The sequence below is a fragment of the Fringilla coelebs genome (assembly GCF_963513975.1).
Source record: "Fringilla coelebs genome assembly, chromosome: 6".
NCBI lineage: Eukaryota > Metazoa > Chordata > Aves > Passeriformes > Fringillidae > Fringilla > Fringilla coelebs.
In genome coordinates, this window is record NC_140034.1 from 11,131,320 (window position 1) to 11,203,408 (window position 72,089).

At 40.0% G+C, this 72,089-nt stretch overlaps 2 protein-coding genes across 9 annotated transcripts in view; one reads left to right on the forward strand and one right to left on the reverse strand.

Annotated features, from left to right (window-relative positions):
* Window positions 1-1,595: 1,595 nt before the first annotated feature.
* On the reverse strand, window positions 1,596-47,500 carry WDR20 (WD repeat domain 20). 7 transcript variants are annotated; one of them, XR_014616270.1, is made up of 5 exons: window positions 47,232-47,500; window positions 19,660-19,842; window positions 13,625-14,902; window positions 11,818-11,884; window positions 1,596-2,529 (listed from the first exon to the last, which is right to left on the reverse strand). XR_014616270.1 is itself a non-coding variant. In XM_084208437.1 (5 exons), exons 1-4 carry the CDS (start codon window positions 47,478-47,480, stop codon window positions 8,601-8,603), a joined length of 1,800 nt encoding a protein of 599 aa, XP_084064563.1. In that variant the 5' UTR covers window positions 47,481-47,500; the 3' UTR covers window positions 2,429-2,529; window positions 8,560-8,600. The 7 variants fall into 7 exon arrangements, 5 of the variants coding, with proteins under 5 accessions (XP_084064565.1, XP_084064564.1, XP_084064566.1 ...); XM_084208437.1 differs by lacking the exon at window positions 11,818-11,884 and adding an exon at window positions 8,560-8,690 and having other exon boundaries at window positions 2,429-2,529; XR_014616271.1 differs by having other exon boundaries at window positions 11,818-14,902.
* A 19,889-nt stretch (window positions 47,501-67,389) lies between these two features.
* Window positions 67,390-72,089, forward strand: part of HSP90AA1 (heat shock protein 90 alpha family class A member 1) — a gene marked incomplete at its 5' end in the record, with an annotated part of 7,307 nt that continues 2,607 nt past the window's right edge. Inside the window, 6 exons of one of the 2 annotated variants that reach the window (XM_084207546.1) lie at window positions 67,390-67,537; window positions 69,287-69,445; window positions 69,539-69,905; window positions 70,373-70,506; window positions 70,953-71,261; window positions 71,802-71,967. In XM_084207546.1, coding sequence (XP_084063672.1) covers window positions 69,287-69,445; window positions 69,539-69,905; window positions 70,373-70,506; window positions 70,953-71,261; window positions 71,802-71,967 — 1,135 coding nt within the window. Of the gene's footprint in view, window positions 67,538-69,253; window positions 69,446-69,538; window positions 69,906-70,372; window positions 70,507-70,952; window positions 71,262-71,801; window positions 71,968-72,089 lie in introns of those variants that run through there. The other variant, XM_084207545.1, reaches the window with a different exon arrangement.

Sequence of the window (72,089 nt, forward strand, 5' to 3'; positions counted from 1 at the left end):
TAAAATTCCATACTGAGATTATCTGTGTTCTGCTTTTATTTTTTTAATGTAGTAGGAACAATATTTTTATTAAAAGCTGTATCTGCAGTAGAGGTCTTAAGTTCCTTCGAGGTAAGTTATTAGAAACCTGTTTCTTAATAAAATAATTTTCTTCCATATGGAATAGAGTGTGGTATGGGCAATTCAAGCTTCTAGACGATTGCCCTAATAGTAAAGAAGAGGCTGAAAAAAGAAAACCCACACACATTCCTTGTGTGCTGCTGGACTACGATTTGTGGCAGGGACATACCCTGCCAACATGGATGTGAGTAGCTGCTGCTGTTCCCCTGATGTTGGATATTGCAATTCTTTCCCTACTGGTTTTGTGTTTTTCCAGCTGAAGGAAAAAAGTCTTTTAAAGTTACTGCATATTTTTTCAACTATTTCATTTTGACTCAGACCATATGAAGCACTTACCTAGAAGAAGTCTACGGGGAGATAACTACACTAGTTTTCAGTGATGAGGTTTATCTGTATTTTAACAGTTAAACCCACTATGTTAATAAAACAAAACTTCTGAAAAATAATCCTGCTCAGTTTCAGTATTTTCCCCATTCCTTGTATTTTAGAAGAAGACAGATAAGAATTGTAAAGCACAGCTAAGCTACATCATGAATAAAGTAGGGAACTAATTCCCAGCTTATAAATGGATCTGGCAGTTCTCTACACGCTGGCTGCATTGCAAGGATGAGACTTACTTACAAGCTACTGCAGTTGCTTCTCCCCAGATGTTCATTCATTTCCTGAAAACAAATCACTTTTCATGCCAGAAAACGTCTTAAGTTTACTTGTAATTATAAAAATTCTACCCAGCTTTATTGTTGGAGAGCAGGAAGGGCATTAACCTGTGTCCACAGATACAGTATGTGCACCCTCAGGCAAGTTCATGGTTCTGGGCAAGCAGCCTCTGTTCTACTCTGCCTGCAGGATTCTGCAAATCCCAGTTGTGAATGTTGCTGTATAAGAAAAAGGGAAGTATATGATGGATACTTCTCTTCTCTGTCAGTCTGGGGCTGGACATAGAGGGTTAGTCGTTGCAAGAACTACTGAAAACAAGTTAAGTGGTGTGTTGACTGATTAAAAATGACAAGTGTTTAGACAAGCAACATTAACTTCTGCAAATCCATGGATATGTCTATCCCCACCACACTTATCAGTTTAAGACCACTGAATTATAAATGAGATGCCTAATGTAAGACAAATGAGTCTCAGAAATGCTACTCCAATGCTAGCCCAGTTTGACAAGTCAGAAAGTGTGTACAGCTACTGCTGTGGGATCTTCCACTTCCCAACTCCAAATGCACGATAACAAAATCCTTACCCCATGAAGTTGCCTGTCTGTGAAGTTGCTGCTGTATGATGTGTTTGGAGATAGGCCATTAAGAACAAGGACAGAGCAATTGTATTTCACTTTCCTAATTGTAATTCAGTTCTATTAAATATGAAGCAATGTTCTAGGTAGGATATTTTTGAAAGGAATTTGTTCTACAAAGTTTAGGTAGTATTTCTGTACCAAACATTTAATTCAGCAAAGAATTGGTTACATCAAAAGTGATTGGATTTGAACAGAAAGTAAACAAAAATGCATATTCAAGATAGTTTAATATGTATTTTCTGAATTAGAAATATCACTTTCTTAAATGAATGAGAATTTCTAGTGTAATGATCCATTACTCCCATCCCCCATCACTGAATTACATTATTTATACATATAATACAGAGCCAATTGCAGTTGGAAACAACAATATTAAAATAAATGTTTAATAGATACAAAGGATCTTCTCTCCACAACATAGTTTTCTGGTGTCTGGACACCAATTTTAAAGTAATTCTCTATAAGCATTAAACTATTTAAGTGCAAAACAATTTTGTTTTAAAAAAATCTATGATTGCAGCATCCATCTTCCTGAAAAACATTTTGAAGCCAGAAAGTAATGACTTTCATTTTCCATGAGTGCATTCCAGGCTGTCTTCTAGCCATCTCTGGTTAAAAAAATCAGTGCAAAATAAACAATGGTGAAGTACTAGTTTAACCATTGAACTTACTTGAATTTAAGAAACATATCTTATTTTACACTATATATATATATATATTTATTTATTTTATTTATATATTTATAGAGAGATTAAATTACACTGGACTTGAAAAGTATAAAGAAAACAAAAATGTTACTACTTTTTCCTGCAATACTAAAGGAAGCTTTTTGCTTTTTCTCCAATGCAAACTCTTCCTTGGGTGAGCAGCCTAGCAGGATCAGCTGTAGTGAGAACTCCTTACATTTGTCCTTTGCAAGTCACTATGTGATTCACATAATTCCAAGTTTACACTCTGCCACATTATAATTTGTGATGCTCTTTGCCTGAAGAACAGCTCGTGGTTCCACTGTCATTACTTCTTGTCCTGCGTTCAGAGATTTGCTAGCAGTAGTGTGATGGCTATACTACAGTTCCACTTGGAGAATTGGCCTGGTTTTGGGATGACAATAAACCCTGCAAACAAAGCAGTTTACATTAATCCAGCAAGAGAACCTGACATGAATTTTATAAAGTTCTTAACCTGAACCTACAATGAGTACAGTTGATTTTTACCAACACTTGCTTATTACTTCAGACATCAGCCCCTTCTCTCCTACAAAGGCTCTAAGCCACCACGATCTCAGCCAAGCAGCGCGCGTAGAGCTCTCAGACAGGAAGAAATGTGTGCGTTTATGACACGGAATGGATCTGATCCCAGCATTTGGTTTAATCTACCTTGCACTTGGAGTCATAGCAAACTGCGAAACTTTAAAAATCACGCACCAGAAAAGTGATCAGCCTTTTACTGGGGTGGTGTCACCTGACCTGATACAGGGAAACACTCCTTCTCTTATATGTGATTGAGTATTACAAGGTTTGAATAGAAAAATAGATTCTCTAACCAAATATTTGTTTTGGTAATTTTAAAACAGAATGAAACACTGACAAGAGTTCAGTAGAGACTTCCTATTACAATTTAAGTTCACACTCAGGAAACCTTGGTGCCAGCTCTTCTAACTACCCTGCCATTCAAATCAAGAGACTTATTTCACATGCAGCCCCACGACTGCACTGTGCCCCTCACCACACAGAGGCTGCTGCTCTGGATTAAAGCAACTACACTTTACAGATTAAACCTCTGGGTACCAATGGACAGAATCCGTTTCAGATTTATGCACAGTAGCCACTTTTTAATAATTCACATAAAATAATTTTATCAGGCTTATTTAGGAAAAGCTTATCGTCAAAATACAATTTAGCCTTATAAGGTCATTAGTTAGTTCTACCGAGTGCCAGAAGGCCAAGGAGCATGCTGGCAGCTGGAAGCACACCAGCAAGTATCCCCATGCAACTCCTCACCTTGTAGGAATGATAAATGCACTTTCAGCAACTCCTCTAAGCAGCTCCCAGCTTATGTTCTTACCTCAAAATTAAGATCCCGGGACTCAGATCCATCAAACTAGACAAGATCAGGCAGCAATTAGCATACAGATAGAAGACAGAATTATGTCATTTCTTCAGAATCTACAGGAGCTCTTTCAAACTTGGATCCAAGAACTGAGAGGTCATGATGATGGAAGTAAACCTTGACCTCAGAAGAGGTGGAAAGAGGGGAAAGAGGGCCAGACTGACTGGATTCAAGTAATCAAAATTCTGTTTAGACCAAAGCCCTTCTTTTTCTAAAAAAAATCTGATCATTTCAGACATGTCATGGACCCGAGTAGTTTGCAGGATTTCTGGCAGACTGTATTTTCATATGGTCCATATGACATTTATATATAATAAAGCACATGGAACTTAACTTGGTGCCTTCCATAGATCTCACCTGAAAGAACCTGAACACCTTTATTTGTATTTGTTTATGTAGGGAATATCTGATTCAAACAGTGTTGAGGTAGACTGAAGTGGATTGTTCTTTACACTTGACATTCAGGATGCGCAAAGATTCTGCATATTCCATGAGAACAAAAAGTTTCCTAGTTATTACTTATGAACTAGATGGTGAAAGAAGGCAGAACTTTAGAGCAAACAAGCCACTGAAACACTTCTGAAATTTTTACCAGGGAAGTTTTGTTGGAAAGTGACAAGGTTGAATCAGAATTCACTAGTTCATTACTGAAGCATTCTTCACAAGTCTATTAAATCCAGCAGCAACTGGAAGGTCTTTCTTGTCAGAAGATTACATCCACTAAGCAACTTTGAAGTACCCTGGAAAAAGACGTCCAAAGGTATTATTTTCAGTCTTAATTAAATCAGCAATCCAAACTGTTCATATGCAAATATGTGCTTTATAAGCACCCAGAAAGCTCTAGGGATGGCATAATGTCAAGTCTTTTTCAGCAGGCTCATAACCACCCTATACAGGAGAAATAAGTCCTATTCTAGCACTGGATTTCCATTGTAATGCGACCAATTCTTGGGAAACAAAATGAAGTTATTTTCCTAGGATTCCTCTAGAAACTGGCAGCACATACTGAAATTCAGTGTGGTGCCTTATTCCCTGTGAACTACCAGCCACTCTAGAATGCAAGTGCCAAGACTAGGAACAAGGAGTCAGTCCTGGTTACACCTCATAGGTGGAGAATGCTCCCTGCTTTGGTGAGCAGCAGCTCAGTGCAGATGGCTTTCAGTGAGTACTAGGAATTCCTTGTATTTCAGTCCTTGCTCTGAAGTAATTCTGCAGCTCTGAGCAGGCAAGCCAGAGGAACACCAAAGTGGAAATAACCTCAAGACCAATATCCTTGTGCTTCTGCAGATGGAACAAATGTATGCAGGTACTGCCTTAAAACTTGGACTAGGCTATGATGCCGTTCAGAAATTCACTCCCAGGGAAGAGACCAGAAAGTTTGTGAGTTCTTTCAAGTATTTGATTTCAGAAGACATCTTACATGTTCATACAAGAAAAGCAAAGAGTATGAATTTGCTCTTTAGGCACGTAAGTTTCACCGAAGGTGATGAGTTCTCAGTGGGTCCTGATTAAAACAAAAATTCTACAGCATTTTGCCATTGTATCAGAGCCTTCCGAGCAAGGCTATTCACCTGGTTGTGTTCAGTGTAACACAGGAGATAGAGGAAAACAACTTAAGAAAAGCAAGTGAGGGCTCAAATAAAGTTACTGGTTTGATACAAAAGTTCACAATAAATCTCATATGTGATACAAAGGGTGTGGGATTCTCTGGAAGAATACGATGGGTAAGGTAATGAAAAAATATAAAAAGCTCCTGCCTGTAAAGGAAGAAGAAAGCCATTAGAGTGTAGTGGCTTTCTGTGATGGAACCACCCAGTCTATCAGGTGGGAAAAGATGAAACAAAAGCTGCAGCAACTTATGAGAGCAACAGCCAAGTCAGCCTGTTTAACAGCTGTGACAGGAAACATGGAAGAGCAGAGCCACAACAGCTGCAGCTCTGCTGCGTAGTGCAGCAGCTTCAGGCTTAAGGACAAACGGATCCCACTGAGCAAGCAGCAGGAACAAATTAAGACACTGCTCAAAGTTTTGTAAATAAATGTAGTGTTTTATTAGCAGTAGTATTTTGTCAGCATATGAGTCTAGCAGGCTTGGGAAATGGAAGACTTATGAGATCCAAGACAGGAATTTAGTAAAACAATATTCATCCCAACCTCAGAGAGGTAGCTGCTGTCGTCTTAATGGGACACTCCACAGCTGAGCAATGCAGCTCTCAGAGGATGGGGTCATTTTTCCTAAGTCAGTTAGCACTGTGAGTATTGAACACAGGCTGCTTCAGCTCTAGCTGCTAGGGCTATCCTGTTTATCCATGCATTCTCTGACTTCCTGAAACACACAGGACTTTGCACATCTGGTAAAAATACGCTGGCATGGGTAGGGATGAAAAGCCATAACAAATACAATCAGGAAGGCCATCTGCACCCGAGGCTCGTGGCACTCATTTGCTGCAGCAGCATGAACACAAACCCTCCTCCCCATTTATGGGATTGTGAGGAGAGGGGTGGGTATATTTTTAAAAATTCCACATACAATCCAGACAAAAGTCTAGGGCTTTTTTTCCAAAGACATGAACAATGTTTCACAAGAGAAACTAATTCTATGAAAGATCAGCATGTAACTGCTGTATTAAATAAAAAAAAAAACCCAAAAAAAAACCCAGGAAGATATTGCAATATTAAGTAGGAAAATAGTCAACAGTAGCCACTGCGTTAATATTTTCTTAATTTAAATCAGAAGATGTTTAATTGGAGCCAAAGGTGCAATCATCGACAGTTCCACTAATCTAGATAATAAACAGCAAGTTTGGACATGCAAGCAGGATCCAGAAAGTGCATGTCTCCTTCAGGGAAACAGCTCTGCTGGCACTCAGAACATGCTGGATGTCAAACTGCTCATCTTTCTACTTACTGGTTTGAAATTGAAAGGTAGAATAAATAAAGGAAAGGGTCCAACATAACAAGCAATCCAATGTAAAAAAAGAAGTCTCATAGTACACTTCACTAATGCAATTAAACCAATTAAAATATGGCTGAATTAACAAATGCCCATACAAGAATGGTACTGGTGGTACTGGTTTGTTAAACCATTTCTACTATTGACAGTATGTAAAATAATGGGAAATTATTATTTGAAAAATACTCCAGTGGTTTATTCTTGTCCAGAACTGTGACATTCCTGGAGTAATTAGGGTTACTATGTAACTAGAGTAACAAAGTAATCTGGACTGAAGCTTTGCTTTAGAAAAGAGCCCATGGTCCATTACAGTGTTTGAGCAATAATACACCAAAACCAAAGTGAGATTTCTCACATTTGTTTAAAATAGTTAAATTAGCTGAACTGGTTTTAAGACTCGCATGAACAAAATCTTCAAGTTCTTTTTCCAAAGATTAAGTGTTTAACAGCAAAATTTTCTGAACTGCATATACTTACTAAATCACATATTGATCTCTAATGGAGTAATAAAATTAATTTAATAGAAATGCTCAGGAAAGCACATGCTGTTCATTTACATTACATGCTACAGAGAAGTATTTTGTATGGGATTTAGGGGGATACAGCAAAGCTGATGCTTGTCTTTACACAGCTTGTGTGTTCACTAAATGGGATTTTAAATTTGTATTCCATTTGCCTTTTTTCCCTCTCTTCTGATAACATTACACAAAAGTATAAATACATAAACCATTTGACACCAGACCTTATATAAGACAGTGGCACCTTTAGGGTTTCACTTGCAACTTCTCTTCTGTGTATATAAAGGAGTTTTTCTTTTAACAGAGGTCACTGTCAACAAAAAAAAACCAAATTCAAGGCTTGTAAAAAAACATCAGTAACTAAAAATCTGTCCAGTGGTACTAGGTGAATGGGAGATCCCGGTCCAAGAGGGGAAAAAAAAACCCCAAAAAACTAAGATGCAACTACTTGGGTGCTTGAAAATGCAAAAAGGCTTTTGCCAGCAGAAATCTGACCTGGGCTCAAAAAATATATGACCTTAAGCTTCAATTAAGCAGTAAGGGCTCACAGGTTTATAAACTGTTGTTTTCTCTACTTTCCTAAACTACAAAAGTCAGGTGTAAAATGTTCAGTTTAGAAAATAATGAAATTGAGATAAACCAGGGAAAACCTCAGGGAAAAGCATATGACTTAAGGCAACCCCACATGAGCTGGCTGTAAAGTGACTCTGGTCTTTGCAGAAGAAAGGAGCCAAATGAGTTTGATAAGGTTGAGCAGCACCTACCTAAAATCCAGCTTCAAAACCCAGAAAATAACATTATCTTAAAAGTTATTTCCTTGAGACGTTTGTGCAACATTATTAAAGGCAAGCAAAATGACACCTTCATGTTTCAAGACATATTTTGCCAAATACCTTCTCTGACCACAAAACCTGTGGAAGCTAGGTTTTGTTTCAGGTTCACACTGACTATTGAGAAACTGGTTTGACCAACCAGTTCTTGCATCATTTGATATAACTGGATGTTCCAGAAGCATTCAAGCAGATTTCATTTTTTCTTTCACTAGCCCCTGCTCTTAAATATGCATCAATGTTCTATGTATAGATCATTGCAATGGTCAGTCAATACCTTGGAAGTACCACAAAGTTCTCAAGTTTACATAAGATGATTGCCTCAGCTTTAGTCTACAGAGTATTTCTGCATAAGAGACAAATGAGTCCTCCCTGTCAGACTGGACCCAAAGTAACTCACTTTTACACTGAAGTTCCTCAAAAATGCCTCTGAAACACTTCAATAAATAGCATTTGTTTGGCTTTTTGTTACCAAAGAATCACCGCTGCAAAGGTGAGACAGTGCCTAACCCCTCAAAAGGAAGGGCAACATCTGAAGTCTTCACCTAAATTTGCTCCAAGAAATTTTGCAGTCAAAGCTTTAGACTAGTTTATTTTAGTTCAGATGAGTTTCATTCTAGACTATTTTTTTCTAGACAGAAAATGCTTCAATCATCTGTATGAGCCATATCCTCGGGGCTGTAAATTCAGCAATCATTAGGTAAACACCAAGATCTAAAGCTGGAATAAAGAACGTACCCTGCACCAGAGTCCACAGAGGAAAGAGCTCCTGTAGAGTCCTAGAAGGAATGACGACACTCTGCCCCAGCTCCTACCGGACAGGTGTGCAGAGAGAATCTAGAGACAGCCATGTCTGTGTTCTGCTGAATCTGAGTTTAAACAAGTTTGAAAAGTGGTTTGGTAAGTATTCTGTTTAATGTTACTCTAGTCCTAAAAAAAATAGCTACCTTGAGTAATGACCTTATCAGCAAGCTTTAAACATCAAAACATCTGCATGGTCTTGAGATGAAACATTTTCTCAGAGCAGGTTACATACAGATGTGATCAACTTCTTACTTTAAAGCATGGCAAGTTAACAGTTTCATTGTGGCCATTTGTTCAGCACAGTGTGAGAGCATAAGACCACCTAAGCACTGCAAGATAAATTAAAACTCAAATGTGGAAAGGACTATTGAAAGTTATCTACATTTACAGTTCAATCACACATTTTTATTTAACATCAGTATACAGAGGACAACCCCAGCAAGTTATTTTGTAATGTCAAGTATTTAGTAAAGTTCTTCAGCTGTAACAGTGACAATAGAACAGCTAAAAATAAGCAGTATGAAACAAACATGATCTTCTTAAAATTATAAATATACCAACAATACTTCTTAAAGCTTAATTATTGCAACAGTTAAATTAACAATAGTTCATGTTAGAAAGGCTCTATGAAATTTATTCAAGTTGTCAAGAAATTAGATGGAAGTGTAAAAAGGAAATACATATGAATTTTACTTTTGATTTTCACTAAAGGTAGTCAATACAATTTTGTACAGTATCACCTAACATGTCAATCTTTAACAAACTCCAGTATACAGAATCATAAAATGCAGAAAAAATAGTTTAATCTTTACATGTAAATTGACAGTAAATTAACTGACACAAATTTTATTATTGTAACATAAGCAGGCCAGCATTTTAAATATTAATTTAGTAGTTTTATGTTGTTAAAGGGGCAGACATATACAGTCATTCCAAGTACATACTCAAATTTTAAAAGGTGATAATTCAGAACATGGGTTTTCTAGAAAGTGTTTAGTAAAAGTCATGTTATTTCCTAATCCAAACATCCTCATCATAAAGCCTTTACAGGGTTATGATCTCTCCTGGCTTTACTGGAGCCACTTGTCACACCTCCTCACACACGCACACACACATACCTTGCTATAAATATCACACCAGTGTACTCTAGGTTTAATTCACCCTGATAATGTGGGTATGCCATGTGCAACCTTGCTATTGTGCACATTACAGAAAGCTTCAAATTTTAGCATGGTAACCTGAAGTTGTATAGCTGTGTTTCAGTTTAACTATAATCATCCCTGAAGTTTATACAGATACCGTATCACGTTGAAAGAAATCTATTTGATAGTACTTAAATTCCAGCAATTGAACTTCAATTGTAATGATGAAATGCTCCTTTCCACTGAGGAAGAATTAGTATGTATAGCTGCTCATCTCACTCAAATATAGTACATGAATGTTTAAGTACTTTCACTAAAACAGAAGTCATACTAAAACATGATACTGTACTACAATTGTAGTTAACTAGAAAATTCAAGGATGTTATAATTTAAGTCTAAGTTTTCCTGTACAATAAGTCAAATAAATAAATCCCATGTGCATTTGTTTTACAAAGTGGTAGGATGTTTCTCTTGCTAGGTTATACACTGCCATTTCACCTGGGGGTGCTTCTGGCCAATCTTACCTTGAGCTTTCTGACACAGGGAACTCACCAGCAACTTTCACTCCCATAAAATGGAGTCACTGTACAAACAGTGAACAGTCAGTTCTGAAGCCCAACAGAGAAATCATGGACGTAGTTACTCTGACCACTGAGTTCAGAAAAAACTTACTTTGCATATCCAAGTACCACTTTGGGGTTTTGTGGGTTGCTTTTGTTGGGTTTTTTTAATTGCTTCTGCAGATCCTGTAATTCAGTTTGACGTAGCTATAAATACAGCACAATAAAGTTTCCTTTTGTTCCTTCCAAATTCTGTTTCTATATTTCTAGATTAACCCAACAGTTCTGTAATCCCATTTAGGTTTCCCATCAGGGCCTGGCAAACAGGGGTGAGAGATGACAGCTAATTGTCACCATGTTGAGAAGAAAAGCTCGTACTCTTGTTACAGCAACCTATTTTTGTGACTGCCCTGAACCTTCTTTCACAGAAACCAGCTCACAAAAAAAAAAAAAAAAAAAAAAAAAAAAAAAAAAAAAAAAAAAAAAAAAAAAAAAAAAAATATTGAAACTAATGAACCCTGAGCCTCATGCAACTTGTTTCTAATTGAGTTTTGCCACTTCACTGACTGGGAGTTGGCAGAGCAGTTCTGGAAGTCAATGCAAGAACAGTACATCCTGTGAGGAAGCTCAAGGTATGATTTTGTACACACCGACACACATATTTGGAAAGTTTATAAACAAACTGTCAGGACAATGTCAGCACTGTACAGACTATCAACTATCACAGGGATCATGGCTGAACAGACACTTCTGGATTTATTTTCCACTCAGGGCAGCACAAGCCCAACCAGAAAAATAAACAGAATTTGTCATACACTGTCAAATTATCCAGCACATGTTTTGATGGCTGTTGGAAATGAGAGGGAGAGGTAGCACTGGCTCAATGGAAATTACATTAGACACTGCAAGCCTCCTTTGCTTTTCCATCCAATTCTTTCTTCAGGCTGGCAGTGGCATCAATTTAATGAAGGCCTTCTGAGGCCATGATGGAAGCAGCAGCAAGATTCAGAGACTTTTACTCTATAGAGTTGGCAGACAAAAAAGTGACAGAGCTTTAAGATCACTTGGGGAGCCATATGTCAAAGGAAGACTAGAAATAGCAACTTTAAACCCCAATTTAATGGGACATCCTAGGATAAAACAGCTGGTGAAACAGAAATGATGGTATATAACCCAGTAAGAAAGACATCACCATGAGTGTTTTATGCTTTGACAATTCTCATTAAATAAAATTAAGTGCTTTCCTATAAACAAAAAGGATGCTCATAACGTCCTTCTGGCACAAGTATTTTCCTAACAAAGCCCTGTAAACATGCCACCAAAATTTAGTTTTTACCAGCAGAGTGAGCTCACTAGAAATGCAAGTGAAATCAGAAAAACAAATTAATTCATAAATTTCTAAGTAAATACATCCTAAAGAATATGGCATTTACATCAGTGTGCAATATATTAATTTTGAAAGTGATAACTTCAGCATGAAAATTACTTACCTGTAGTTAAAGTTTCCCATATTGGCCAATACATAAATCCTGATTTTTGGTACTGCATACTTTATCTCTGAAATATTTGAAATGTCATATTCCAAATCAAAGTCAATACACAAAAATATTTAAGTTATACTCAGTCTAACAAAACCCACCTCAGCCACTGAAAAATAAATGTGACAGTGTAGTGTTTAATAGTATTCAAAGCAGTTTTAGAACAAAAAGAAAATGTAGCTCACAATAGCAATCTGAGGCACTGCTGTAATTAATAAGATGTGAAGTGCACTGAGTCACAAAAGTATAATTGCTTTAATACTTTCATTTTGAGCAAACATTTTAAATAGCTTAGTGTTTTAAGGGAGTGTTGTTTTTTTCTTTTTTAAATTAATGCTGGATTTGTAGTTCTTAGGCAAAAAAATACTTTTAGGTAACACTCTCCTCTCTTCTCCCATAAAGGGGTTTTCAATTTTAAGTTTTAGATTTAATCTTTAAATATGCATTAAGATGCAGAACAGATACAAATTTTTACGCATACCTAAGTTGTGACAAATTTGATAAGATCTCAAAAAAGCCTACATTATACAAACAATTTTAAGAAAAATAATTGAGTTTTACTTGCAAGTTTATAGTAATGAAGATGTGGTATCTAAATATATACAGTACCTCTACTTTAAAAGTCAGATTTGTGAACCAAATGGTTAAAATCTAACAAACAACAGATTTTCATTTAAGTTGCTCAACATGGCATTATTCAGGTATTACCAGAACATTTCTCTTACTTCAGGTGATAGTCTACATCCCTTTTCAGAAATTTTCACAAAAATAATGGTCCTTTTTCTCAGATCAACTCTGGAAATGTTATCACAGCTGTATTCCTTTAAACAGTTGCTGGCAAGCAGAGCTATTGTAGCACAAAGTACTTTTTAATGTAAGAATCACCACATTTAGCTTCAGTCAAAATTTAGCTATCTATACATTGGACAGAAGAAAAATAAAATATTATAGGTGTTCAAGAGCATCAACAACAAGAGTGAAAACTAGTAATAGACTAATGTAGGTTCAGCTGATGGAACAGGTGCCATCAAAAACACGAGCTTGTAGTGGTTGAACTGCCTTAACAAACCAGACAGGAACAGAACACTGAAACTACTGAGAGAAAGCTTGCAGGATGTTCCCTAACTTAAATACATAAATCAAAACCTGGCTATAACTAGAGTTCCTTGTTAATACTGATTCACAATTTAAGAGCATAAACTACAGTCAGTACAGGGCTCACAAATCTGCATAAAATGGCTGATGTTTTAATAAGAAGTGGTTTCACATTAATGGCAGGCCACCACAGAAAAGAATGGAGGAATAAAACACTTTGGTTTTCACTTTTTCAGAGGCTCACGTTTCTCATTAGACTTAGAAGCAGCAGCTTTTCATAAGCTACTCTCATTGGGAGTGCTTATTTTTTAGAAAACATTAGAAGGATTATGATTATTTTAGTGTTTGACAGGTTTTACTTCAATTTTTACATAAATAGCTTTCACCATATTGTGGTTATGCTTAAGTATAAGAACACTGATCAATAGTTTAGATGCACAGTATTTATTTCTTCTGCTGGAAGGCAACTATATTTAATAATTGTATCCAAGACACTTCAAATCATTCAGAAATATGGCATGCAGTATCCAAAAGTATGGCTCTGAGGATATTTTTTTTTACATTAAGCATAAAGAAATTTTATATTCAACATTCATTATATTTCAAGAAAACTATCTATTCAGAGTTCTAGCTCTTTGATGCAGCATTAAGGATTAAAACTTACCACTTTACCAGGCCTTGCCCATGTGCAAATAAATCCCTCCTGACAAGCAGTGACTATACAGTCTTCAAGAAAAATTAACACAGTCAGTCTTTCATGTGCTATCTTTTTACAGATAAGAGGCTCTAACAAGGGAACATCTTCCATTCGGGGACAGAGAGGTGTTCCCAAAGTTTTAGCTGGGTCCGTTTTGGTTTTAGTAACTAGGTTCAGTTTGTCACTGCTCTTGCTAGATATATGTCCCATGCTATGGTTTCTCTTGTGATCTTTTTCATGGTGTCTTTCCTTCCGATCGTGTAGCGATAAGGTTGCAAATTTACTAACGCCAGAAGCAATGGCACCATCCATGACACTGCTTTTACTGCCAGCGTTTGAGACTGCAGAATGTGGAAGGCTGTTTGACCGTGGAAGAGGAGGGGGTACAGAGTTTCCAGGTGTTGTGATACTGTTTCCATTACTTCCTGGGTTAGTTCCACCACTTCCTGCAGGTGGACTTGTGGCATTCATGACATTTGTATGTGTCCTTGCTCTTGAGAGAGGTTGGTGGGGGAAGAGGATATCTTCTGTAAGATCCCACAAACAGAGCTGTGTGTCCTGGCCTACTGAACCAAATCTATACGTAACGCTTACTGGACGACTGTCTGTAGAGTTCCTTTTGGATAGTCTAGATTGCGTGCTATTTGCTCGATCTCTGCCAAAATGAAGGTCTTGGAAATCCTCATCACTTCCGCTAAATTCCATCGGGTCACTCTCTTCTACACTAGTGGTATATGGATCAAACGCAACGACACTGACCCACGATTTGTGTCCGTGGCCTCGCGCTATGACTCGACAGTCCACGAAAGACCAAACTGTCACCAAGTCATCCTCTCCACCTGTCACTATGTATTTCCCATCGGGGCTCCAACACACACACAGCAGTCCTCCAAAGTAGCTTTTCATTGTACCATGCAATTCCACCGAATCAAAGTTAAACACGCGAAGAAAACCATCCTGGCTCACACACGCCAAGAACTTCCCATCAGGGGAAAAGGCAAATTCATTCAGGGCACCCTCACCTACTGTCCATTTAAGCAGAGGGTTTCTTGTGGATTTACTCTTGCAAGTGTGCACTGCAAAACTCTCTCCTTGTTTAAGTAGCTGGTAGTGCGGGGCTGTGGTACCACAAGTGTGCTCCACGTTATACAAGTACATATTGCCACTGGAATGAGCTACTAGGAAAAGGCTTTCCGAACCTGGCACCCATTTTACACAGGTTACTCGGGACTTGTCTATTAGTCTCTGTGAAAAACAAAGAAGATACACATCAGAAACTCTGCAAATTAAATTTTCCATGATTAACTGTATATCTGAGCTTTCTGGGGGATGAGGAGCAATACTTAAATAGAGTGAATTTAACTTTCTAGACAGGAACTATGTTAATTACTGTATTTGCTAAAACTTATCAGGCAGTAAAGAGCAAATTATTTTCAGACAAAGTACTTTCAAAGGTTATTATTATGGTCCAGTCACATTCCACAAAGACCATACTTCAGTCGAGCCAATCTGTTATGAATCTAAAGGCAGTGCTCTTTGGTTTACTTTTCCCTGTAGGTTGAAGAGCATGAGAAGGAAACAAGAAAACATTGAATAAACTAAAGGGGAAAAAAAGCAGTTACTCATCTGAATTATACAGCAAACGGGTTTCAAATCAACAACAGTAAATTTAGGCTCTGATTTTATAACAAAACCCAACTTCTGAAAAAAAAACCTACCAGCTTTTACTGATTCAGGGAGCAAAGGCTGCATACACAGTGACCCTGTTATCATGTGGCTGCAAAGTCAGTAGGTAAATGCCCGGGCTGGGCGAATTCACAAGGCACCACCAACTTTTCACCTTGGAATCCCCAACTTCCAATTATTTTTCTTTCAATAGCCAAGGACCTGTTAATATCCTGTTACCATTTGATTAAACACTTTCCTTTAAAACAAAATGTTTTAATAGAGTTCATCATTGCAAAAGAATGCACACACACTAAACAAACATTCCTGGTCATAATGTCTTCAGTGCTTTAAGAACTGAGAGGTGAAGTCTGACTCCTTTGACTACTGTAGTTCTTTCTGGTGGACTTCCACAACTTACCATGTTGTCCATGGCACCACACAGCTGTAACTTGCAGACAAGTAATTCTCTACAAGCACATTCAAGATTTGTATTTGGCATATTGATTGAAAGCAGAAAGAAGAGCTGAGCTACACAAAAGGCAAGAGTGCAAATATAAAGAGCCCAAGGAATACCAGAACAAGTTGCAAAAGCCCTAAAAACAAAGAAGAAAGAAGAATCTCCCCCAAACCTTGCTATGCTGTTTATCACACAAACATCAAAAACACAAAATCACAAAAACATCAAACTAATGGATAATACATCAACTGTTATCTGTTGTGGAACTGTCACTGGAAAGCAGCACCTGGCCATTTTAGATTACACTGCTGCTGCTGTCAACCTCAGTATAGAACCAGAAAGTCTCTCCCCTGGAAATTCTCATTGGTTAAAACAGCCATGGCATATTTGAGAGCTGAGAGATGTAACTAAATATAACAGAGCTCCTTCAAATGGAGTAGCTTTAAAATAATAGAGTCTATGATTCTGTTGTGATATTTTAACTAGTTTGTCATATATTCAGTGCTATATATCATGCATATATCAACAATGTGGCATCAGAAACATTAGGGAGTAAGTTACCTGGGACACACTAGGAGAACATGGGCAGGGAACAACAGCCCAGCTGGTTTCCTGTAGGCACCAATCTAATCATTGCCAGTATGGCAACAAAAGCAAAATTTCTTGTTTTCTACTAAAGCCACTCAATCTGACATACAACCTTTACTTGTAAGAGCACCTGCTCAACTTTTATACCAGAAATGGCACTTTATGTCTATAACCACGGTGGCCTACATGATCCTAAATACTGCAGAGAAACTCTGCAAACCTGATCTTTACTTCAAGGAGGTTGTGAAAAACACATTACAATTTGCAATGAGAACAGATCAGCTCAGGAAGACAAGATACAGAGAGACTTTAATCTGACATGTACAAGTGACCACAATGCATCCCCTTCTCTTAAGATACAAACTCTGAATCTATGACTTTCAGGAGTTTTAAAAGCTTTCAGCTGTGTTCACAAAGTTCTGCAGCACAAGAAAGCCAGACCTGCAGTCAGTAGGAGCAGCAGATACATTACAAGAATGGTCTGAATGCACTATCAGCACATTAGTGAGAGATGTGAGATAAAGAGCTTATGTTCAGTTTGATGGAAGAATAGGAAGTGAAGAAGCTTCACTCACCAGGCAGAAACACTTGCCAAGATTATCTTGGTCGTGTTCTGAAGAACTTGAAGGGACAAAATTACAGACACAGGCCAGTAATGACTGAAAAATCTGAGGCAGTCAAAGAATATGCATTAAGGTCTTACACAGCTTTGGCAACATAGATACAGGACAAGTTTATTACGAAAAAAAATGCAGCTCAAGGCTTCAGTTTAAATTAAAAAAGGATTAAAAAGTAAGATGAGAAAGCACTGGCTAATTTGATAACAACCAATTACTGCCTGGAAACAACTGAATCTGTGAAGTATATTTGACAGGTTTGGACAGTAAGAAAATATCACTGGTTTAATTTTGACACAGCTGGAAGGAATGCCACTGTGGCTACAGATGGATTTATGTAGGCAGCCACAAGCTGCACAGTATCTATCACTCACCTCAGCCTTTCAAGTCCCTATCATCCATCCTCTACATCAATAACATTTTAAAAAAATTAGTAACAAGTTAAAGACAATGCTATGACTATTGCATTTTATGTTCAACATATCCTATCATAACTGGTTGATTTATTTCATGTATCATATACATTCTGATTGCTCTACCACAGCCAATAGGCAAAGCAGAGCTTTGGGCTACCTGAAGCACCAAATTTCTCACAGGACAGGTGGTGAATTCTGTTACCTCCAGCATGAGTGCTGGATCTGTAGAACAACGTTCACACTCATTGAGACCACCTTATGCCTACAGTTATTCCTAAAGACTATCTAAACTCAAAATATATTCAAAATCCAATAGGCACCTTCATCTTGAAGCAAATGAACGGGTTCAAACATCAGTGCTCACTAATTTTTCTCTGAAAGGAGCTTTAAATACAAGCCAGAACTTACAAACACATCTTGGGCAAACTTCAATACTGTAATTGACAGAATAAAAATATATTTCAGTTTCAGAGCTGGTTGTAACTGCAGATAAGGTCAGTGTGGGAAACAAGAATTTGTCATTTAACTGTAGCCTACTGTATGCAGTTTTGGTAGCACTGAGCAAATCCTTAAATTAGCTTGGTAGAAGAGAGATCACCTCATTTAGATTTCCACCCAACTGTCAAAGGCCACATTTCCATCACCCTGAAGTAATCTGACCATAGCACAGACAAAAAGCAATATTGGCTGATGGAAGTGACTTCAGTGCTTCCAGCATTTGGGGAATACCACAGGAGCTATTCAGCCTGCAACACAGCTCTGCACTGTAGTCACCAGACAGTAAACATCATCAAGGCCTGGAAACATGTACTGGGCCTTGATATAACTATTCCACCAGAAGGTTTTCTCAAAGGAACTATAGCTCAGCTACAGGAGTAGGAACTACTCTGTGATATGAAACCAGCTGCTTAGAGTATGTCTGCTACCCTTCTCAATACTTACAATATTATTGTACAAGAATAAATAAGACACTTTTGGAGGGGTGGGTGGGGGTGGTAGGACAATGCTAAAATTAACAATTCAACTACTTATACAGAGGTTTTTACCAACAGACAAAAGATTCATTAAAAGATTCTCCAGCACTATTTCCCACTCAACACAAGCAGAGGCAGAGCAGTTGGGACAAGGCCAGGTAGGAAGAAAAACGCCCCTCTTCTGATCTACATGTTGCTACTTTTAGAAAGCTGAGGAGGAATTAGATCTAATTATAAAACATCCCCAGTGAGAACAATACTTCAATCTTCTTTGCACAAGGAAGGAGGAAGGCAACACATCTCTCTGAGGCGGGAAAGGTATACTTTGAAAGCTGAGCAAGGCTGAACTTCATCTGTAAAGTTTAAATCCAGATGTGAAATTTCAAAAAAGAAAAGAAGAACAAAGAAACAAAACCAACCAAGAGACCTGCAAACCTCTCTACAGAACTGAATTTAAAAAAAAAGGAGCAGAAGAACAATCCCCAAAAGAAAGTCACCCCAAACCACCCAAATTCCCAGAGCTTATCCTCTGCAGAAAATGCTGTCACAAGTCAACCCAGTTACCAGATTTCTTTCCTTATTAGCATCTGGACACTTCCTCCTCTAAGAATGCCAATGCTACCAGATACTCAGAGGCAGTGATTCTGTAACTTGGCATTAGTGCTCCCCATAGTATTCCTTCTATCTTTCCTTACTGCTGCAACAGAAAAAGCAGATGGAGAGTTTCCTTCTGAACATCACACGGCCAAGACATCATAAACCCTCAGCATTTCTGTGCATCAGCTTTATAGCCTACTCTTATCCAAGCAAGCCTTTAGGAATATAGGCAGTTTTTGCTGTAATGCCCCAACCATAAAAATGTGTATTTTTAACTTATTTAATATTTTGACTATAAAATATGAGTTAAATAGTGGCTTAAAATTTTCTTCTTCACTGGCAATCAGCAGCCTCAGAAACAACTGAATTCAGAGCACATGAAACAACATTTCGATTTGTAGACCTCATTTCCATCTGTAAACTGTCCTCAACTCTAGTTACAGTATTACCCAAACTAGAAAATGCTAATTTTTAATCTTAAACCCCACAAGATGCCTTTATCCTTTCACAATGAATAACATTTTTATGTAAGTACTCCAAGCCAATGGAACAGCTGAAAAACAAAGGCAGTGACTGAACAATAAGCTACACAGGCAAATGGAGCCACATCTAATGAACTTTGAAAATCTAGGAACTTCAATATCACAGATACATGGCATGCAACAATATTAAGATTTCTACTTACTTCCTCATTAAATAATTTGCTAGTTTCTTTTTTAATAGGGTCTATAAGTTGGACCTGGCCTGCAGAGAAGCCCACTAGAAGAGACACACTTTCTGCTGTGGCTGTTAAATGATTGAAGTCGTGGCATGTAGGCTGTGTTCCTTTGTATATCCTTTTGTCTATTGGTTTACTCAAGTCCGCAGCCTGCAAAGAGAGCAAACAGAATTCAGACAGTTTATCACAGTATGTGCACATAACCACATCTGTTTGAAAACAATGTTCATACCATACTACAATTTATGCAGTCACAAAACCCTACTTTAAAAAGCAGCTCTGCATTTATGAGACATCCAAGATCTTATCAAAATGTTTCTCTCTTTATATATATTAAGCAAGTGTACAAACTACTCCTGCCCTTGCCTTTGCACCTACAGCACATGACAAACCAATGACAACCACACGGTAGCACGAAGGCTCCTGTGAGTCCTTAAGATACCAGAAGGCTTCTCCTGCCACAAGATCCATCAGAGACAAGGTATTTACTACTTTTCTAGTAGCACTTTCCCAGTATTGAGTACAACCAATTTTGCATTAAAAAAACAATATTCTCAAACACACAACTCTTGAACTGTAAGTCTATCCTTTAACAACAGGCAAACAAATGATATTGTCCAACACAATAACAAAAAATGCTCAACCAGCTCCAAAGAGAGCATTTCTAAGAACAGTGATTCAGGATACTGATCCTGTGATTATAAAATACGTTTTACACCACTGAGCTACAAAGTAATTTGCTTTCGAAAACAACACTCAAATATAGCTCAGACAAAATAAGTGCTAACAAAACTGAGGAATTTCAATATAAACAAATTAAGATCTAGCACTAAGTGTCAGAAGAATCAAAAGGAACAGAAAAGCAATTTAAAATGCTCCCTCACTTGTGTCACCCGTGTTTATCCTCATATCACTTCTGAACAGACAACTAAATCTTTCATCATCCAGAGATTAAACCCCACACATTTAATATGCAAGATCATACACCAGGTTCAACCTTGTTTTTTAACCTCCCTATTTACTAGGTTCAGAGTCTGTAATTAGGAAGCTGCAGATACTCAATATTACAGGCCTCAGACGTAGCTGTGATTTAGGGCTCAGATTCTAATTTTGATATAAACTTTTTCAGTTATTTCGTCAGAAGAAATCAGGCCAGCAATAAAAGAGAAACTAAAGAAGCTTCACATAAAATAGAATTGCTCCAGAGCATTGAACCTTGGAGGACAAGGACTGAAGAGCAGCACGTCTTTAGTATTCATAGAGCTACACAGACAGAAACTAGACCTGTCAGTAGGGAAAAATCCTAACCAGCTACACAGGTGAGCCATTTCCAAGGCAAATTTAACTACAGGATATGCATGACAAGCACTTACACACAACAATATTAAACCTGCACTTATGTTTTGCAGCATATATTATGAACCAGTTTAATCAAGCGTACGGTCCCCTAGTTAAAAACTCCAAAATGAGATTATGTATTACAATTTTTAAAGTCAGCAGACTAAAAGGTTATTCCCCAGAGTACAGAGATCCATTTTAAGCTAAAAGAGAATATTACCAATACCTCTTCAAGGAGAAATTAAATAGAATACTAGTTCTACTGGGACATGGCAGGATAATGGGCATGCCTGCCACAGAGCATTCACCAGCTCACAGGCTGATGTGAATTTTTGATTTGAAGTTGAAAGATCAAATCCTAAAGGCCTTGCAGTTATGTCTTAGACTGTGTAATATTCCCTTGTCCTGTATCACTATAAGCAAGTGATGTCAAGAGAGAACTCTCAGAATTGGGGTAGCATTTCTATCTGAAAGAGCAAGCTACACAAACACATAGCCATACCTCAAATAAAGCAGGATTAAAGCAAACCTATGAGACTCAAAGTTCTCTCTTCTAGACAGAAGTTGCATCAGGACTCAATGCTAAGAACAAATATCCATTCTAAAGTAAATATTACTTGGCCTGAATCATAGTGAATGAGCAGAGAACCACAGACTGTCCCAGCCAGTAGAGGATACAAGCATTACCACCTTCTTCTGAATCCTCATTGTCCCTTTAAGCAGCAAAGAATCAATAAATAGGTGGCTATGTTCAGAGCCAGCTACGCCTTGCTCTTTTGTCTGGGTGAGGTTTTACATCACTAGCTTTTGTTTTTGTTATCCAACAACTTTGGTGTGACAAGTTCCCCATCGCATGAAATTGTGTGGTAACAGACCTAGCAGCACATGAAATTCTGATAAATTAAATCTAAGCACAGACTTCACTGTGCTTATTCTAGCTGTTCTCTGGGAACCAGATGGCAGTGAGAATCTGTCTGAACTTAAATGAAGTATAAATAAACTAATTCAACCCAGAATTAACCAGGCTTCTACTGACAGGAATGCCTTGCCTTTTATTTACATGCAGCTACTGCTTTCAGTTACAGCACAGTTGTCTCACGGAGATAAGTCAAATCTACAAGCACTAAAGTACTGCTTTGGTCTACATCTGTCTCAACTGAAAGAGAGTAGAATCAATGGGCACAGCAACTAGGAGACATTTTCTTTATTTCTGCATGAAGGTTGCTATTGGATTTTGCTAAGAATAAGAAAAGTGCTTACTCATAAAATTCAATCATGCATGGAAGGCAGTTTTTCATTAGCTCACCACTAAATCCATTTGTTATTTTGTGAAAGATGTGATTCTCAGAGAAGAGCTTTTACATGAGATCTTGTCCATAAAAAGCTGTCAAATCCTAGGATGTGACACTCTTTACTGATCAAGGTGATATGAACTGCCCCCCACTTAGAAGTAGTGATGTACTTCTAAAAAACCCAGAAAAAACTTGGGATTAAGTGTTGCCAGGCATGGAGATTAAAAGCATAGGAGCAGACACCCTCCCCATGGCAGCTGGCACCAAGCTATCTGCACACTTCCTGTCCCAATGCTTTTAAAATTTTCTTCTGAAAAACATTCAGCACTATTCCAGCCTGTCCACTCTGAGAAACTCCCTCAATTGTGGATGATTCATGATGAGAGCAACACTTTCAGTAATCACAACTGAAAGCAGAATGGGGCAGCTGATGCAAGGCAAGGAATATCAAGACCATCCTTATCTGTGCAAGCCTTGCAGTACATCTCAGCTAATCAAGGCTCTGGGACTGGCACCTTGGCCAGCTGATACCTGTGCTAGAAGTCTGTTCCTTCCAACATACAGAGGTACTGTACCCCCTGGGCAAAGAGACAAGGAGTAACAGTTTTTGGGCAACAAAAGGAACCTCACACACCTGTATAAAGCCAGTGACACAGCTGAACAAAATTGCTGTACCTTGGGCATCAACAGCTCCCAAGTCCTGCCTCTGAGGAGATTAAAACTCTTACCTTAAGAGAACCTCACAGCTGCTCACAGAAGAAAAATTGAACATTTAGATTTGCATGATGAATTCATACTCTAGAAATAAAACATGAACCATGTAACTGTTAGGGGGACTTCCTATTCTTATTTATTAAACTCTCACTGTTTTAACCAAACTATTCCCACTCTGCTGGGGAGGGAGGGAAGAAAAAAAAAATCTAACAGTCTAACAGTAGCCCATTCACCCTGGACTCATGACTTCCAGTAGAAGGGCAGTCAAATGGAACATATTAATCACAGCTTTAGCTACATAAACATTAAGGAAAAAATGGCAGAAAAAAACCCAACAAAAAACAGTTGCCTTGGTCTGAAGCAAATTTTAAGTATTCAGATTCTGATGGCTGAAATGCCTGATTAGGACGGACATCAATAACCTTGGTTCTGTAGCTGTGTGTAATTCTAAGGTCAAAGCCAAAGATTAATATCTATCCAAGATTTATTTTATTGATCCAAGACTTAGAGCTTTCATAATAAGATTTCTTAAACAGTGAATCACATTATTTTAAGTCACTGTTTAATCACACCCCTTGACAGATGTTATTTCTTCCTGTATCTTTTATTTTCTTAACTTACATTTGCAGCTTTCTGCAAATTTTACTTGAATGAAATGTGTCATACATGTTACAATTCTTTCCAAGCTGAAAACATTGCCAAGATATTAAATTAATTATTTTATCAATTTATTCCAGGTAATTTCAATTGTATTCATGAAAAGGCTTCCACTAAATACTTAATAGTATTTAATATCACATTTGCCAGAAGACTGGCTTTCAATGGGTCATAGCTGTAAGTGAGATTGAGACAGAATAGTGAAGCATTTAATAAAAATTTTACTGCCAAAAAATCCTCTTAAGAAAATCTCTCTTGTCCAGAAAATTAATTGATCTTGAACAGCAGATTACAGATTGGCTATGTATGTACAGCTCTAGTGCACAATAAAAGAGAAGACACACAAGAACCAAGACGATGTACTTTTGAAAACAATTTCCTCAGTATTCCTGGAGCTTGGAATTTGTAACTGACTACCAGTAACTTGCTATCTCTGCCACACCTTGCTATCCAGGGATTTAATGGTCCCTGGTCTAGAAACAGTACGATTTGAGAAAGCTGTGCTTAGTATGCTTATTGTGTTATAATGCTGCGCAGGTAACAGAAGAAATCAAGTCTTAGAATTATTACTAAGCGAGTTTCTTTGAACTTCACAGATGCACCTTAAAACTTGGCTGAAAAAAGAGGCAAGGCAACCCTTGCTGGAGCCCTCTGCTTTACACAATCTCCTGTGAATAGAACAGAACCCTCCATGACTTCCTCACTGCATTAGCAAGGACAGGGAAAACTAAACTTGCTTATTCTTCCTCCATGTCTGTGCTGGTCTCCTCCTTCCTGCAGAGCTAGCCAAAGGACAGGGACCACTGGGGAACACAAGAAAGCAGAGCTACCCCAGGCACTTCCGTAGAATTTTCTGGCCAACTGCATTCCTTGTTTCTGTACACAAGTTTCTGACAGAAATACCAGTGTCAATACTTCACACTCCACTTTATTAACACAGGAGTGGACTTCCACAATTTTTGGTTTTATAGCCCAAATAGAATTCACTTAATATTAGCAACAGAATAATTTGTAGTTACATCACTGTTGTTCCAAGCTGATCGGATCTCACAGCTGACCCTGCCTGGGGTAGGTTAGACTGGAGACTCTCAGAGGTTTCTTCCCACCTGAATAGCCTTGGAATCCTAAGCTTAGGATCAACCAAAGCAGCAGCAACAGGGCCACTCCCAGCTTACTTAACAGGTCTGGTTTGCATCATAAAGGAAATTCAGGAAGCAAAAAAACTTCTGGAACAAGTTGGTAGTCTTTCCCTATAAAGCCCACTGATGTAGGGCAAAAGTTCTGCTTAGTTTATATAAAATACACAACAGAAAGTCCAGGCAACACTTCCTGCAAGTACAAAGCCCTAACAAAACACTCTTCAGTGCAGCTGAGAGTGCCACAGCCTGTCAGTAGCAAACTGGCTGCTACAAATATAACTGCACATAAACTGACAGACTGCTGATTTGGCTCTCTCGGCAGAAAGTTTAAAGTCTGGCAAGAACTCACATCATCCCTTCAGATCCAGCATCCCTTCAGGTACACAAACCCTTCAGGCAGTGTACAGGTCAATACATGTTCACTTCAGAAGACCTCCCAAAAACTTAAAATAGTTTAAAAGCTTCTCAGCTTACGCTTAGAAGCCAAAGAGAAAGAAAGAAAAAAAAAGGGGTAAAAATTCTCATTAGGATTCAAAAAAAAGCCAGTAGATAATCACCACTTGTAAAGTTGCCCTATTTATAGCCACACTAGGTTTCTTAAATAAATGAGAGCTGCTTTTTCCATACCTGAGTGATGTGCTTAGTTTCAAGGATTGCATAATAGGTGTTGTGTGTGTACACACAGTAATTTTAAATGTCTCCTGAGCCTTGCAAAGCCATTAATGCTAAGGAAATTTTAGGTCTCTATATTGCATTCAACATACCTGCTTTATATAAAAGTCACATTTCTAAACTTCAATAAAAATAATTACTTTTAGTTTTCCATTTCAAATTTGGCTGATCTTCCAACTCCATGAACTGAAGTATCAATAGCTTGCCACTCACAATACTGTTCCTCATAAATGGGTTCCTGTATCTTTGCAGAAGGTTTTTTATAAGTTACAAAGCACTTGATTAAATGCTGAACAGGAACACTTAAGGCATGTGACAGTTTCTAGGATACTCTGTAAGAACAGCTCTTCTAGTAAAACAGGGACACCAAGTAATTTTATTTAACCTAATTTTTTTTCAAGTGTTCCACACAATTCACCCATAACAAAGTCTTAAAGATCAATTTTGTACAAAGCCGCTTGCAAATTTGGGAAGCTGCTTGATATTCTTCTCCCTTCTAGATTTAATTCCCACTTGGGGCCATACAAGACATACATGACTTTTGAAAGGAGAAAAACATTACTTAACAAGATTTAAGCTTTTATTCATACAGCAGACAACTGTGACCACCTACATTTAGAGAAAAGCTCTAGACCAGATAACTGGACATAAATCCATATTTAGGCAGAGATCAGTACAGTTTTCTGAAGGATCCAAGAAAATAATCATATTCTGTTTCCAGAAGAATTACTCTAAGCACTCAAACAGAGCAAAGAGCACGCACTGGTTTGAAATAAATCTGTGTCATATTAACTGAACCGATGGTTATATAATTGACAAGATCAAGAAAGTAGATGTGAACACCATAAAGAACACACATAAAGGACTGTTTGATTTACAGCTTATCATAACAATGTTAACTCCATTTTAGTAAGGCCATAAACCAAAACATTTCTGTGGTCACAGTATAGATCAGCACATTCTTTTGAAAGTTGTCTAAGGTGAAAGCACCAGACTACCAATAACCCTAGAAAAAGCAGGTATTTTTATTTCTAAGAAGTGTTCAAAACCTCAGAGCAGCAGACTCAAGAAAAAAATTGTTTGCAAGACCCCATTCACTTCGCAGGTGTATACAGCATCAACTTACTCTTCACTTATAAGACTGAGCAAAGGGCACTAAAACAGTACAAGAGTACTAACACATTTGAATTACTGCAGACCAGGGAGGCTAAGGGAAGTTGGAACAAGGTTTTGAACCCCTCCACACAAAAATACCTCTGTCTTCTGAGCACAGAATGCTGTTGCTGCCTCCACCTGTCATAACCCAAGAGAAGTCTGAAGTCCCTGAAACCATTCCTTTAGAAACTTAAAGCATCTTCAGTTCAAGGTGTTATTTACTCGATTCAATTTTCACCCATGCTGACACTGCTTCTTTAGAGTGCAAGACCAAAACACACAACTTGTGACAGTGCTGTTCAAAGAGCCAGGTCATACCCAAATTGTTCTAATGAACTGACCGTGACACAGCTCTCCAGAGCACGTCCTGGTCAGTCCTGACAAGGTCTGAGAGCTTAGCATCTCCAAGAGAAACCCAACAGCCTGCCCACAGACTTGACCAGAAGCACTTCAAGCAACTCCAGCATCTTCAGCTACACTACAATCAAACCACTAAAGCTTCAGGCAAAGTTTACAGGACACTGTAACTTTTGAAAAGGTGTTTGTTTCTCCATATTTAACAAAATCCATTTTTTATTACATTTGTGGAAGAAAACCTGCTCCCTTTGCTCACTAAAAGCACTTGAATTACACACGGCACAACACTGCTTTACTAAGAGACACAAAGAATATACGAGCTTTAACTTCTCTCGAGCCTCTAAACAATCCCTCAGAGACCCATGCTGAAGAAGAGCTAACAAAAGGTATTCCACAGTTCCTTTTGCAAAGTTCCCCTCATCGTGGGTGCCAGTTAATGACACTATCAACTCAGATAAAAATTGAGACTGACTCCAGTCTTCTGAGTTTGGTCACACTAAATCTGTAAACAGGCTAATTAAACAACTCGGAATAAAGTCACTGTATCGCACATTCCCAACAGACATGAACTGAATTAGATGTTCTATTTTGGTTTAAGCAATTACTTGCCTTTTTTTTTTTAGGAAGAAGAGAGAAGAAGCTCTGATATCAGCATTATTGTCTCTTCCCAGTGCCTGGTCTGCAGAACTTTGGCTCCGCTGTAACTTAGACTGCTGGATAAAAAACTCTCCAGCAGAACCCTGATTCAGAATCACGTATGTTGTGCATGTGATGCAGACACCTTCCTCCTCTTCTCCCCCTACTCAGCTCTTTATAAGAACATATGTAAGAAAGAGATCTCACTGTGCAGTTTTAAGTTCAAAATAATGATCTCTCAGAGTATTTATAAACCATGGGTGATAGGTCACATTTTTACACTGGTTTCCCCCTCATTGGCTTAACAATTAAGACACCAATTTAAGTCATAGCACAGAAATACTTCATAATCATGGACTCCAAAATGGACTTTTTTGCCAGGACCTTTTACTCCAGTACCATTTCTTCAACAGTGGGCAGATATATGTTCCAGAAGTTAACTCATGAAGTCAGCTGCATTAATGGATTATTGTCCATCCTAAATTTCTTTCATGAAGCCATTTATAATGCAAATATGGAAGTTCAATAACATTTACAGGATTTTTTTTTTGCATTAACGACTGTGTATATTCCTCATATACACAGCACTTCTACTGATTACTAGAGTAAGCAGTCCTGTCCTCAGTATTTATACAAATTTTTCAGATGTCACAATTTTCACCACTTCTCTGAATATCTCTGTAATAATACATTTTTATAGACCTATAAGAAGAGATGGACCTACTGATTTATACAATGCGGTATGATTTATTAAATTCTTGTTTCTAATATAATTCTCCATTCCATTTCTTAAAGAAAGAAATATTTATTAGAACTCAAGTACTAATCAGTTAGGGCAATCACCAATATCAATCCACTCTTCTTGTGTAGTAGCTCCAAACTGACTCAAGTATTTTCTTCCACTGTGTGCCACCAAGAGATTAGTGGGAACACATACTGCTGCTCACTCAAGTATCCCGACTGCATCTCCCAAGTTTCTTACATCTGCCCCTTGCCAGTTAGTCAGTCAAATCAGTCCATCTTCAATTTCTGCTGCTCTTCCCCTTTCACTTCTTTTCCTGAAGTTATAGATATACCACATAACTATAAATTATCATGCTAAACTTAGTGGGATTAAACATTTTATTTACTGTGGCTAATCAGTGGCACAATTCTTCTCTTCCTGTGGCTTCTAAATTCTTACTTTCCTTTGAGTTAAGCCCTAGTATAATCTTCCAGATGTTTTCACATTCCACTTTTGTTTTAATTAGAAAGTGCTCAGTAAGTCATTTTTAAAGAGGTCAGCAAAAAGCAGACTAACCTGTAATTCAATATAACACTGTTCACTGTATATAACTGTTCCCAACCAGAACTCCTGAACAGCACTTCCTAAACTGTTTGTTCCATCACCTCCAACATATCACGTTCCAGTAACACTACTTCCCAGTTATAACGACAGCAAGCCTCCCTTCCCAAGAGACCATGTGCTCTAAAGACAGAGGCAAATTCATCATAGTTTCTCAGTAATAACCTAAACTGCTTTCCCTGAGCCTCCAACTGCCTACCATAATCTCCAATCCATGTTATGCAATGCATAAAGTGATGAGGTAGAGTCACATGTTAGGGTAGGTGCTCATGATCACAGTGCCCAACGCCAGCTCTAACCTTGATCTTCAGGAAATCTTTAAAAGTAGTGTCTCCCCCAAGCCACAGATTGGCTTTCTGTGTAACAGCTTCCCTTTGGGGGATGAGACTTTGGAGAAGATACATGGAAATATACATACTAGTTTACATTCAGAAAAACAACTGCATGATTTGCATGTGAACACACCTATGGAAAACTGTACAGCAAGTCACATGCAAAAGCATCAGATTTGCCACAACATCCTGACAGTACTACAATACCAAATACTGTATTCACAGTAAGCTGATTACACAGGGAACCTATCAAACTGAAAATCACCCCATTAAGATACTCACATAAAGACCTTGGTTACAGATAGCAAGCCTTAAGACAAACAGCTGTGGGAAAGTGAATTAAATATGGCAAGATCTTTAATATACACAAGTAATTAAAGGATATACATGCAATCAAGAACATAGACAAACCATGAAATGCACAGAGATCATACATATATACACAGCATACATATGTGATCTAACACACATATAATCATTAACACAGACAAATTTTAGAGACAAGACTGAGTCATCTGTGAAACAAGGCATTGCACACTGAAAATATGTCAACCTTGATTACAGTACTTAAGTAATTCAATTCCTGTGTCTCCAAGAGGCTACTCTATTCACTCAATGCCCTTACAGTTAGAGGGCAAGCCAACAAAGAATCTCACTCTTCCCTGCTTGTGAATATTGCCTCCTTTGTGCAAAACTCTGGACTGGTAATTAAGATCTGCTTAATAAAATAGGATTTTTTAAAACTGTATTCCTTGGGAACCAGACTCTAACAAATTATAAACAAGTATACTTGCTGTCCTAAGTGATTATTTCAGTTTACAAGTTTTCTTTTGCGTATCTTTGTTTCCAAACTTTGGCATGAATTTCCTACTGTGTTTGCCATGGTAACCAAGCAGCCTGAGCCTCTACTTGAAATTCCGTTTAACTGTTTAGCATTGCATATTGATCAAGATACATTAACATCCTTAAGCACTCCAAAGAGTGAAGCAGCCATTCTCATACTGGAGAACCACCTTGTATCACAAACCTGTTGTTTTTTTTTGCTGTTGTTTAAAATGGCAGGGTAGCAATGAAACTTCTTTGCCAATGAGGAATGTAAAAAGCTACCAGATAAAGAGAATGAACTCAGATGTGAGGAAAGGAGTACTCAATTTATAAGGAGCTACATTATAACAGCAATCTCTGACACTATCTTCTCCCCGCTGAAAGAAGAGTTTGCATTCATGTCAGAAAGGAGAATTTGCTCCAGGAGTACATTTGAATGAGAAAGCCTGTTTTCTGCATTAAAGCTTGTTCCCCTGGTGGAAAACTGCTCTGTTCCAGCACAAGAGGGGCCAGGTAACTGGCTAACTTGATTAACACTAACAGGGCAAAGCCAAAGCACAGTTGCTTGCTTCTTTTCATTTCCATTTTGAAGAAATATCTTTCTTCAAACATTCTCTCAAACACGGGATCATGATAAAACATCTGTTTTAAGCACAAGAATCTTTTCCAATTCCTACAAAACCTGCCAAATACCTTAGCATTGTTACATTTTTTATAAAAGTAAGTAAACAGATTAGGAAAACCTAAGAAAACAGGCATACTGCTCATATTTTTCAGTTCCACTGCACCATATGATTTTTTAATAAAATAAAAAAATGCTGGCTGGTCACCAGTTAAAATCTCATCCTTTACTCTGCTCATGGTTTAAGACAGGATGAAATAGTTCTGACCTTCATGCCTGTTGTATAAATGGAGACTCAGAATATAGAAAACCACCTCCAAAAATACAAAATCCCCTCCTAAAGCTTCCCCACAAAACTACTGAGATACTCTAGCATCCATTTATTTGCCATTAAAAATCTCCTTCTCTTTCCATGATATCTGCCAAGTGAGCTGTACATCCATTTTTTTCATTGAACATTATTGCCTCCAGCTCCTCAGTCTCTTACAGTCCCTTCCTCTCCTGATCTGAAAGCCAGTAAGGTGGCCTCACTGGGTACCACACAGAGAGTTGGATTTGTATCACTAAAAATAAATTGCCTTCATTCACTCTCTTCATCTGGCTCAGCCATAAGAAGCTTCTGGGGGAAACATTCTGCCTCTTGTTAAAACCTATTCTGTACTTCCCTTAGGGTCACAGTATTTTCATTCTGCAGTTCAACTATTAGTAATTGCTTACAGCAGGGCTAGTCAAAAAGCAGAATAATTCCAAATTAATAGTAAATTTTGCATGACTGGGATTTGTGGAAGATCTGGTAATGTTCCATACATCCAGGGAAGGTTTTGTATTATTTATTCTCTCCCTTCTTTCCTCTCTTCTTATAGTGTGACAAAAATGATATTTAGTGACTTATTATTTTGCTCATAAAATTAAAATTACACACCTCTTTCGCCAGTTTTACATTAGACACCATCCTCTTTTAGTAGCAGGAGTTAAACATCACCTTCAACATAAGCAACCAGAATTTCTTGTAATATTAAAGCCATCTTCTCAATGCCTAGTAAAATGGCACTAAAGACCTTCTTTATTTCTATTGTATACCTCGTTTGATACATCTCTGAATTGCATTTATGTCCTTCAGTCTTCAACAGCTGTATCACAAGTTAGCTCAGCTTGTAATCAACACTACACTCTGTGTATTATCTTCTCAAGGTTTTATTGCTGAAGGAAAAATTCCCTATGGATTTCTTCAATAAATTTTCACTTCATCTATGGCTGCGGTATCAGCTTGTTTCTCCTTATAAAGTAACTCTGATTATGAACAGTGATGCATTCCAAAGTCATTATGAGCACCATGTACTTTTTCTTGCTTCTCTGTATCAATGTCACCAATTATTTCCAAAACCACTCCTAGAAGACCTCAGCTTGAAGGTCTCCTCCCAATGGTTGTCTCAGATATAAAGAACTTAGCTTTTAATTCTTTCAACATTTTGTAACAGAATTTCCAAGTTCTAAAATTCACTAATTTTTAATATCTAATACACGGATCTGAATTTCCACTTCATTCAAAGACGTGAACTTAGTAAGTTACAACTCTCCTTTACTACCAAAGTGTTACACTACAAAGGCCGAGTGCCTGAATTTCAAAGAAAGCTGGCTATATATACACATTATACATTAATGTTTTCCCACCACAGGGAGACAACATTTTACTTTCAGCAAAACAAAAAAGAATTCCTAACACAGAAGTCTACAATGTAAGAATTTCAAAAGCTAAAACTGAAAGGGGATTTGTTGTTGTGGTGGTGGGGTATGTGTTGAATTGCACTCCTGCATGTTTTTCTCTATCTGAATACAATCCAGGATAAGCCTTGCAAAAATACCTGCCTGTCACTCAGCCAAAGGCAGTCAGAAGGTTTTTAGTAGAAATTTTCACTGTTCGGAATAGAGTGAATTAAAAAGCAACTGATTTCAGAATAGCACAGAGCATTCCAAATATTCACAGGCGCTAAATAAAGTTTCTGCTGAAATACTACTTATGGACTGTCACAAGCTATGTGAAGAACACATCACCTTCTGTAAAGGCTGAAAGGCATTGAAACACACATTTTAGTCTCTTCACTTTTGAGGAACTGAGAAAGTGAAGTGTACTGTAACAACTATCTCTTTCCTTAACTACACATCATAATTAAGTTCTGCAAGCCTCACTTAATATTTATGCTTAGTTAACTATAATTCACTTCTCAACACTTACAATTTAGTACCTTATAAGAGATTCATAGCTCTAAAGTAAAAAAGTAATAGTTACCTTTCCGATCTCCTTCTTGCTCCTTATTCTCCAGTGGATCCCTTTATTTCCTCCTACAGTCTAGTCACACTGTTGCCTACACTTATAATCAGTCTTTCTCACCTGTTTTTAACACTGAGTGGGGCATAATTCAGATGAGCTTAACAGAGATAAGAATACATGTACTAGATGTACAAAACAAATTAAAATAAAGAAAATAGGTATGTAAATATCAAATGGATTCCAAGTAAAACCACACATTCTGGCATAATTCAGTAGCTGTTCTCATTTCGTTCACACACTCAGTTGCAATATTTATTAAACACTTAGTAAGTTACTTTCACTGGGAAATTGTTTAAATTGGCCCAGCTCTGCAAGCAAAACTGGTTAAAAAATCATGCCTGCTAAAGGCAACACTTATTTAAATTAGAGCTGGCAGACTGTTTTTAGATGGCACCCAAACCATAGAACAAACTGGAAACATAGCATGACTTAATGGCATCGTCATCTCTGAGTTGATCACCTCCTCCCCATGCACACACACAAAAGTTACCCGACCTGTTGGACCAGTGTTCTAGCCGGTCACTCATTCAAAGCCATTACTTTCATTTTACCTTTGAATCCTATTTTCTTTTCTAAAACAATGTATGGTTTTGTTACAATATTGGAAAAATGCACTTGCGCAATACAACAACAGCAAACATTGAGGCTGACTGACAGAAGCAAAAACTGCTTTTGTTTTTTCTTTCACAAGATCAGACTAAAATACTTATCACAAAACTGAGTCCTGTTAAAAAAACAAGACTGCTGTAGCTTCATCACTTAAGTTGTTAAAATTTCATCTCCTCTAACTTTGGACAGATCAAAATTTAGTAACACTTAAAAGCTGGCCTTATGAGTGTGCTCTTTGGCAAAAAACCCCAAACACCTGCAGTCCCTAGACAAAACCCTAATGTTTTCTGATTTTAAGAATGAAGATTAAAGTAGACTATTCCTCTCTTTAAAGGTATTCAGAAGTACTGAAAACAAAAAACAAATACAGAGACTTTAAACACAAAAAGAACAAATTAAAAAAAAAACACATCTGGCTGATTCAGGCAATCAGCATTACAACTTATCTAAATTTATTTACTTTAAATTTGCAAGCTATTATACGTTCACCATTATTATTAAATTAGAGCAGGTTTAGTTTCATGTAGACTTGTCAACAGGCAGAAGTGAAATAGGAATTCATACTGAGTAACAATATATTTGATATAACTCCATTATAGTAATAACATACAGGCAAATAGTTGCAGGTTGAGTTTCAACCAGTCTACCACACTGCTATCTACCTCAAAGTTTCTTCATTTCCTTTTCAGCTCATTAGAGGAAAAGTTATTTCTTTATGAAGAAAAAAAAAAAAAAAAGGCAAGAGCAGCAAAAGCTAAGGATTATCCGTTGCTATAATAAAACAATGCTTTAGTCCAACAGTGTAAACTCAGTGCTTGAAAGAAAAAATTATCTGCTAAGGAAAGCAGTCTGAATAATTGTACCCTGCATTGCCCTGTTGCTATAGAAACTTATTTCACTGTAGCAGTTAATTGCTAATCAATTTATAATTTTTCATTACAAAGCTCAATAGAAGTCAAATGGAACACTGTCACATCTGTCCAGCAAGTCTAAATTATGTCTCTTCTGGCTGCTGTTGGATTTTGCAAGCCCTATAGGAATGCTGGACATTTTTGATACAGAGTTTTTATCAATAATTCCATCATGTTGCAGCATGTTAAGAAAATATTACTAGAACAAAGCCCTAATTACTTTAGTACTAAAAATAAGATGGAGCTGGCTCTTATCTTAAGAGCACCAGAACAGTCCCACAGAAGTTGAGTGAATGAAATACTGCACAAATGCATAACCTGTGCTCCAAAACCAGTATAAGGCCCATTGGTTTATGCTTTTTGTGGTCATGTACAGTAACAGACTGATGAAATAACATATTTGCTTTAACTATTGTCCGGCCGTTGTTAATTCTCAATCTTCCTTCTGGGGCTGAAGACATTTCATTACAAGTCAGCCCAATAAGATGAAAAGTGCTACAAAACAAACAAAGCTACTAGCAAACAAGTATTGAGGACCAAATCCCTAAAACAAATATAGTGAACTCTGATTTCCCACAACCCCATGTGTACAAGTTCTAGGATATCACCCAGTGTAAAAAGCAGAATCCTCCTTCAGAATTTTTAGAACAAAAGGCAATATGTTCCAAATTCAGACATCACTTTCTCAATAAAAATATTTTTTTTAAGTAAGCAAAGTATTAAGATATTTTAAGTAATAATAAGTGTTGGCAGTTTCACTGGTATAGATATGTGAAAAAAACCCACAACCTTTTGCCTGCTATTAATAATTTTCTTTAAAAATTACCATCAAAGGGCTAAAAGTATTCCACATACCAAATGGTCACACAACGCTGTCTCTTTCCTCAGGGTGATTTTTGTCTCAAGCGTAGGAGGGAGTGATCAGACTGTCTATTGTCACCAAGAGACCTCACAGACACAGTGCTGCCCACTGAGTGCCCACATGTCAGGCGTTTTGCTAAAGGTTCTCCCAGGAGACTGTGAGGATACCCCACACAGCCCAGCTATTGAATCATCCCACCCACTGATATGGGCATACTAACACCAGGCACACTAGGGATCTCTGCTGTCAAAAATAATCGTACCTCTAACCACCACTGATGTTCCCACACTGTCCAAATCTAAACTCTCCTTTGTATCAACCTGCACTGCAAGTGCCACAGCTGCAAGATACCTACTAACCAGGGGAGACAGAAAATGAAGAAAGGGTTCCCAGATGAGTGAAGAGAAAGCACAGCAAAAGGTGTTTCTAGGCTCCTAAGACTGGGCTTCTCCAGGCCCTGATCTCACCAGCCTTTGACTCTCTCTTCTGTACACACAATGTTTCCATCAGTTTAGGACTAACAAAACACAATTCACAGATTAACCAGATCAGTGCCAGCCCAACATGTTTTTGCAGAAAGTGTGTGGAGAGTTGACCCTGGCTGGATACCAACACCCACCAAAGATGCCTTATCACTCCCCTCCCCAGCTGGACAGAGGAGAAAACAATACTGTGAAAAGTTCATGAGCTATAGACTGGAAAAGATCACTCACCTATTATCATCATGGGCAAAACAGACTTGACTTGGGGAAATTAACTGAATTTATTACTAAGAAAATCAGAGCAGAATAATGAGAAGTAAAAACAAACCTTAAAACTACCTTCTCCCCACTCCTCCCTTCTTCCTAGCTCTACCTCCCCCCCAGCAGCACAGGGAGACAGGGAATGGAGGCTGCAATCAGTTTATCACGGTGCTCCTGCCACTGCTCTGAGAGGAGTCCTTCCCCTGCTGCAGGGTGGGGTCCCTCCCACAGGACAGAGTTCTCCACGAACTTTTCCTATCTGAATCCTTCAGGCACAGCCTACTCCAGTATGAGTCCCAAGTCCTACCTGCTCCACATGGGCTCCTCCCTCCATGGGTCCACAGGTCCCTGCCAGGAACCTGCCGCAGCCTGGGCCTCCTGCAGGCTCACAGCCTCCTCTCAGGGATCCACCTGCTCTGATGTGGGTCTGCTCCACAGGTAGATCCCTGCATCCCTGTGGGTCTCCATGGGCTGCAGGAGCACAGCCCCTCTCACCATGGTTCTCACCATAGGCCACAGGGGAATCTCAGCTTTGACACCTGGAGCACTTCCTGCCCCTCCTTCTGCAGTGACCTTGGTGTCTTGCAGAGCTGATCCTCTCACATGCTCTCACCCTGCTCTTCTCTGGCTGCAAATACATCTGCACAATAACTTTTCTGTCCTTAAATATATTACCACAGAGGTGTTACTACCATTCCTGATGGGCTCAGCCTTGGCCAGCAGCAGGTCCATCCTGGGCTTCTCACAGCAGCTTCCAACAGAAGCCCCCCAGAGCCTGGCCACATCAAGCCAGTACAAGGTGTTACCCACTGTTCACAGGGAATAGAGACGTCAGAGCGCAGCACATAGAGCACTGAGCAAGCTGCCACTGGACTGCTGCAGTAGCTCATTGGTAACCAGTACTCTGTCACTCTAAAAATGAGAAGTATGGATCACCTTGAGCATCACTAAAAGCATCTTAACCTGGGCATTTGTTGGAGTTCTTTAGAACAGTTGTTTGTCCCATCTTTCTGATTTAGAAGTGCTAACATGTGCCCACGCTTAACTATCCCAGTTCCATCTAGAGAATTTACAGAGGCAGCATTTTGGCTAAAACACAGAACTACACTTGAACAGTCACTTCATTGGCACAGAAGCTATTCTGCCAACGCTGTTAGGTCAGAAACATCACCTGGAACAGCATCTGAAAACTCTGAAGGTGTTAGCAAACAGCTCATGACACAGAGACAGAAGTTATTCTGTACAAGGGACCACAGTTCCACTGCTGAAGGCAGAAGAGGCCATCCCCTGTGTTAAACTGATGTGAATGTAACTGGACAGTTGCCTTTTGAGGGGAGGGAGCATAAGTTCACACTGAAGTAACAGCAACACATTTCCTGAAGTCACCTGTTGAGACATACAGCTCATGCTATTAAATAGCAATAATTTGCTAGTCAATACAAGCATCTCACTTTTACAAGCTGCACCCTGTATTTCTGAAATTCTTCTTTGGGAAAAAACCTCCTGGATCAATATATCACACTGATCAGGTACATTTTTTTAAAAATATTATTTAGTTATTTATGGACAGTAAATAGTAATTCAAACTGACATAAAATGACAATGCAAAGTGGGCTGCAAAACGAGTAAGAAATACAGCATTTGGCAGTAGGTGATATCAAATTTCAAAAGTGGCATTGCCTAAGCATGCAGCTATTCCTGCCCTCATAAATTACTATTTTAAAGACAGACCCTCTTGACACCTTAGGTGCAAACAGGTAGCTATTGAAGGTCTCTGGCCAACTCTCTTACTAAAAAGGCCAAAGAAAATCAACCTTTAGAAATACTTTCATTTTAAAATGAAGTCTGAAAATGAAATCAAACTGTTTGCTGTTCTGTAGGAAGGGCAAAAATCTGAAGAAAAATGCACACAGCCTTCACCTATGGCTTCACAATACAGTATTAAAATGATGTTAAGAAACAGTGTTTTCCATTCAAACCCCTAAAATATGCAAATCCAACCATCTAGACTATAATTTAAATCTTAATAATGTGATATAAAAAACAAATAATCGCAAAATTATTCCTCTATATTACTGACCGTTACCAATAGAAAACCAGAAAAATCAAGACAACAAAAGTAATCCTTTACAACTTGTGCCAAAATTTCATTTCAATGATAGCTTCAAACATGTGTCACAGTCATGCTCCAATACCCACCTCAAATGTCAAAAAAGCCTGCACAAAACCTTTCTAGAAGTCTTAAAAGAACCACACCAAAAAATCCTTAGAAATAAGCTGCCACAGTTAAAATAGGATAAAACTATAACTTTTAGGATTCTGTATTTGTTATGGTTACATTTGTAAGTTAGGAAACGGAGACATTTATGTTACTCAGATTCACAGAGAGTATGGCTAAGTCAAGTTTACACTCATTGCTTAGTATTAACTACTGCTGAGCACCGTGGGGGTGTGGCAATTGCAAGGAGTTTTGGGCTACAGTCATGGTGAGCCTGATACCCGCTCCTATCTACCTGATTAGGGTGTCCAGGGCATCTACACTTCGGCCTGCGCTGTCACTGCAGGCCTGGGCAGGCCAAAGCGTCCTTAAGGCATTGTTCAAATAGTTTCTTTCACCAGATTTGTGGGTTTTTAACACACAGTTCAATGTATATTGGTATCCATTCTCTCTCCTGTTGTCATTGCTCCCTCTTACTTTAGCTGAAAGGGAGAATTAAAACCATAAACTCGAGTCCTCTCCAACTTTCACATTATATCACTACCCTGAAAAAAATATATCTAAAGCTTCTGCTAAATAATATTTTTTAATTACTAGGAAACTGGGGATAATGACATTTGTTCATAACATGCAATGTTTTCTCCCTACACCAGCATGCTCCTCAGCTACATTTCTTGCTTAGTCTAGTATTTTGTCTGACATAGCACTTCACAATCTCCAGTAGTACAAAAATTACACACTATTAAACCAACAACTTCTTAACACAGTCACCTTCCAATCCCACATGGAGTTAAAAAGTAGTAATAAGAAATTATAAATATTTTTTTACCATTACAGCCACATGTAAGCATTATTATTAACTCATGAAATTAAAGAACAAATATATCTGGTAAACCAAAACTGAAATCAATTTGCAGAAAGTATCTATTAGAGATCTATCATTCCATTATGAACAGCTGGACTGAATAATGCACGAGAAATCCCAATGCAAGTTACAACACTGCCACTGGAAAGGTTTCAATTGCAGCAGCTGGTGGTCCTGCCCACAAAGACCAGGGGGCTCCATCCAGTGCACCAACAGCTGCTCAGCAGGAGCCAAACAGGCAACAGCAGCTGCTTTCAGTTATAAGGGGCAAGAAATGGGTGGGAAGTAGATGCTAAAAAATGGACTGTCTATTCATTTGGGCCTAAAAGTGCAGTGAGGTAAGGAAGGAAAAATACTCTATTTCCCAGAAGGACACAACCAAATATTATTACTTAAAGTATAGCACATTTAATGTTACTGTTTCTTTTCCTTAAGCCTTCTAAGAGGACAGATAATGGAAATATTAGGCACTATTTTGCACTAAATGGCACCACTTTCAAATAATAATTTGTCCAAGTGCATCAACTCATAGTCATGACAACTGGATAGCAAGTGGCCTTTCGGTACACATCCTTCACAAGAAAGTAATTCAGATGGGTCCCTTTAGCCAGAAAACTGCAATAATACTTCAAACTAGGGCATTAAATTTGATTCTAGAATGTCAAACAAGACAATTATGGCTGGCAATCCTCTCAGAGGTGGGTCTAGGCAGCCTTTAATTAGAGGCACCTTTAATGTACATTTTGACTATTAACAGTTAACTATTTAAGTGTTTTGCAGACTCACAGACACATAATGTAAATGTATAATGCAAACTCCTTGCAATTTAAGCACATATCACAACACTTGTATAAATATTCTGACAAAGCTGCCCCATAAAACTTTCCACAGGCACAGAAGTATTTGTTACAAATGACCCCTCTTTGCATCTGTGAGGCATTATGACTAAATTTTTGTCAATTTGCAAAGAATAAGTGCCACAATTATTGGCTTTATGCTAAATTAATTTTCCCAACTGAATTCAACTAAGTGCAGTATTACCACAAATGCACTTCAATACAAAACAAAAGCCTCCAAAATTATAACTGCTGTGGCAAAAAAAACCCCAACCAAAGACACACACAAAAACTCACTGCCTATAAAATACTGCATCCCAACGTGGGGCTTTGACCAGCACAGCCCAGCAGTCGCTGTCAAACATGCCAGCCAAACAAGGAGTCATAGACAAATGGACTCTTACCTCAGAGAGCAATCCTTCAGCCAGCACAGTGCAAGAGCCCACTCAAGTCAAACAGTTGTGATATGGGCTTGAAGCACAGACTAGGACAAGAAAAAGCACTACAGACTAATATCACTTCCTACATAAAAATCATCTTGCAAGCTCTGTCAACCATAGCTATTTCATCTTCCTCCAGAGCAAGAAACATTTAACAGTGTAACTGTCATTTTAAAGCAGCTTTTTAGTCTTTTTATCTTACTCTAGCCAGTCCCAGTTGCTCTGTATAAGCCTCATAACAAAATTAGATACTGAAAACTACCTACACATCTGTAATCTACATTAACTCTTCACTGTTTCCTTCAGCAGTGTTGTTGAAAAAAAAAAAGGCATTACTAAAAATTCTACCCCTTCAGGAAAGATTACAGGAGTACTTTGTAACATGTCTATCAGTCCCTAGTACAGCTAGAATTAGGAATAGTACCTATCAACATCACAAAACTCAAAGTGGTAAATAGATCCACCCATTAAACAGCTGAAACAAATTTCCACGAGGCTCTCAAATACTTTCACAACCACAGATCAAGAGGTAAGTATTGCTGATCTAGCCACAATACTTCCGTGAGACTGGCTAGTCCAGTCTCAATATAACAACTATTATCCAACACAAAGAGGAGGAAAAAAACTCAGCAGGAAATAAAGGGATTTCTTGAAAAAAGAAATCTACAACACCCTTTTAAAGAAGGACAGAATAGAGTCACATCCAACACACCTGAGAAATGTGAAACATCAGCAGCAAATCCAACACATGGATTTTAGGTTCTATGAAAGATTTTCATTAATAGATGAGAGTACAAATCAAATTTGTGAGTAACATCAAGACTGGAAGGATTTGTTGCATTATGCAACACAGAACTAGAAATAAAACCACTCTAATAATCTTAATAGAACAAAATGCTAAATGGCATGTATAAACATCCACAAAAATCAAGGCATGGATAAAAATGGAGAAAAGCAGCAAGATGATAAGAAACAATCCAAGTGAGTCATCACTATAAGGAGGATTCAAAAATGTCAACACTATTCAATATGTGAGCAAGAACATTAGAAGACAGACACAGCAAGCAACAATTCTCCCTTGCTCGGTACTGAAGTCACACTGCAAGCACTGGGTCTAGGTCTACTTTAAGTACCACTAATAAAAGACAACAGAAGCCAACAGAGGAGAACAATGAAACATTTGCAACTCATGATCTGAGAAGAATGGTTTAAAGAGTTGGATTTATTTACCTTAGGAAAACTGAGTGGACAAATTAACAAGTTTTTAAATATGCAAAAGCCAAAGGCAATAGTCAACTGTCCTCAATGTCCACACGAAATAACTGCATTCAGCCTGGTTTGCTTTCTCTTTTTTCCCTGAAGGAGAAGTTTAGTCAGATATCAGAGGAAGAAGAAAGAAAACACCAAAAATCATTATTGAAGGAAACTGTGGAATTCTCATGACTGCAAGTGTAAGAACCAGTCACTAAGATTTAGATATACTTCTCTCTGCTACAGACCTACTGTATCTTCCATGATCCTTACAAACCTCGGCCTTTTATAGTTCATATCGCTTTTAAAATGTGCATGGTTTTCAGAGGCCTGACACAGCTTAGTGATCAGTATAAGTACACAGTAATATAAATTCACATTCCCACATCCTGAGAAAATGTGATGGTTTTCTCCACACATTCCAGCTTCTAACCTAGAACTGCCTGATACTGCTCTTCTCAGAGCAATATAATAAGCACAGTGACAAATGCCACCCATTACCATTCTGTCATTGCAACAAGTTCCCAGGTGAACAGTCTATAGAATCAAAGTCACCACCAAGGATAACACTCCTCAACTGCACAACAAATCAAGCCAGACACAAAAAAAGTAGTTTTGAGAACTGCAAAGGAAGGAATCCTATACATCACCAGTATGTCAACACTCAATAAAAGAAGTTGAGATATGAGATGATTTTCATCCTAGCAGAAATATCATTTCCAAGACAACTGCTCAAGGAAAGCTTAAAAAGACAGTCAAAAAACTCTGCCCTCCATGGCTCCAGCAACCTGTGCTTATCACCTAGGTATGTTCCTAATCCAACACTACTGCAACAAAGTGTAATATTCCAAAGTTATTAACAGACTGCTGCTTTAGGTCGATGCAAGAAAAAAGTTAAACTAAAGGCAAAGCCTCTTCTTGCAAAAAGGTGATTTCAAAAAATGAAACAACCAATGTTAAGAAAGTCTGCCACACATTACCGAAGAGTATATAGCCAGAATTTAACTACAGTGCAAAAGGTTTTCTCTTCTGTAATAAGCTAAACTATGCATTCAAATTTCATAACCTGCTGATATATTACGTAAAAATTAAGATGGTGCACCATGCAACACTATTGCTAATATGTACTTGTATTGCAATGACAGCTGCAGATTAACCTGCACAGAAACTTTTACAACATATAGAGAATAACACATCATCACACACACAACGCCTGTAAGGAAAATGCACAAGCGTTCTAGTAGGAAGGGAAAAGGACTTGATAGTTAATGTCAGCAGCAGTCTGGAAAGCCTTGCCTTGTCAGTCATTCCTAAGGCAAGGAAGATGATATAGCACTCTTTTTCCAGCCTAATGCATCAACTAATAAATCATCTTGCAAAGCTAGCCACAAACCATATTTAAGTCCTTCAAGACTGTCTTATAAACAAAAATAAGTAACAGCCCTCACTCCTGGTTAGGGGCTGCAGGAAAAAGCAACCCACCAAGAATGTCAGAGCATCATAATTTGAACAATTTTTGAATTATTACATTATAATCTCACTCCATGAAGAGGGAAATGCCTAAAATAACAGTAAAAGCTTCCTTTAACACCTATAAGTCTCTTAATCAAAATCAAGTCAAGAATCCCTCAGGAACAGATCATTCCAGAACTGACTTAAGGCTGAAGCAGAGGCTTTACTCAGGAGATACCTCCAAGGCAGTGGAACTAAGCAGACAGTCCAGGCCACTGAAGGGGATTGAGCCCCTCCAACCCTTTCCTTGCTGTCACTGTACCCATCAACCCCAAGATGACACCATTCCACTCACCAAATCAAGAAGAAATCTGCCCAGAAAAACTGCAAGTACTTTCTGCTGCTGGTTTAGCAAGCTAAACTAGCTCAACCAGAGGCTGAGCACTGCCAAAGACAAGGAGATAGGAACAGCCAAGAGGATCCTATACTGCCAGTCCATCATCTACAGCTGTCACTAGATCAGTTGAGTTCATGAAAATTTACCCCTTCTGGTTAATAAGAGATCACTGGACACATCTAACCTGAAAGCCAAAGTAAAGGAGGACTGAAAGGGAAAGTCCATTGACACTCAGGGCAGTTAAGAACAATTACATACTTATCTAAGTAAACCAACCACATCTCATTCTGTCACAGTTTAACTTCTTACTAAACTACAGGTCCATGTGTTTTTTTTTTAGTGGATCCAAATCAGAAAACAGAAGTTTTCTGGAAGTCTGTATTGCTTTATAAACACAAAGAGAGTTGCAATGTTTCATTATTAAGAAAAAAAAAAAAAAAAACAAACAGTAATGTTTTTAGTTTTTTTATAAAGTAGTAAAAACTCAGCTTCCTTCATAAAGAGGTGAAGACCGAAGCTGGGACAAAGTACCTTTTTGCTTTGAAAAGTCTCTAGAGACAGCCTCAAATGCTGTCCAAAACTCTTGTCTCTCTACCAAACCCTTAGGATTGGAGTAAAATAAACAATCTCCACACTGCTGTCCTGGATGCCAGATCTAACTTCTCACCAAGTGCCCTGGAAGGATCAAGGTTACCTGGAAACATTTTTCTTTATGTAAGTTAAATCTCCTAAGACAACACACACATCAGCAGTTCATGTAAAAAGGTGACTTACAAACCAGATATAGCAGACACAAAGCATTTAGGATTTAAGGGAAACTAAAAGAAGAAAGATTAGCATTATTGATGTCAGGAAATATCCTTCCAAGTGGTATCTTTGCCTCAATATTAGGTTATTTATTCTTAAGTGTCATTCATGGCTTAAGTGTTACTCTTCCTTAATGTGTACTGATCTGCAACGGATTACTGATGCAAGAATTATCTCAGTACCCAACAGACATGGTCACTTAAAATACAGTCCTGGTGGTTCTTTCACTCATTTTAGGAAAAATATAGCATTTTCCCATCAAGAAAAGAAGTGTTTAAAATATCCTTAAAAAAGGTGAAAAAAAAGAAAAAATAAAAAGACAAAATCACAGTGAGTTGATATATTCACACAGCACAGCTTCATTAAATTCAACTCAAAACTCCAATATGACTTAGCCAGAATGAAAATCATGATCTTAAAATAATCAGGGAAAAATTTTAAGGGATACATAAATAATTATGAACTAACAGCTAAAACTGAAGTCATCAGCACCTGTATTATGCCAAGTAGCACAAATAGGCTGGTCTTAAACAGATCAAATCCCTCTCCCCATCCTGCTCCCAGGAACAGGAAGGAACACAGAATGTGATAGTCTGCCCAGTTTAAGGCAGAATTACATCCTGTCCGTTTAGGTAACAATAGCTCTCTCCCCTTTATGATAGCTACAAGACAGAACTTTTAATTCTGAAAAGTTCACATGACCAGTTGACAGGCTGTCAGCCTGTTCCTGTTTCACTTCTGTACACAGACAGAACAGTTACTTCCAACTGAAGTTCCAAAATAAATTCCAAAGCAGTAAGTATTGTGAATTTAAGTCAGACCATCTTCCCATTTCATTTAAAGCATTTTCCTTAGACTGAGTCAATCTATTTCAGCTTTCTTTAGGTTCACTTCACTGAAGTATTATACATATAGAATATACAGTATTATCTTACATAATTAATACTGTAAAAGGTCATTGAGATTAATTCTGACCCAACAATGTATATGTTTTACTCTATTCAGAGAAAAAAAGTGTTTCATACTCTCACAGGTATAAATGCCTCAGAGCTCCTGAGTTCACAAAGTCAAATTTCTCAGTTATTGTATATCATACCAGTAACTTTTATCATCTAAAAAGATATCCAAATACCCAGCTCAAGAAGACTTTTGTAATTTCATATAATTATTCCATTCCTTAGTGTCAACGAGGTTCCAGCCTTTAGATTTTTATTTTTCAGAAGTGTGGCAAGAGATGACTAAGAGAACTTGCAAGAATCACATGTGCCATTACTAAACTACATGAAGGCCTGCTCTGTGAGCCAAGGGAGAGAACTCTGCAGCTACTTTGCATGGAAAAAACAAACATAGCAAGACCCAAACACTGCAACAATTTAGGATATAGATTTTCAGAGATACTGCTTCTCAGGATACCTTGTAAAGATAGCAACTGGTTCTAAGTAGGGAATACTGTTTGATACTCCTTGTATGCTTAAAGAAGCCATTGTCCAAGCACTATTTGAAACATACTTAGATTATTAAAATTCATTAAAGAGTGAAACTAAATACACACAGACACACTTTCACATATAATTATACAAGACATATCAGATTTGTTAGGTCACAGTCAACAAACAACCAGGTAGACTTTAAACTCCTGCTGGTGCCGACATTTTACAGAAAGTAGGAGTGCTGGGGGCACTCCCCAGGACACAGCAGATTCAGGCATAATCCCTTGCTCATCCACGAGCTTCCTGCACAGCCTCGTGTGAGTCTCTCGCTCTCTGTGCCCCTATCCCATGCTGAATGGTGAGCTAAAAGCAGGAAGATTTCAAGGTACTCATATGATGGCAGCTGAGACCCGAGCATGTAAAATAACGAACGCCCACTATTTAAAACAAAACAGAAAACTGACATTCATTATATTTGTGTTTACATCTATGAGGAGTGACACGGGTTCACCTAGCACAGCAAATTCTGAATTGTTCTCTGAATCCCATAAAATCAAGGGTTTGTTCATAAATATGGTGACCTGAGAGATCAAAAGCATGCACTGTCCTGCATCCAATAATGACAAGCACGGAGTCTCTCTCTCTCAAGTACATCAATCTTTCCTTCCTGCAAAAGCAACTTTCTCTCTGTCAATTATCTGATATTTAAGACTCATCTCATTGCACCGCTCCCATTTAGAAACAATTCTAAAACCAACCCACTCTTCTAAGTCATAACAAAGGCCTAAAGCTGCACGGAATGCTTTAGCCATGCAACCAAAGCCAGGAAGATCCTGGAAGCAGGGATTTGACACCACCATAATCACAACAGGCATTAGTGTGTCCAGCAAATTCTGACCTGAAGCAGCAGGTGAAGGAGGCCCAGGGAGGGAAAGCCAATCCTCGTTCCCGCACAAGGAGGGCCCAAGCGATCGCATCCCTGCACAGGGCCCACACACACAACTCCCGTAGGTGACACCGTATCTGGAGCAGCCCCGAGCACCGACCCGGCGCCGATGCCCTCACACCGCCCCCTCCCCAGGCCTGCTCTCCCCCTCCCTAGCCGCTACCTGGTTAACAGGGAGATCGGCTGGAGCCGAGGAGCCGCCGGCCCCACGGCCGCGGGGAGGGGGGACAGCGAGGGAGGGGCAGCCCGGCCTCGGTCCCCCGCCCCCGGCGCGGCCCCGCGGCTCCCGCACCCCGGCGGGCGGGCGGCGCGGAGCCCCCGCCAGTCCCCGCCCCATCCCGGCGGGGGAGCCCCAGTACCTTGCGGACCCCCTTGTAGATGTAGAAGTAGAGCTCCCGGCCCACATTGAAGCAGAGCCGGTCCCCGTTGCCGCTCTGGTCGTTGACGTTGACGAAGGAGACGCGGACGGGGTTAGAGCCCTGCGAGTTGAAGGGCACGCGGTTAGGCCGGCTGTACTCCGAGTGGCTCAGCAGCTTGTACAGCCCCTCCCGGGTGGTGAACTGGGTCTTAATCTCGTTCATCTCCTTCCCACCTCCCTCCGCCGCCATCTTGGAAAGGAGCGCTCATCCTGCCCCAGTGCCCGGATGTGCCGACACTGCGCAGCCGCCGGCGCGCGCGCGGCCCCTGCGCGCGGGGGCGACTCGAGGAGGCGGGGCCGGCGGGGCCTGTTTACCGAGCGACTGCGCGCGCGCCGCGCCCGCGCGTCTGGGGGGCGTGGAAAGGGGCGTGGTTTGGGGCTGGGGCGGGGCCTGGGACCAGGCCGGGGGGACCGCGGGGGCGCCGCGCTCGGCCTCCGTGCCGGGCAGGGTCAGCCCGGAGAACAGGGCTGACTCCGGAGCGCTCCTGGACGGCTCCGGTGAGCGGGACTCCTCACTCTCTCTGGGTAACCTGTCCCAGGTAACGGTCCCTGCACAGTAAAGAAGTTCTTCCTCATGTTCATGTGGAACTTCTGTGCATCACTTTCTGCCCGTGGCACCCCTCCTTTAGAGATTTATCCACATTGATGAGGTCTCCTCTCAGTCAGCTTTTCTCAAGGCGGGACAGGCCCAGCTCCGTCAGCCTTTCCACCTAAGAGAGAAGCTCCAGTCCTTTAATTATTCTTGTAGTTCTCCACGGGACCCAGCCAGGAGCTCCACGTCTCCTTTGTGCTGCAGAGCCCAGAACTGCAGATGTGGCCTCAACAGGGTCACCCAGCATGGTGGCTCCACGGGCAGCTGCTCTGGGGATGGGAGAGAGGGGGTCACAGCTGCTCTGGGAGATAGGAGGAGAGGGTCACAAGCAGGGGCTTTGTGTGCCACCCAAGGATGTGGGTATCTGTGCCAGCACAGTGTGGGGTGGGGTGATCCCCGCTGCTGGAAGTGCCAGATCAATCAGGAGGTGTTCATGTGCAGCGCTGGTTTTGGGGCAATGGCTCCCAGGTGAGAGCCCCCACTCACATCTCAGGGAGGCATCACAGCCTTGGCCATCCCCACTGGCTCATTTGCCATGGCCCTGGCCAGCTCTGCCCACAGGGGACTTCCACTGCCTGGAGCCTGGTGAGGTCTGCTGTGAGAGTCTGACAGTTTAGGGACAGCAAATCCAGGTGTGCAGCTGTACTTTGACACTTTGTGCCAAGCTCAGGTGCCCCTGATGGAAATGGTACCTCCAGCCCTCCAGCTCTGCACCAGCCTCAAACCTGCTGCAGGCAGAGCCAGGCCTGGGAGTTGGCCTGAGGTGTGAACCTGAAAAACTGGTTATCAAATCGCTCACCTAATTGTTCTGATCATCCTGCAGCCATACAGCCAGCTGTGTTGCATGGTGAACCAGATCAATATCAGATGGAGGTGGCACAGGGTTGGGAAGGATTGCATTCACTGGGCAGGGAGGCAGGACTGGTTTTTTTGACAGCAGTTTCAGCTTTAAGAGTTTGACTACAGCCTCATGACTGACTCAAACTGATCTAAGACTGATCTCCAGCTGGAAAAAAAAGATTTTGGCCCCTCCTCTACAGGTATTTCCATTACTTGCCTTGCATCAGTTCTAGTAATCATGCAACCAAAGGCTGAGTCAGATCCACCTGAAAATTAACACACACACAGAAATTATGCGTTCTCAGGTAAGCAAACTGTTGATCAGTAGCCAGGTTGATTCAACTCACCACAGAACTGCTGGAGCCAAAATAAGGAAGGAGCTGGGAATGTGGGACTAGGGGAAGATAAGCAGCACAGAATTCGAACATCTTAAGTTAACAATAAAAACACACACTTTCAAGGTATAGTTTCCTGCTGTAGCTGTGTGGCTCTTATGTGACTGCTACCAAAGGCATTGTCCTGCTCTCTTCTTTCTGGACTATGACTATTTGCTGCTGCTCCTTCCTGTACCAGCCACAGTGCTCTCCTGACTTCAGGAGGAGTCATTTCTGAAAGGTAAATGGATAGACAATTAAACTCCTTGCAAATGTGAAATGAATATGGTTAAACAAAAAACACTGACTGCTTAAGGAAATGGACAGCAGGACCTTCCTGCTTTCCATTACATCAGCTCAGCTGAAGAAGTCCACTCAGTCTTCCAGACTGCAGGGGGTTAAAGGGATTTAGTTTCAAGTCAATTTAGTTCAAAGAGATTTTGTTTGTAGCTGAATACTGTCTTGCTGCTGACCATCAAAATATTAGTAAAAGATAGCTGAGAGACACAAAACAGCCAAGGATCTCCAGAACAGAGTATGTATCTTGAGTGAATACTTAACAAGTACAGATGATTAGACTTCTAAAAGGCCAGGTATTGAAGACTTGCTTGAAATTCTTAAGATTAAGCCAATCAATTATGACCAATAGATCCTGTCAGCTTATCAGCCAGTCCTGCCAGATGGTATTGATGACCTCCTAAAAGCACCTAAAGTAGGTAAGCAGCCCTGCATTTTTTAAATCATGTTAAGAGTGATTGTTTCATAAAGAAATTTCATTAAAGGACTTACAGAGAGAAAGAGTATTTTCTTTCACCAAAGAATCACCAAAGAAGAGCAGGAACAGCAAGGATCTCGAAATAGTAATATTCAAAACAGATAAGGATGTAACAACAACAACAACAAAATTTAAAAAAAAAAAAGTGTTGCTCCAAGCAGGCATACTCAGTATGCCTTATTTATTATCCACTGACAAGACAGGATAGATCACTCTGAAGAAGAAAGCAGGCAACTTTGGTAGAGGGACTGTATGGAATGCAAATCACACTGAAACCACAGCAGGCCATCTGTCACTGATGGAATGAGTGTGATCCAAAGAATAAACAAAGTTAACAAGTACCTGGTTATCAGCAGTACATGATGGTGCAGAAAGTCAAAGAATTGATGTAGTGTTTAACATATACAAGAAACATCAATAAAAGCTGCTGAGAGATTCCACGGAGAATCCAAGACAAATATTAATTTGAAAAACACAGCTGCAAGTCACAAGAACACTATTGTACAACACCATCAACAATGCTCATCAAATACTAGGAGAAAAAGAGATTACAGAGATAAGTCTTATGAAAAAAATTCCATGTACCACTTGAAAATTCTTCTGTTTCAAGCTAACCAAGAATGATAGTTCTGAAATGATCTCATGAGGACACCCCAAATGAGTTGTTTTGTATGCACCACACAACCAATAAACTGAAGTCAGTCACAATCACTGCTGTATTGTGCCTTTACCTTTTGCAAATTGTTTTGGCAAATTGGAAACCAGACATGAGCAAAATTCACTAACAGTAATAAAATAGTGTGTTCCTTTGAGATTGCTTTATGCAGGGCATAAATTGGTCCTGCAGCTTTTCAGAATGTAATATTAATAGCGCTTTTTCTGGACATGAAGAACCTGCAATGCAAGTACAGTTATGAACAAAACTTTCCTGTGCTTGAATTTGAATGCTGTCTGTTACTTCCCAAAAAGTGCAGCAATTGGTATTAGCTCTCAGCTTTCCTGAGACAAAAAGAGAAGGATGATTACACCCATACTGCATCAGGCAAACTGTCTATTCCAGCATGCACTGCAGATTATGCTGCAGAAATCAGGAGACCATCTCTGCACTGTCTGTCAGCTATAGCAGGTCTGTCAAGTCTTTCTGGGACTTCTGATGCACAAAACAATTTAGGCATTTAGTGTGAGTGGCTCAAGAGCTAGGAGAGCCCAATGGTCTGCAATGTGTCAAATTTTAACAACTTGTGAATGTGTGCGTTACTAACAGGTACACAGACATATAAGGAACACATCTGAACTAGACAAAAGTTGGTGCTGGTGGGAGGACGGCATGAAAGTTCCATTTAATATGGGGAGAAGAAAAAGGAAATATATTTCCAAGTACTTATATAGTCTTTAAAGTATATTTAACTTGCTTTCATCATGAGAAATTATTGTTTCTGGCATAGTTTCATAGCTGCTTATTTGCATTAGGAATCTCTTAACCACTGCATACATTTAACATTAAATATGTGAGGTAATGCATTATGTATGACAAAGTGGAAGGGTGTTACAAGGAAATTTCTGCTCTCCTAGAACACATTACAAGTTGTTTATACTTGTATTTCTCCACAGAGGAGCAAGAGCATGTGCAACATTTTGTTTTCTTAGTGTGGGGGTTAATTACTGAGAAACAAACAGGTACTCTTAAAAGCAGACATTTGGATTGAAGGAGACAAGGTAAAATGAGTCTGCTTTGTAGTTGGGCTAGGATGATGGGTGAACTCTGTTTTTGTCTTTGGAAAACTTCATTCTGCTGTTTGCAATCAAGTCTCTGTGAGTTGTCTCCTGGAAAGAGTACCTTGCCTCCATAGCCAGGAGGGCTGTTCTTGTCAACAACAGTTATTATCTTGGAACTGTAGCTGTCCTGGAAATTATGTTCTCTGAAGATAAGACTGAGATATTGAATTTAATTTAAATTCTACGGAAAGCCAGAGAGATTGGTTTGATATACCTACAAATAACTTGTGTTTCTAAGCTGTGCTGCAGCATTATGTACTTCTCAAAACTCCCTAAATAGGGAAGACATATTGTCCATATAGACAGTACTGCTGTAATCAGCTGAGGAATGACAACCTGTGAATAAATAAGGTCTGATTGTTGGTGAGCAGCAGCAGCTGTTTCTCACAAAACTGGAATTTCTAGATAGTGTTGCAGTGTGAGAATGCAGTGCCATTGAGAAAGCCAAGGACACTCCTAAAGTGCAGTCTGCAATAGACCCTTGAATGTTTGTAATTCAAGAAACAATAGATTCAGCAAATATGTGTTTCAAAATTATTTTCTCTTTCATCAGAACTGGCTGTTTCACTCAGCTGGTTTTCATTGGGAAGCTTGTGGTTATTGAGTTACAATAATGCATGGTTTGTTATTGATGAGTCTTGCAGGTCAGCCAAGCAACCTGCAACAGTGAGTTAACAGTCATCCATGCAAGAAAAGTGGCTGCCAGTGTGTGATTTAGGAATCCCTAAGCAGAACAAGAAATAAGGAAAGCTGAGAAAGGTGTCCTTGGAAAGAACAGACTTTAACAGTCAAGGAAAGGGAAGCATTACCAGCATTTAAAAAAAAACAAACCACAAACTGTCTGAGTTTTAAAGGTGACCAGATTCAGGAGCCTCTGAACATTTTGAACATAAGACAGGTACGTGCATGTGTATCTTAACTTTATGCCAGGTTCTTCAGTCTCCCCCAGGTCATCTATCTAGCTGATGGTGAGATCTTTCTCTGTTGCTTTGGTGAATTGCACAAAGAGAAACTGAAAACTTGTTAACACATTCTTCATTCCTTTATCACCTTTCTCACATCTCAGAGGTTGCAGAGAGCTTCAGAAAAGGCATGGCTATCTGCTTTCTGTCCAGTCATAGGAGATTCTCCATCAGTGTCACAAGCATAATTTCATTTCCATGGCTGGAATCACTGTCTCCAAATTGTTTTAGATGAAGCATTGAAGCTTTAGATAAATGATCATCTAATGGGAATTTTTATGAGTTTTTCCATAAGCTCACTGAAGCATGGGAGCTCTGGATACTGCACAGCACTGGCTGTTCATTCAGTGCTGGTTGAATCATTGCACATTTAAAGAAAGGAGAGCTTATTTCCCTGAATTATGTGCTGGCTCCATTCTGGTCATCATTATGTGCTGGCTTCATTATGGTCATGTGGTCACTGATTTTCATTTGCAAGTCTAAAAGGGCATAAGTTAAATTCACATGGCTTTTCAATCCATCTGGTGTCCAGAACTTACTCATATATAGGAAGATTATGTACAACCTTTTAGATAAAATTTACCAGTACAGTATTTTCCATCAAAGTGGGGATAGTTTTTTTATGATTGGGGTCCTTTTACCTACAAGATAGGCTGAGGAGAAAGGGTATTTATTATTATGACATATGTACTCTTACATCATTACCTTATGCACCTTATAATTTCATCGCATACAAAATTTAATTCATCATAAAAAATTATCACTCAGGCTTTCAGCAGCCCAAGTGCCTGTCTAAATGGAAGCCTGACATTCTCCATGCCTAATGAGACTTGTTCAGTTTCTCTCTCCTCACTTTCTCTTGCTGCATACATAAAGCAAGGGATGGTATTACTAAAGAAAGGTGTGATTTAGAAGATTACCTGTGTACACTAGGCTCTTGGGTCCCTGCTTTTCTGGTTTATCTGAAACTATCATCATTATGCAGCTCATACAATAGTGTTCTTATATAACAAGCACTTCTCATGTTATCAAGTATGCACATTCCTGTGACATTCCTTGTCTTTAGCTTCCATCTTTCTAAGGCCAAGTGTTAGGTATAACAAGATTTATGTCATTTTCCTATAGCTGCTCTGTTGGTAGAGCAAAATCCCATCTGAAGTCTGTTTGTTCGCTGTCATTTTTCTTTTCATGAGTAGGTATAACAAGCCAAAATCAAATGTAGGGGAGATGCATATTAAATCTTCATGTATTTTCCTCGTTTTCAGTAGTAAAAATGATGGAATTGCTTCTTATAGGCATGGTAAAATACAGAGAGCACCAGTCTGACATCTTTCACAGGCAATTTCTTTCAATTTTCAAATACTAACTTCCTGATTCCGTGATTTGACACAGATGAGGACGTTAGATATATGCACTAGCATTCAGGTATTTACTTTTTTTTAAATCAGTTAACTAAAACCCTACCGTGGTGTCTAAATATGTTGAATCGCTACAGGAAAATAAATCTGGGGGATGGACTTATGTGACAGGATCAGTCTCTGCACCAGTATACCAAAGGAGGAAGGAAAGCTCTGCACATTTATAAACAAACTGATTTTTACAACTTTCACTCATTTAAACATAGATAAAAGCATAATAATTAGGAATTGATCTCAACATAAACCTTCAACTTTTATATATGTGGTTTAATAGTTGTTTAGAGTTTTCAAAAAGTTAAAAATAAGCAAGCCTGATCCAACTAACAGATTTCTTGAGACAGCTATTGATTTGTGGGGTGGGGGAAAATGGTTGAATAGTTAAACATATGATTCATGGAAAATTAATTTAACAAAGTATCTATTTAAAATAATGGACTCATTGAAAGGGTTAACTTAAAAAAAAGAAACCAAACAACTTTTATAAGGTTAAAACCCCTGTGCCATATACACAAATATATATTGCTCTCTCTACCTATCTCTATATATTTGTTCAATATGACTCCTATAGAGAATATTTATATTTGCTGTATTAGCCCCATCTGGTGAGTTCTAACAGCATTGCAAACTGGACAGACCTGATGCTGCACTCTCATGTCCCAGCTCTTAGGTGGGTGGCATGGAGACCCCTGTACTGCTCCCTTTGCCCACTGCACAGGGCACAAACACCCAGGAGGAATCCTCATTAGCATGGCAGTGCCATGGTTCATGAGCTTCTCTTTTGCTTTAATGGATTCATCTTCCAAGTCAGGGTGTTACTCAGTTTATTTGCATCCAGAAACATGCACAGCCCATCAGTGCACCAGAGTCACCCACATTCCCAGGAAATCTGCCATTTCTGATCCTTGGTGCAGTTCCAGCCAAGGTCATGTGTGCCAGGGCTGAGCCAACTGCTCCCTTAGAGACTTTACCTTTCAGTGTTTTTCTGGGAGGGCTGTGGTCCACTTTCTGTAATTGCAAAGGGATGTCACCCATCAATTAGTTCATTTCAGAGCAGCTGTTAGTGGACACAGTAATGGGCAACCTGCTCCAGGTGGCCCTGCTTGAGCAGAGAGAGATGAGGTGACCTCCAGAGGGTCCTCCCAACCTCAAACACTCCATCATCCTGAAAGTTTACCCTTAACATTATCATTTATTTTTGTGCAATATGAACAATATCAATATGAATCAACACTGTTTTGAGTAGGAGGCATTTTACTTGCCTTCTGTAAAAAAAAAAAAAAAAAAAATTCCTTTGAAGTGCAGGATCATGATGTTAGTTTCTAAACAAGAAAGGAGGAGGCTGCTTGCCTTTAGTACATGGGCCAGCAAACCCTGTCAGCCTCTGATATTTGGTAGGTCAGAATAAGACACTCTCCATGGCTGCCTACTCCATGCCTAAGGAGTCTTGTTCACTTTCTCTCTACTCTCCTGCTGCTGCATGTCTAAACCAAGAGATGAGCTGATTTTTAATTTTTTTTTTAATTTTATTTTTTGGTGGCTTGAAGGTTACCTACACTAATTCTGTAGAAACATGAGTGATGACAATGATTCTTTTACTGCCAGACTTAGCTGATGAAGATTAGTTGCTCTTCTAATGTAAGCTGAAATGTGGCTACAGGCTGTTTCTTTCCATCACTTCCCTTTGGAAAATTCAAACATAATCTCATCATAGTTTTTCTAGTCAATTTAAATTAAAATTTATTCTGTTTCTTTTGTCTACTTTCCTTCCCACAGCTGTCACAGGAGAGAACTGGGGCAAAATAAAAACAGCTAATAGCCAGACACAAGGGCCTTGTGGTCTTTTTTCATGAGAGGTGAATAAAGAGGGTTGTTTAAGAAGAACTTAAATAAGAACAGGAAATAATAGCCTATCTTAAGGAGCAAATCTACATCTTTAGGTGGTTTCAGACTTGGTTTCTGTTAAATGATTAAGAGAAGGGACTTAACACTGTAACGTGTCCCTTCAACAAAATGTGTTTCCTTGAGGTGTTATTCTGACTTGAAGGGACTATAACAAATCTGTTAATAGTCTCATCATTATATCAATTAAGACAATATCTCCCATCTCCCAAAGAACTTTCAAGTTTATTGTTAAAATTAAAGAGTTACCTCAGAGTATTCCTGTTGAGGTAGTGTTTCAGTTAAAGGAGTGTGAAAATCTTGTGTTTGTTATTTTGTCATAAATGCAAAATTTTATCTCTGGGATGTCCCAGAATGTACAAGCAAAATCAATTTGTGAAAATAAATCAAATCCTGTGATGACTTTTCTTACTCTATAATACAATCTAACATGACTATATTAAAAAGCCTATGGATTTTCTCTTGATCAAACAATTATTCATCCTATGTTATCTTAATCTTAAGTAAGAAATCAGGGAAAAGTGAAAAATCTAAAATATATACCAGATGATTAATGATACATCTGAAACAATAATTCAATTTCTCTGCCCTATGCTCTCAAGACAAATTATTTATTTTTTCAGTTTAAGAACATATGTGCCACTGTCAAGGGTCTGTGTGGGTGTACATGCAGTGAGGTTTCAACTCTGTGTATCCTTATTAAGACTGAGTCTGTGCAAACTGAAGATCAGTCCATGGACAAGAGAAGATCACTCTTGCCTTCCAGGCTGAAATAACTGCTCATCAACACTTTCCATTCCAGCAAGAAAAACTTTCTGAGGGAGGCAGTTAGCAAATCATTGGTTGCAAGTAATCTGGCTATTAATGTGACTCAGCCAGTAAAACACTGCCTGGATTCTTAACTGTAACCCTGAGAATGCTCAAGCTTTCTGTTGTGATCCCTGGACAGGATGAGACTTGAGGCTATGAGTGACCCTAACAGGCTGGATTCTGGGAATGATGGGCCTGACAAGCACCATTGCACTCTGACCATCACAGATTCAGGCACAGGATGACCAAAGCTGATCCCATGAAAACTGTGAGGTCCAGCAGAGGACCTTCTGTAGAAACATGGCTTGTGCTGGTGGCTTTGGGAATGGTCAGTTTGGGGTCAGCTTCTTCTTTGCCTCCCTGGTTCAAACGTGACTGTGGTCACAAAGCATAGACAGGCAGCAGGAGAGTCACCTTCATTCCAGGCTTCTTGCTGTCATTGATAATGGTAAATGTTTGTCAACAGAGTTCGCTGCTCTCTGTCTCATGGATGGGGAGAGTGAACATTGTGAACAAGAACAGAGTGGGAGCACAGGCACACAACCTGATGGCACAGGATCTCTACCTTTAGCAGCAAATTTGCCTGGCTAGGTAATAATCATTGGCTGAACTTTGTGCAGGAGAGAATGAATGTGCATCACACAATACAGCACCACTGCTGTGTTTCATTTCTAGTACGTGTAACATTTTAAGAGAAAGGTCAAACTTAATGAATTTCTGCTTTATAGACTCCCTCTTGCAGTTCACATGTTGTATTGCTGTGCTCCATGAGGGCTTTGAAAGATGGGGGAAACACACATTGAAATGGTATAATTGCTTTAGTTGTTCCATTTGTTGGAGCACAGAACGGGTATAGAACACCAGCTCAGCATTATCAGGTAGTCAGTGATGATTAAGAATTTATTACAATGGTATTAACTCTTAATTTCAGAAAAAGGATGCTATTTGTCCATTTGTGCTGTCACTAAAATACATGTATTTCCTTCATGGGGAACCACATGACTGTAAAACAAAGATTATCCTATATCTGAAGGAGGACCTAAGAGAATACTTCGGAAAAAGGCAAATCAAAGAAATTGTGAAGAAGCATTCTCAATTCATCAGCTATCCAATTACACTCTTTGTAAGTGCCTTGTTTGAGATGCTAATTGTACATGCTTTGAAACACTAGCTGCATACCTAATGTCCTTGCATCACTCCCAGATGCTACTAGTACAACATTAACTAAGATGGCTCTGTACTGCCAGAATTAACATTTGCAAGAAGGACTCTTTATTGTGTGGTAATTTCTTGTTTTGCTTTCCTAATGAGCTCTGAAAGCGTACTGCCTATGTAGGACAGAGTTATACCATGTATCAGTCTAGATGCTGAGCTTCTCATCCACCAACCCAGAGGAAATCTTATAAAGATAACATTTATCTTAGTGAATTTAGTAAGACAGTCTATGTTTTTGTTAAAATCTGGACTACTTGGCAATGAAAATATGTGCTTCTAGCTGAAGATCATAATTATTCAGGTGAAGCAATAAGCTCTGATTATACATTCTATATTGATATGTACTAAAGCTGTGCTTTTGGGGCCAAAGAAATCTCCTGACATATTTAGATATGCTTCTGAAAGAGGTCTGGTTGGCAGTGACTAACTAGTAATTCTGGATTTTAAGCCAGACTTATTATGGCTCTACTTCCAAAAGTGAGAACAGGTGAGCAGAAGGCAATTTAGAGAGGTACTTTCTAAAGGTACTTTGAATGCCAGGTGCATCAGTATTATTTAATTAATTAATTCTACAAAACTGCAAAGCAGAGTTGGAAATACATCTCATATGACCTGTAATTATGTTTATTCATACAAACCCAAGGACATGCAGGGAAGTTCATCAAGATGGAAATAACATGCAAATTAAATAATGTATTAGGAATGTGACTTGCAGAGGTTTCTAGAAAAAGAATGCCCCCCTGTAATTTTCTGTCTTGAACTAGGAAGAAGGAGGCCAAGCCATCATGGTTATTCTTAGTATAAATTCAGAACTGTATTTTTGTCAGATGAAACAAACTCAAACAGTTCTATAGAACCAAAACCAAGAGAAATATTTCACTTGGAACAAATGGTCTGAGGAAACACAATTTTAGGTAAGTCATTAGAAAGAGCAGCTATGCCCTGAGGAAGAAAAGCTGAAAAATCCCTTATTTTACTGTCCCAATCCTTTGATGCCCATTCCTGCAACTTAACTTTGTAGATCTACTGTGAAGACAGCCAAAACAAGAAACAGAAAATGCATTCTGTCATAATATTTTTATAGTTTTGCTTTATAATAAAGAACTTGACTGGTTAGACTGAACTTGCTGATTTTATTTTAAATACTAGACATTTAAAAAGTAACTTGAATTTGACAAAATAAAAGTACTTTCCCTCTTTCAGATATATCTAATCCAAATAAATCAGAGATGAAGAAATCCTGGGCTGTCAGAATCTGAAACTGTTTTAAATTTGTCAATCACAGGAGTCATTGCAACTCCCACAGTGCTGAAAGACCCATTTTGGAGGGATTTTCTTCCTTGTTTTATGTTGTCAGTGATGTGGGGGGAATAGGCAGAGGTATCTCCTGGCAAGTGTTAACCAGCACCCCTCTGGTTAGGAAATAACCTGATGACTTCTAGTAGCTGTGGTCTGTCCTACTTTCACAGAGCAGAGCAGCTGCATTATACTGACCTGCATATTAACTGGCTAAGAATACCCTCAGCTCAGCTGACTGCAAAGCAGGATTTCAGCATAAAGAGCCAAGTTACATCAGAAGATTTGCCTCAGTATGGCAGCAAGCATCTCCTTGAAAGAGATGAAACCCGATTTTTCCCTCTAATTCACTATGCCTGGTTCCTGTAGCCCACAGATAAATTTGTAATGATTAGTCAAGTACCTACACAGCTCTTGACAAAATTTCTCAAAGTACCTACTCACAGTTAGCTTTAATCAGAATATCTTACTGCTACTATTCTTTTTTTCCAGCATTCTTTTGTGGAGAGGAAGCTGGGATTCAGAGTTCTCCTGTTTTTTCACACGAAATAAATCTTTTGATCTGTCTGACACAGCAAGAAAATAACATTAAACTGTGTCTAAGCAAAGTGTTCATCACAGATAGCTATTAAGCCTTAATCTGTGATTATCTGAAAGCACTCCATAATTTTAGTATCTTGTTTTTTATCCTATCAATATCTTGGTAATAAAATGGAAGTACTGTCTGGAACATGAAAAAAAAAAGGGTCTATCCAGAATAAATGGACAAATTTGAATTAGTTTCTTGCCTTCTTTTTTTTTTTTTTTACAAGTATAGAGTGTCAAATTAAGAAGCATATCCTGTTTGAAATACTAGAAAAATCAACATCATTGACATCTATTTTAAATGCTCACAATCTCCCATCCTGAAAAATGTGGATCCTGAGCTTGTAGATTTTTAAAATTTCTATGACCTCTAAAACCTTTATTGAAACATGCTTCATGATGAAATTTGAAACCTCTAGGTGTGTAGCAGACTCATAATATAGCACACTGCATATACTGAATTCTGAATAGCTGACTTCAAATATTTTTTCACAGACATTGCAGCACAGCACAATTACGAAGGTGACAATAATAAAAATTTTTCCAAGTTTTCCTTGACCTTCAGAAGGAAAGAAGACAGCAAGTTTGTACACAGCTCTCTGGACTGTGGGGTATTTTGCCTGGACACCTCTTTGGCCTTGGCCAAAGCTTCTTACACATCTTTTCCACAGAATTCCTTTCATACTGGTCACATCCAAGGTAACTTGGCTATGTGATACCAGAGCTACTTTTGAGATGTAATTCACACTAAGTCTGCCATGCAAATTCTTTCTAGAATCAGGTTTATCAAATTAGCACAAATTTAAGTAGCTGTTCAGCAAGATTCTTCAATGCTTTCCATTTCTGTGCCCTATTTAAAGTAGAATGATTGAGGTTATTGCCCACCCAGTATCCTCAATAAAAATGTGTAATTGATTTTCTTTAACCTAGTTCACCCTGATTCCAGGTATCACTGCTTAGTAAACCTACTTTCTCAGCTTTACACAACTAAAATTCCATTTCACAACTAAATGTGAAAGTGTGATCTCTGTACCAGATTGCTCTCTCTTTCCCTGATTTCTAAGGTAAACCTGTCTATGAAGGACTTTTTCTCTTTGTTTCTAGGAAATGTGCTTATAAAGAAGTAGATGCTTTGGAAGTGTTCCTGAACTATGAAGGCCTTTCCAACAATTTTTCTTCTTCCTTTTGCTGAAGGAGAGCAATTTGATCCCAAAGATATCTTCTTTATAGAAAATCTATCTAATGCCAAAATACATGATCTTTCTTATCTGCTTAAAACCCAGGACTAGAACTTGCCTTTTGTGCCTCTGTTTAAAATGAATTGAAAATTTATTTCTTACTCTCAAGTTTTCTTTCATGTCTTAATCACCTAACTCAACTTTGAAAAGTTGCCTGTTGTCAGTAATTTGCAAAATCAATACTATTGCATCAAGAATGTTAGTGGTAATTATGTCACAAAGAACATCCTTTGTGACATAATTACCAATAGTATCCAACATTTAGAAGGCAGCTTGAAGGAGAGTTTTGTCTCCAAATCTATCAAGCACACAAAATAAGGTATGTAAGTGCTCCATACATGCCTACACTTGATAATAAATATGCAGCAGTGCTCAGCTGTTTTAGGTACTAAACCCCCAACCCTTACTGTTATACTGAATTTAACTCCTAGAACTTGAGTACCTACAGGGAAAAAAGTGTCAGGTTTATTTCCATGCTCACTGATACTGGGGCTCTATTAAGTTTTTTTTTTAACCATGTAATTTTACCATCATTATTGTTTTTAACATCTTCATGGGAAGTCTAGGGTTTTGTTCATCTAGGGACTTTTTAGTCATACATTCTGCTGTCTGGAAGGGCTTTTTCTCCAAGCTTCTTGTCCTTCTGAATTAGGATCTATTGAAACTTATGGCTATGAATAGAACAAAGTTCTTAACTATGGATAATAAAAGTTACAGCTGCCACCATACCTCTTGTTCTCCCTCCAAAGTTAACAGTTTTATGTAACTGTCCCTGATTTAAGGGAGCTCTGATGGGCATGACATTCTCCGGTCACTCTCCAAGCCATGTAACTGTGTCCTGGTTTTTTGGTCCCTTCCTAGAAAGAGACTGCACATACTTCCACAAACAGGTACCACAGTCATCTTAAAATGCTCTTAGACCAAAGAGCAGACCCAGAGCATGAAAGAAACACTTTAAACTTGGTGGAAGACAAACTGTCTTGTATAGCTCAGCTGGCATAGGTATGATGTTTGATTTGTACACATAACTTCAGCTCAGAAGTACAAAATTATGCATTTATTCTGGGAAAGTGTAAAACATTATATAAGGTCTAAAACTATAAAGAAAATATTATTTGTTTCAGTCATAAGGGAATATTAAGATAAGGAAAAATGGAAAATATAAAATTTGAGTTTTTATAAGGTTAACCTATTAATTTTGTAACAAACACCACATAAAGTAATTTGTTATAAGACTGAACAATTATTCTGGGACCTTATTAATGTCCCATGAATCCAGGCCTTTCAATGCTAATTCTCTCAGCTTTTCTATGCAGCTCAGCTTTAAATATCTATAGAAATATATATATTTTATATATATAAAATATAAATTATAATTGGCATCCGTGGAATTGTTGATGTTAGCTATAACAAATATATTGTTGTTCAACAGTAAATCCCTTTAGAATTCCTTCTGAGAGAAATGACTGACAGTTTTCACAATCCCTGCCACATACTTCAAAAACCAGAAACTTTTAGGAAAAAAGAACGTGTACACACAGCCCATGGTCCATGCAATTATTGCTGCCACCTGCAGTTCCTCAGTACAACTACATTGTATGAGATCGATTTTGTTCTTTGCCTCTTAAGTAGCTTCTTCACCAGAAAAACATTTCTTCTAAGTGACTATCGATCCTATTTCTAGAATGAATCACCTTTTTTGGTGACCTACAGATCTTATGATCACTTTAGCTTCCAGCAAGCAATGAGAAAGCACAAAAGAACACAGCCTGGGAAATAGTTTTAAGAAAACATGAAGCTTTGCTCAGACAGATATCCATTCCCAGCTTTACATTTCATTATGATAACACAGATTTTACATGCATAATTCCATGTGTTAAAGCAAACTAGACATATATTACCACATCTTTATACTTACATCATTCTTCTGAAATCTACTGTTAAGCAGTTTCAGTTGGTGCTGTTTTGTTTTCCTTCAGTAAACCCTGAAGCACTGAGATAACATGGCAAAACTGTCTCAGAACTCAAACAAAATTATTTTTAAAGCAATTCTATAAAAGCATTAAGGCTACAACACTAAACACCCAGAAGTTAAGTTAAATGCTGGAATTCAAATTCTCTATGCAAACATTTTTTAATTTCTTTGTGGCCTGTAAAAAACAAAAAAATCTTCAGCATCACAGAAAAAGCCTTTGAATTAAGAATAAACTCCAGCTTTTCCTGTGTGTTATTTCAACACTTTGAACATTAAATACCTTCCTTTCAGCTTTTACTTTGTTCTTATTAAATATTATTACTTTCACATAGCAAGGAGTTCTATGAAATTGTGTAATTAAAGATTCTATGAGAATGCAAATGTATACAGAGACCAAGTGTGGGACTAATCCTTAGGAAACCAGGAAATGCACAACGGAGACTTTTTGGTAAGGAGTGTCCTGTTGGTGAGTGGGGGTCAACTGTCCCAGCTGTGTCCCCTCACAGCTCCTTCTGTCCCCAGCATCCTTGCTGGGGGTCAGTGTGAGGAGCAGAAAAGGCCTTGATGATGTCCAAACACTGCTCAGCAATAACATAAACATCTCTGGGTTATCAACATTGTTTGCCGCACAAATTCAAAATGTAACTCCATGCTGGCTGCTGTGAAGAAAATTAACTCTACCCCAATGAAAACCAGCAAATCTCTTGGTTGAAAAATTGATCTATCTCGCTCAGAATTTCCTCCAAAATTAACTCTGACATGAACCAAGTTATGAACCTTTTTTTTTCTTGCCTAAAAGTGAAGCAATACAAAACTGGGACCAGTTAAAGTAGAGTAACCATAGGAACAAAATGTCTATATTTGCTAGGCCTCACTGCATAACAGAACAAGAATAATACAGGTTATTCACAAGTCATGAAGAAAATATGTGTTTTACACAGTCACAGAGGAACTCGGATTAAGCAGAGCTGGGAAAACTTAGATGATTTGGTAGGAGATTACATTCTCCCAGTTCACTTGTCAAACAACTTTCACAAAAGAAATCAGTCTGCTTTTGAAAGCTGAATAACACAACCACAAAAGAGAAAACAGAATGATGTGACTGGAGATTAGACAGTATAAAGGCATGTGATCCTGCAGACATATGCAAAACCTTCCATAGGTCTTCACATGCTTAAAATGACATATATCCCTATGTCTGGATCACTGGGGCCACATTGAGAGATTAGAAGGGAAAATACTTTTTTAAACATCTTGAATATTGTTATAAAAGTGGCACCCTTAAAATTCTAGACACCTCAAAAGGAGAGCACACAAGCAAATTTAGAAGGATATTGCTGGATAAAACGCTTGGACAGATTTCTATATATTGCAATACTTCAGCCATTTTCTGAAGTACAGAAGTTACTTTGGTGCAAATACATGTTAGAAAGCATTTCTATCAATGGAATCTGAATGTAAGAGGGTTTCAGCCTAAAAGGCACATCCTATGGTATTTATACTATACCACGACTATTTTTTAATCTAAGAAAAAAAATGGAAGTTACCTCATTATGCCTGAGTGTAACTGCCACACTTTATTAGAGCAGTGGTAAAGAGCCATTAGGCTGCTTTATGGAAGCAGACAAGCAAAGCAGCTGTCAGATCACTGAAATCACAGTCACTGTGCAAAGAAAGGAACCTGTCGTACTCAAGAAAGCATTTTGGTGCACAGGCACTTTGTACAGGCATATGTGTCTGAGAGAAAGGAAGAGAAATGCATCAAGAAGCACCCCAAAATCCAACTTGAAGACAGTACAGAAAACAACCAGCCAAAGTAAGTAGCAAGACGGTGACCCAGACGTAAGTGCAGAACTTTCAAGGCTGAGCACTGGCTGAAATCCAACTTTTTCAGTGGCTTAGAATGGTGAGCAAATAACCTCATCCTTAGAGTCTGATTTCTCCTGTGGGCCGAGCAGCAGCTCATTTATACACCCTTTTATGTTGTTGACAGCACGATTAATTTTTCTACCTAATTAACTAACCTGCAGGATCCTGTATTTTGGCCAACTGCTTGGGTCAGAGCTGGAGCACCACGATTGAGAAGGGCAGAGTTCTCTAAGACATTGCACTACTACAGGTACTGATCCAGTAACAAGCAGCAAGACAAGCTATAATTTTAATTCCTTGGTTCCTACATGTTTCACATGTGTACTTAATGTATCTTGTCAAAATGCTGAAAACTCTCTGAAAACATAATGCTACAATAAAATCAAGCTACAATAAAATCAAGCCAGTGGACCCCAATTCAATCAGATTTGCTTGTCTGGGTTAAAACTGCAGGATAACCAATGCAAAGGACGTGAAGTTCAGCATGAGGATTTTTGATTAAACGTGTTAATGGATCTAAGTATTGGAATATTAATTCAGGCTAGCCAGTCTATTTCAGACACTCAACTTGGAAAAGGGCAGGTTAGGCAACTTAAACTTCAACTCCCTAAAGTCAGTCAGATGTTGAACTAGATAGAAGTCTGGGGTACATCTAAGAGCCAAAAGAAAGAAGTTGCACCTGAGATAAATTTTTGCAACAGAAACAACATTCTTTTTATTCCTCAAATAAATAATCGTTCTTTAGAGCAAGGAGATATGTCTAAATTCATGCTTACATCAGTGCATAATTTTAACATGTAGTTTCTCTGGGTATTTATATCCTCAAAAGTGGATCAGCTCCAAGAAGAAAGTTTTAGAAGTCTGGTCTGGAACACATGGGATGCAGATCATTCTCCTGAGATGTGGAAGATCTGCATTTAACTCCCCGCTCCCAATCAGGTCATTCAGGATATAAAAATACCCGCCCTGCTAAATGCTGCAATCACAGAGCTGCTTGGTATAATGAGACATGTACATATCAAAGCCTTTATGCAGGATATGCAAATGTATGCATAAAGGTGTCTCTTCCGGTGCCCTTTGAACATGAGCCGAGATTTCCCAGATGAACTGGCAAAGGCCATGTTCAGACTGAGAATCCCCGTGGGTTTCAGGCTTTGGGCTGTTACAAACCCAACAGCACTGGCCTACGCCTCATGTCTGCTATTAGCGCTTAAATCCTTAAGTAACTGCATAGCTATGTAGGTCTGCTGAGCCGCTTGGCTTCGGTCCCACGGCTCTTTTTACCCTGTGCAAGTGCACAGACCGAGAGGCAGAATTTTGTTAACCCGCAGACTTATACCTGCTGCGTGAGAACCGGTGCTCTTTTCCCTGAGCAGGCGAAACGCGCTACCACAGCATCCCTAAGCTGTGATTCATCCGGCTACGCCCGGCGAGCAGGGCAGGGGGAGCGGTGCCGCCCTCCCGCAGCCCCTCGTCCCAGCCGAGGGGACGGCAGCAGCTGCACACCCGCACACCTCCACCTGTGCACACACACAGCTGCACACCTTCCTGCACTCCTGCACAGCCACGCATCTTAAATCCTTAATCCTTGAGCTTGCACAACGGCACCTAAATACCTGAGCACCCGCACACCTTCACTTCCGCACCGCCGCACACCTGCACAGCCGCTCTCCATCCGGCACTCTCCCACCCTCACACACCTGAGCACCCTCACACACCTGCACAGCCGCAGTCCGGCACTCTCCCACCCTCACACACCTGCACCCCGCACACCTTAGCACCCTCACTTTCCCACCCCTCACACACCTGCACAGCCACGCTCCATCCGGCACACTCCCGCACCTGCGCCCTCACTCTCCCACCCTCACACACCCGCATCCCGCGCTCTCGCACAGCCGCACGCCGGCGCACCGGCCACGCAGCAGAGACAGGGGTTCAGCACGGGGAGACAGAGGGTGACCGCCGCCCCACAGCCCAGCCCTGGGCCGTTACCGGCAGGACTGGGGGGCACCCTGAGTTTTCCAGGCCCTTCCCTGCCGCTCGGCGGGGGCGGGGGGAGAAATGGGGGAAGATTTGGGGGGGGGGGGGGGGGGGGGGGGGAGAGAGACCCCGGCCCCGCCCCCGCCCCTTCTAGGACGTTCGGAACGGAGCTCGGCAGCGAGTGACGTCATCCGGCAATCGCGCTACCGCCCCGGGCCCCGCCCCTTCAGCACCGCCCCGCGCGGCTCCCGCGCATGCGTCCGCCTCCTTCGTGCTTCCCCCTCCCTCCCGAGTCCCGGCCGAGCCAATCTCTGGGGGCGCAGCGGGGCGGGGCGCGGGGAGCGCGCGCGCTCGCGCCCATTCAGCCGTCGGCCCCGCGGCGCCTGTCGCGGACGGCTGCGATTGGCTGCGAGCGGCACGGCCCCGCCCCTCGGCCGGCTTGTTCCGCCCCCGCCTCGCGGCCCCCTCCCCGCGCCCCCCCGCGCCGGCGGTGAAGGTTCCCGATGGTTCTGGAAGGAGGCGGATCCCGCCGTATATAAATCGGGCGGGCTGTGGGGAGCGCGCACTAGAGAGGCTACAGTGGAGGGAGTGGGCTGTGTCCCAGCGTCAGTGAGGAGAGCAGCGACCCATTCCCTCTGCCAAGGTGAGCGGTGGGGGCAGCAGCCGGAGCTCGCCGGTAGTAGATCGGCGCAGGGAGCGTTTTCTGACCGAGCCCCGGGGCTCGGTGGCTGGGGGCGCGGGGCTCGTGTTCGGCGCTGCGTTGGGGGAGGGGGGGGTGTGCTGTAGGAGCCGCGTGGCGTTGGTCGTGCTTTTCTCTGTGCTTTAGATTCTGGGAAAGGTGATTGGGGCTTAAGAGTCTGGGTATGGCTGAAAGGGCGACTGGGGTTGATGATTCTGAACCCAGTTTATTAAATTTGCGTTTTTGTAGGAATAGCGGTGGAGTTGGGGAAACCGAGCGGCTCCTTGAGGGGGGGGTTCCGGTATGGCAGCGGAGCGGCGGGCGCAGAGGGCGGTCAGGGAAGGCTGTTCTTGTCCCGGGCTGCAGCTGCAGCGCCCCCTCCGCCTTGCAGCGTGCGCGGGAGTGCTGTGGGAGGCTGACCCGAGCACGGTTCGGTGCGGAGGTACCGGGTGGCCGGAGAGATTCGCTCTCAATGAATGGGCCCCCAGCCGTGAGCGTGCAAGGTTGGGGGGGGGGGGGGGCGCTGTACTGGGAAAGCGGCGGGGGCGAGAGGGGGAAGGAGAGGGGAACGGAGTCGGGAGCAGGAGAAAAGGAATGGCGGAGATAAAGGAAGAGATAGGTGGTAGAGGCAGAAAGAATGGTACACTAGGCGGTAAGGAACGGCGGCTAGAGGAAAGGAGTAGAGTGCCAGGAGGGAAGGGAGCGGGGGTTGGGGGGAGGGAGGCGAGAGTGGGGGCGGCAGGAAGGAAGGAGCGGGATGGAGGAGGGAAAGAAAGGGGGTTGGGGAGAAAGCGGCGTGAAGGGACAGGCGGGCAGAAGCGGGGGCAAGGCGGTGAGGCCAGGAGCGGGTTCGGGGACTGCTCCGCTCCGCAGCGCTGTGGGGGGGGGGTGGGGAATGCGCGGGCGGGAGGCGGGGGCAGGCAGGGAAGGCTCTGGCAGTTTCTAGAACGTCTCGCGGTTCCGGCGGGCGCCGCCAGGGGGCGCTACGCCGCCGCTCCCGCCCGCGGGCTCGGGGCGCGGTCCCGGCGGGGGCGGGGGGGGGGGGCCGGGGCCGCCTCGCGGCGGGGGCCGGGCCTGCGCCCGGCGGCTCCGGCCGCGCCCGGTGCCCTCCGCTCTGCAGCCATCAGAGCGGCCTTGTGGTTGAACAAATCTCTCTCCGCCGCCCCTGAGGTTTGGCTCCCGCAAGGGGGGCGTACGGGCAGCTATATCCGGTGAAAGATGTGTATTTATTAGCGCAAATATTTATCTAGAGAGGCGAGTACGGTTGAGCAGTGCTAGTATCTAAGTCAGAGGTGGGCTTAGCTGTGTACGCAAAGCAATAGGAGGATGCGGCTAAGAGAGAAATAATCCAAATAAAGATAATTAGGTACTTGTGTGAAACGGGAAGATAAAGGTCGTGTATCAATTCGTAGATTAGGAGAAGAGAGAAGAAAAGTCCTGTCTTCCTTTTTTATGTTAGGTGCTGCAGAATAAAATGAGTGTAAAGCAGGCCTTTGAGTGTAAAGGTCTTATTATTTATTCTCTGCATAACTTCTGAATAGTTACTAGGTATAAATAAGGTTTGGGAAGGGCTTTTTATGTGTGTGTTTCTCTGGTGCTGAAAACACGTGGTTAAAGAACTTGATCTCAGAAAGCCGTTGTCACTGCCTGTAAGAGGATACCTTAGGTAAGCTGTTGTGGATGGAATTTCAACTCCTCCTTCTTCTTTCACAGATGCCGGAAGCTGTGCAAACTCAGGACCAACCAATGGAGGAGGAGGTGGAGACCTTTGCCTTTCAGGCTGAGATTGCTCAGTTGATGTCTCTGATCATCAACACTTTCTACTCCAATAAGGAAATCTTCCTCCGTGAGCTGATCTCCAATTCCTCAGATGTAAGTATCAAAAGTAGTTTGGTTTATTCTGAGAATTACTAAAATATTCTAGAACTAGTCAGGGAATGTTGAAGCATGTCTCTTCTCTTACAGGCTCTGGATAAGATAAGGTATGAAAGCTTGACTGACCCAAGCAAGCTGGATTCTGGGAAAGAGCTGAAAATTAACCTGATTCCAAACAAGCATGATCGCACTCTAACCATTGTGGATACTGGCATTGGGATGACCAAAGCTGACCTGGTCAACAACCTTGGTACCATTGCCAAGTCTGGCACCAAGGCTTTCATGGAAGCCCTGCAGGCAGGTGCTGATATCTCCATGATTGGTCAGTTTGGTGTTGGCTTCTACTCTGCCTACCTGGTTGCTGAAAAGGTGACAGTGATCACCAAGCACAACGATGATGAACAGTATGCTTGGGAGTCCTCGGCTGGAGGGTCCTTCACTGTCAGACTGGATAATGGTGAGTGTTCTTGCTCGATGACCTCTTTTAAAGAGGTTTGGCAATGGTGTATAGTCTGCCTTGGAAAAGACACAAGACACAAGAAACTGATACAAGTGATGTGTCACATCAGGCATAGGTCCAGGTCTTATCTTGTAATTTCAGTTAGCCTAATTTGATATGTATGGAATGCCCAGGTAAATGGTGCATTAAGCTTTCAAAGTTTACACATGGAAAAGTGTTTGTAAGACCTCAACAACTTTGTATGCAGAGTCTTTAAAGGCCCTGAACAGAGAAGTAGACATCTTCTGAAGCTTCTTTGAAATGTGTGCAGTAAACTTGAGAAAGCATAACCTGGACTGTTTTATATGCAGAAGCTTCAATTTGCTAAGGTGAAAAAGTAGCTGATGGAGCAGTGTGGTTTCTAAAGAGTTAATCATTGAATCTTTTCTGCTACAGCAAAGTAAAACATGTAAACTTCATTCTAGGTGAACCTCTGGGCCGAGGAACCAAAGTCATCCTGCATCTTAAAGAAGATCAGACTGAATACTTGGAGGAGCGGCGAATCAAGGAAATTGTGAAGAAGCACTCTCAGTTCATTGGCTACCCCATTACACTCTTTGTATGTACCTTGCTTAAAATGCTAAATAAGTATTTTCAGTTTTACAAATGGGAGTTCGTGTAAGAAGGAGCAGTCAATCTTTATTTGGTTAGTTTCAGTTCTCTCAGATGATACGTGAGGGAAATATAGTTCTGTAATTTAAAATTGTATTTCACAGCACTGTGTTGAAAAAAACAGTGTTTTCCAAGCCAGTGGTATCTGTTTCCAGACAGTTAATGTTAGGAGTCATTCAGTGTAATGAAATGGAACAGTAAGAACTTGGCTCACAGCACGTGGAAACACCCACTTGTGTCAGCACCCAGATTGAGAGTCCTTGGAGTGTGGGAGGGAGGCCTTGACACCATGTTCTTGAAGTTTGCTGGCTTGTGAGGCTGCAAGGGGTACTTAGAACTGTTACTTCATAAATTTACAGCTTTTGCAATTCAAGTACTGATACTGTTTCGTAGGTGGAAAAGGAGCGTGATAAGGAGGTGAGTGATGATGAGGCTGAGGAAAAGGAAGAGGAAAAAGAAGATAAGGAGGAAAAGACAGAAGATAAACCAGAGATTGAAGATGTTGGTTCTGATGAAGAAGAGGAGAAGAAGGATGGAGATAAGAAGAAGAAGAAGAAGATTAAGGAGAAGTACATTGATCACGAAGAGCTCAACAAGACCAAGCCCATTTGGACCAGGAATCCAGATGACATAACCAATGAGGAATATGGAGAATTCTACAAGAGTCTGACTAATGACTGGGAAGACCACCTGGCTGTCAAAGTAAGTTTTTCTCTTGAGACACAGCTACACTTGGTATATCTGCAGATACGTATATATAACCTATAGCATACAGCACTGAAGCTGGAAGGTTGCTTAACATGCTGCTAAACCAATCCATTGTCCATTGATGCTCATAATCTGGATTAAATCTGCAGTTACGAAGTGCAGGTGCCTTCCTAGTTAATAGTTTAGTCACCATGTCTAATTGAATTTGAGACTAGGTAAAATATAGAAGTGATTAGGTTTGTAATTTGTCATTGAAAAGGTTTTGTGCCTTTTGTTGGATGATATGTGCTATAAAAACACATTTCCTTTCAAAATCTCAGTACACTGTGTAAGGAGCTGAATGTGTTCTGAATTGGTCTGCAGGTCTCATAATGTAGCACTAGTTCAGTGTGTCTGTCTGAGGGACAGCCTTGTCTCAGCTGTTCTGTAATCTGATCTCCAGTGGGTTGCAGTTTGTGTTCTGCATTTGGAGAGCTGTTAACACACAGTGGAACCAGGCAAGCTGACTAAAGTGATCATCTTGTTCTCTCACAGCACTTCTCTGTGGAAGGGCAGCTGGAATTCAGGGCTCTCCTGTTTGTCCCACGGCGTGCACCCTTCGATCTGTTTGAAAACAGGAAGAAGAAGAACAACATCAAACTGTATGTGCGCAGAGTTTTCATCATGGACAACTGTGAGGAACTGATCCCTGAATATCTGAGTGAGTATAATGCTGCAGAAAGTCTTCCTGAAAAGTTGGAAGAACTGCCTAGCTATTCTGTAGTTTCCTTTTGTATGTAAAGAAATTCGGAAGGGAGAAAATTTCAGTTCTAAACAGCTGTT

Excerpts from the sequence above, each read along its gene's own strand:
- WDR20 (XM_084208437.1), bottom strand. The coding sequence starts at position 47,480 with ATGGCGGCGGAGGGAGGTGGGAAGGAGATGAACGAGATTAAGACCCAG. Across the intron at positions 19,843-47,231 it reads TCTACAAGGGGGTCCGCAAG|GCTGCGGACTTGAGTAAACC; the intron begins GTACTGGGGCTC and ends CTCTCTTTGCAG. Across the intron at positions 8,691-13,624 it reads GGGCAAGGCCTGGTAAAGTG|ATTCAGCAGAACACAGACAT; the intron begins GTAAGTTTTAAT and ends GTTTAAACTCAG.